Source organism: Budorcas taxicolor, chromosome 11 (genome assembly GCF_023091745.1).
Source record: "Budorcas taxicolor isolate Tak-1 chromosome 11, Takin1.1, whole genome shotgun sequence".
Lineage (NCBI taxonomy): Eukaryota > Metazoa > Chordata > Mammalia > Artiodactyla > Bovidae > Budorcas > Budorcas taxicolor.
This window is the reverse complement of record NC_068920.1, coordinates 10,070,031-10,121,466: the sequence shown is the minus strand read 5'-3', so window position 1 is coordinate 10,121,466 and position 51,436 is coordinate 10,070,031. Positions and strand designations below refer to the sequence as shown.

Sequence of the window (51,436 nt, the reverse complement as noted above, 5' to 3'; positions counted from 1 at the left end):
GTTTGTGCACTTAGTCAAGTGATCTTCTGTGACAGTCAGCATTATGACTGAAGTGCATACACCCATTCTCTGTATCCGTGTCTAACCTACTGTTTCACCTATTTGCTGAGTTATTTTTTCAGATCCATTTGGTCACTTCTGAGTGTCTCTTGTCTGCTGCTCAGGTTTGATTCCATTTCCATTTCTTTAAATACTTTATACGCTGTTACTTTGTGTTATCTATCTCATAGCAGCGATATCTGAAGCTCCTGGGTGGTAAAATCTACCACCTGGTGTTTCTGCTGATTCTTATCTCGTGCAGTCTCTGCATGTATTTGGCCATTTGGGGGTTTCTGTGAGGCAGACTTGCTCAGGGAGCATCCTCACAGGCGTAAGATGACGTTTTTTTCTCTGGAGCAAATCTGTTGACTTCTTCCTCTACTGAGGACATGGTGAAGTGAAAGTTGCTCAGTCGTGTCTCTTTGTGAGCCCATTTGATTGTACAGTCCATGGGATTCTCCAGACCAGAAGACTGGAGTGCGTAGACTTCCCCCTTCTCCAGGGAATCTTCCCCGACCCAAGGATCAAATCCAGGTCTGCCGCATTGCAGGCAGATTCTTTCCCAGCTGAGGCTCAAGGGAAGCCCAAGAATACTGGAGTAGGTAGGCTGTCCCTTCTCCAGGGGATCTTCCCAATCCAGGAATCGAACTGGGGTCTCCTGCATTGCAGGCGGATTCTTTACCAGCTGAGCCACAAGGGAAGCCCAGGATACTGGAATGGGTAGGCTTTCCCTTCTCCAGGGGATCTTCCCTACCCAGGAATCGAATCGGGGTCTCCCTCACTGCAGGCAGATTCTTTACCAACTGAGCTATCATTTGGGGCCACTTAATTTCTTTAGATTTTTCCCCTTGCTCCGTAGATGCCACCAGAATCAGTCCCACTCCAGGACCCCACAGTGCAGGAGAGACTCTTCTACCCAGAGCTGAGACGGAGACAGCTCAGCTTCCTGTCTTCCTGTGAGAAGGGCCTCCTTCTGACGGGAAGCCCTCTCTATGCAAGGTCTCAACTGAGCTGCCCACAGTGCACAAACCCAGGGTCTGGTCTCTCGCTTCTTTTCGTGTTGGAATACTGGTATCATACTGGGGCTTCCCTGGTGGCTCAGAGGGTAAAGCATCTGCCTGTAATGCAGGAGACCTGGGTTTGATCCCTGGGTCAGGAAGATCCCCTGGAGAAGGAAATGGCAACCCACTCCAGTACTCTTGCCTGGAAAATCCCATGGACAGAGAAGCCTGGTAGACTACAGGCCATGGGATCGCAACGAGTCGGACACGACTGGGCGACGTCGCTCACTTTCACTGGTGTCAGAGCGCTGGTGACAGAGCGCTCACGACACAGGGCACTGGCATCAGCATGTGGCCGGGGAGGCCCGCGTTCCTGTGCGTTCTGCTGCCAGCAGCTCGTTAGCTGTTCGCTGTTATGGCACGAGGCTGCTGTGTGCGTTGGTGGGCGGACACTCGGACATTTCCCCATTTCCCACGATGTGTTTTTAGAAGTGTGTTTCTTGTGACTTAAATAGCCTCTGGGGGCAGCGCCGCAGGAGGCCTTTAGAGAAATCTCATCTGCCATCTGCCAGAAGGAACCGGAAGTCTCAGTAGGGTTTCAGTCTCAGCCAGAAACTCTGCAGAAGCACCCGTGTGACCCACAAATGGGACCCTTGCTGGGCCGAGCACTCGGCTCAGATTTCCTCTTTCCCCACGATGACCTCGCTGTGGGGTCTCTGTACGTCATGTCTCAAAAAGGGCCTCTGTTCACTGCTGCCCCGACCTCTGCCAGGTTTCTGAACCTGAGTGGCTGTGAGCCCAGGAGATCCCAGCAGAGAAACCCATCTCCTGGGCAGCAGCCAATGACACCCCCGGAAAGAAGGCTGGTTCCCCGACACTGCTGAAGATGTCAGCTCCGCACATCAGGCTACCTGGCTTCTCCGTGATGGCACGTCGGTCAGGTTCCTCTGCAGACACACACAATGGTGCTAGCAAAGCCGAGACACCTCTGCAGAGAAAACCCCAAACCCCCAACCTCAGAAGCAGGGGAGCAGGGGAGAAAGGCCTCGGGCTGATGACTGGCTTGTCCCCAGACATCGCAGCGAAGCCTTCCACACCCTTTCTATCCAATGCAGCATGACCACCAAGGAGATGATCTTAACAGGAGATGGCGCTGCCATTTTCTGAAGCGGGGATCTGTGGATCAGGAGTATCTCTGCATGGAGAAGAAATCAGAAGTGAGGGCCTGGATACTGAAGGGCAGAACGAGGCTCAGGGGAGGTGCAAGCTCCCCAGGAAGTGGTCTCTCGATAAAAGCCGCAGGACTGTCCCGAGTGAGCTGTGACTGAGCTGTGACTGAGCTGTGACTGAGCCAGCGTCACCAGAGCTGCTTTGTCGTGCAGATTCTGAGGACGGTGCACAGGCGCGAAGGGGCAGAGGGAACCGAGGCGGATTCTGAGGACGGTGCACAGGCGCGAAGGGGCAGAGGAAACCTCCGAGGGGTGTGTCCACGCTCTGGGCCAGCTAGGAAGCGCCTCCTCGTGGACAGATGTCCAGACACAACCTGTGTCCCAAGGACACAGAGGAGGCTGGTGGCTAGATTCAAACCCTCCACGGGAAGGACGTTTGGTCATTCTCACACCTCTGTCCCAGGATGGGACCAGGCTGAGGAGACCCCAAGAGAACGAGGGTCACTTCAGTGTCCTGAGGCCACAAGGGCAGTCAGTGTTCAAGCTCCATCTTTCGAGCACACCAGGATGAAGGCTGAAGAAGCTGCAGCAAGCACAGCATTTAAAGAATTGACACGTGAAAGACACACAACGTAGGAGATGGGGGAGGTTTTGAAGAAGGTGTGTCTGAAAAAGTTGCTCAGGAAGAGGGCCCAAAGGGCGTCTGAAGAAGCCAGTTCCAACGGTCGAAGGAGAGCGATCTCGAGAGAACTGAGGCTCGAAAGGGATGATGAGGAGTCTGGAGGGGACCCTGAGCAGGCACCTGGGGGGACGGCCCCAGAGAGGGTCTGGGACGGTGGCGCTGAAAAACGCGGGGACGCTCTGAAGAAGCCTGAAGAAAATGGTGTCGAGAAAGTCAGAAAGAAATGACCCTGAAAACTCAATCTGACTCGAAGACGACAGCTCTGAGAGAGGGATGAAGATGCGAGGGGAGCTGAGGACACGGGGCGCTATCTGGTGGTGCATCAGGTGAAGAGGAAGAGAATGAGGGTGGAGGAGAGGCTGAAGACGCCTGGGGGGCCGGGGGGTGGACAGGGAGGAGGCGGGTGAGGGCGTGTGACCGGGAGGCGCAGCTGGGCGCGGGGTGGGGTGGGGGGCCGAGAGGGGCCCGTCCTGGGCAGTGACGACGACCAGGAAGAGGAGGGGCGGGGGGCGGGGAGACTCCCGCTACGCGTGCCCGCAGCCCGGGCCGCGCCAGGCCCGCTCCCGGGGCTCTGCACGCTGACCGGACGCCTTCTCACTGAGGCCGGCGCCCTCACTGTGACCGGCCCTCAGGGGTTGGAAAGATACGCTGGGTCGTGCTCAGTTAAAACCTAACACTCAAGATAGAAAAAGAAAAAGACACAAGAAGTGTGAACAGAGCGCTGCAACACAGGCTGTGAACAGATGACATTTTCCTAGACTTTCCAGAAAGTCCAGTCGAGCTGCAGAAAAACAAATACCTAACATCCAGTTTCATGCCAAAACTACAGACATGACCTGCGAAGGCTGAATAAAGGGGAATGAAAGGCACGAGAAACGAAAAGCAGGCCTGGGAGAAGGACCTGCCAGAGACCCTGGGACAGCTGGCGGGGGACGGGAGCCGGCCCGCAGGACCCGGAGACACAGTCACACCCTGGCTGTTGTGACATCCTTTATTACACGCGCCTGTGTGGCATTACACGTCTCACACCTCCTGCATGGCCCCTGCAGTGTGGCGTGGCCCCGTCACTGCCCGAAGTACCACGGGGGCGAGCACGGGATGGGCTCCTCCTCCCAGACGGTCTTCAGCCTCTGCGCCCAGGAGGCCACCATTCTCTTTCTTTCTTCTTCGGATGCCATTTCAGGACCAAAACTGATCTGAGGGGCAAGGACTTTAAATCCACAGAAGTGCAGCGTGCCGTGCTACAGTGCAAAGAGGGGAGCGCGGTGAGAAGCCACCCGCTACTCAGTCACCCGGGGAACGCACGCAGCTGGCCTCCAGGGAGCTCAGAGAACCTCCCACCACCGGCGAGCTGAGAATGCAGGCGCTGCCCTGCAGCCTCAGGACCTGGCCGCTCCTGGGGGGCAGAGCGCGCTGGGAGGCTCCGACACAGCTCTCTAATCTCTGCTGCTGAGTCACACACTAAGTTTTACAGTTTTGATTGCTTAGGTAAATTATGGCAATTCATGAAAGTGAAAGTTGCTCAGTCGTGCCAGACTCTGCGACCCCATGGACTATACAGGCCGGAATACTGGAGTGGGTAGCCTATTCCTTCTCCAGGGGATCTTCCCAACCCAGGAATCAAACTAGGGTCTCCTGCATTGCAGGCGGATTCTTTACCAACTGAGCCACCAGGGAGCCCTGAATGAGTTTATTCCAGCTACATGTGCCACCATGGAAGGCTGCTCAAGATACGCATTAGGTGTAAACAACAAGAAATGTGAAGCGGTATTTGTGGTGCACTGTTCATGTAAAAAAAGAAATAAATATGGTAAGCTGAGTCATAAAACGTGCATGTGTAAGAATACAGGGCCCTCCCTGGTCCAGCCAGTCCAGTGGCCGGCACTGCGTGCCCCCGTGCAGGGCGCCTGGGTTCGAGCCCTGTGCAGGCACCTGGGTCCCATGTGCTGCAGCTAAGGGTGAGCACGCCACAGCTGAGGAGTCTGCATGCCCTGGTGGAGACCTGGCTCAGCCAAATAAATACGTGGATAGTTTTTTAAAAAGAATATATATGGGCTGTAAGGAAATACATTAAATCATTGAAAGTGATTGTTTTCAAGGGCATTAAGAGAACTGAATTTCTATTTTTTATAGTCTCTTTGTTCCCATATGTACTTTTGCAAACTGAAACAAAGGTGAAGAATTTTTAAAAGCATGAAGAACTGAAGCTCATGACACATGGAGCCACCTCAGGGCTCCTGTTTACCGAGAGCAGACATGGGCCAACCGGGCTCGGCTTGACCTCTGGCCAAACAGCATCAAAGGTTCTCATAATCACAGTGTTTTCTCCATCAGCCAGCCTTTCCAGGGCTGCCAAGTAAAACATCCAAAAGGCTAAGAGCTTATGATATCCTGTTTCCAGGGGAGTCAGCACGGCCTGGCCTTCAGGCCCCCATCCCACCTGGGAGGAGCTGGGAGAGCTGTGTGTGTGTTGGGGGGCATACCTGGAGGGGCCACAGGAAGTACCGGAAGTCTCCGTTGACCCCAGTCTTGGAGAACATGCTGGCCGTGCCGCCTGTGGTTAAGGACAGGATGGCCAGCTTACCCTGTGGAGGACAGCACGCACGGGATTGGGCGTGGACCCCAGGGAGGGTCATCAATAGTGACTGGAGGGAAACCGAGGCCAGCTCCCCTGCCCCTCCCCTAACGGACAGACACACACTCCCATCTCTGTCCGGCCCAGCGGCAGGTGACAGTGACATCCGACGGGGCGGGGGAGGGACAGCCAGAGGGAGTGGGCCGGATGGACAGCATTGACGGGCCTGATGCTGGGGGAGCGGGCTTCGGAGGCGTGGGTGCAGGGGGTTGGCTGGGAGGGTGCACGACGCCTGCGGCCAGCAGGGCCGGGCTCCCGGGGCTGGTCAGCAAAGGGCGGCGTCTCTTCGCGGCCTGAGACGCCTCTCACGTCTCAGCGCTTTGTTTGTGCACACTTGTTTTCTGAGGCTTTTGGAACTTGACCGTCGTCTGCTCGCACGGGAAGCCCACAGCTACGACATGCTGCCCAGCAGCTGGGTCCACCATCCGCTCAGGTTATCCTGCTTTCAAGGTGGGTCCAGACGCTCAGAGGCGAACAGGTGCGTGGCCAGGCACGAGTCCACGCTGTGGAGCAGGCGTCCCCGGACCTCTGGCCGAGCACGCTGCCGGACGTGGACATCCTGCACCCTTTGCTGGAGGAAAGGGCTGTGACCCCAGGAACCATGCTTTCTCACCCGTGTAAGCCTTGCACACGGATGGTGCTCTGTGGGAGTTTGGTTAACAAAGGCAAACCAGAGAGGACTTGCTGAGATGCCCCTTCCTTCTCTGGTGGACAAGGGTCCCTCATCCTGGGGGTTGGGGGTCGTACCTTGAGGAAGCCGTCATCGTAGGAGCCGGGGAAGTCGAAGGCAAAGCCCTGGCACAGCACCCTGTCCATCCAGCCCTTCAGCACGGCGGGCACGCTGAACCAGTACAGCGGGAACTGCGGGGGAGCAGGAGAGGGCGCTGGGGTGTCCGTCCGCCTGGGGATTCGGGGGTGCCGCCTCCTCCCCGGCCTGGGCAGGCGGGTGCCCCCTGGGGCCGCAGGCGTGGGCAGCTTCTTGCCCTGCTCTGAGGTGTACGGAGTGGCGGTGGCGGCGGGCTGGGCGGGCAGGGCTGACAGCATCCTGGTGGCTGTCGCAGGTGGCTTTGGGTCCCCGTGACGTTGTGACTGTGGGCCCCTGACTGAGCCCGCTCTGGGGCAGCAGAACCGTGACCCCAGCCACGGGGCCAGGGGGAGGGTGTGGGAAGGAGCCTGCTCCTCTCCCCGTCTGGGGTGAGACGCGGCGTCTGGGAGTCGGGCCTGGAGGTTCCGAGGAGCTGAGCCCGACTCCACACAGCACCAGGGAGGTCTCCCTGGAGCCACTGTGGCCCCCACAGAGGCCCCAAGACCGCGTGCAATGCCAGTGTCAGGGAAAAGGGACGGGCACAGGCAGCGATCCGTCCCCAGAGCGGGAAGGGAGCCCGCGCTGGGGGCCACACACCACGGCCAGCAGCGTCTCGGGAGAGGGTCTGCGCACAGCCAGCACCGCAACGAGAGGCAAAACCAACCTGGAATATCACCAGGTCGGCCTCCTGAAGCTTCTTCTGCTCCTCAATGATGTCGCTGCTCAGAGACCGCTTCTCGTAAGCCTTGTGGGTCTCCACGCCGTAGTTGAAGAAGCCAGGGTTGGAGAGGGTGCCTGGGGGAGCAGGACAAAGGCTCTCGCTCAGGGGGACGTCCATGGCTCACTAGCCCTGCAGCGACACTGCTGCCTGGACGCCCCCCAGCAAGGCCACTGAGACCTGACCTGGGCACGGGCCCTGGGGTCAGACTGTGGACACAGAGGAACAGCTAGGGTCCTCAGCTTCGAGGAGCCAGAGTCCAGGAGGGACAAATAACCACACGGTTAACATGGAGCATGACAGGGCAGCGAGCTCAGGGCAGCCCCGTGGCACACAAACCCCACAGCCCCGACGTGGCGGCCTCGCCCACGTGGGCAGCAGGCAAGCAAAGCGCCCCGGGGATTTGACGACGGAGCAAGAGTTCCACAGGCGGTCTAGAGGACTGGAGGGGAGGGGGCTCCAGTGGGTGAGGCAGAGGGGACCGCTGCGCTGGCCAGAGGAGGGCCTCGGGGAGCTGCCGAGGGTCAGGGCAGGAGGCCGGGGGCCGCACGTGGCCCGGCTGCAGCTCGGCCACAGGGGCTCAGCTCTGCGTGCACATGGGTTGCGGTGGGGGCACATGGTTTATGCAGGAAACAGCCGTTTTCTCGATTTGGCTCTGAAAAAGCTGTGGCCTCAGCAATTATGGAGCAGCCCTGGTTGAGGGGGTGGGCTCAGGCAGCAGCAGGGCTGGGCCCCCTAAATGGAAAGACGAGGCCTCGGTGGGTCTTGGTGCCCAGTGTTAACAGCGGTCACCAGTGGTTGAGGGTCTCCTTGTACCTCGCTGGGCTCTAACCTCATCATAACAGGCTGTTTCTATCTTTCATAACAACACGAGGGGCCAGGTAATTCCCAAGCGACCAGAGAGGAGTGGGGGGCTCATGGTGGCCCCCCAGCACACAGACCTGCAGGGTGGCCCAAGTAGAGCCGGCCCCACCCTTGGGCGCCACGGCCGAGAGCATCCCGGGGCCCAGACTCCCCGGCACTTGCCTTCTCAGAAGCTCGGCGAGGCTGTGTGCTGAGCAGAGAGCCCAAGGGGGAGAGCCTGTGTCTCAGGCAGGCTGCCGCCCCCAGGTGTGGCGCCCACGGCGGACTCTGCTCCCGAGAGTGGCGAACAGATAGTGTGTGTGCGTGGGCCACATGTACTCCAGGTGAAATTTAAAAGCACAGAGCAAAGCAAAGGTCTGCAAATATCAGGGAAACGGGATTATTTTTATCTGTGTGGGTGTGGATGCACTTTTTTAGTAAGACAAGAAATCCAGAGTCATGCAGACATACCGACTCAGAGACTGAAACAGAAGATGGAGACAGAGCTGAGTCAACATGGGAACTGGTAAGTTATAACATGCGCCACGACGCAACAGTCGCTAACAAGATTCCTGAAAGCTCCAGAGAACAGAGCGCATCCCCATTCGTCCCTGTATCTACAGGGCTCCTGAGCTCTACAGGAATGTGTGCTTTGTTAACATCTGGAGGAAGACCTACCATGAGCCACACCAAAGAGTTCTGCCTGCTTGACCCTGGGGCCGCAGGCCAAGGAGGGTGTGTGAAGGGGCTCTTAAGAGTTCACCCTCTGCCCACTGTTCACCACACCTGAAATGCTGTTTCCGCAGAGCCCGTGTCTCACCAGATTCCCTGAACGCCAGTGGCCCCATCACACAGTACTCCCTGCCTCCCCAGACCCCGCTCTGTTGCTTTTCAGTGAGAAGAGCTGTTTGGTTTATTAAAAGAGAAAGACAAGGAGAGGCAAGGATACAACCATTACCACCAGTACTAAATGCTAAATCTGGGGTCTTGTTAACACAATTGCAAACAGGAGGGACCTAAAGGTATTTAATTTACTGGGAATTACTGGAAAGGCACAGGTGAAATTATTAGTTGCAGATGGTTTGACTGTGTATCAGGAAAGACCCAGAGAATTGGCTTAAAACTACAAACAGAAAGTCGTAGTGGCCGCATGTACGCGTGCACACAGACATGCACAGATCAGTCCTCTTCACGCAGAGAACAAAACCCAGTAAGATTTACGCAAGATCTGCATGAAGGAAACTCGTAAATACACCTGGAGGATCGTAAAAGAACGTGAACACATGAGGAACCACGCCTGTTGCTGGAACAGCAGGGAGTGGCACTGAGAGTTCCGCTGTAAACAATCCGTTACCTTCAGAATCTTGCCAACTAAAGGCTGGAGCTTGCCATCTGCTCTACAGGGATTAAGTCACAAGCTGCTGTAGCCACTGATCTGCAGCACCCCCTGGAAGGAGTTCAGGGTGGAGATCAGGAATGAGGCACTCTATGCTCCAGGAAAAGCTAGAAACCATGCCTTCAGATAGGTATTTTCCGAAGATTTTATGAGCCCAATTCTTGCAAGTCCTCATATCTCTAAAGCACTAAAGTCACTAATGGTGACACCTGCTCCTCACGACTAGCAGCAGCCTTCTGCCAAAATGTGTGCCTGATGACTACATGCCCCCTCTCACCTGAATCCCACACATCCTGACCTTCCCTCCAGCTCTCTGGAGCAGTTCCAGAGATAGCTGAGAGGCTGTCTCCCAGGCCACAGTCCTCACTTTATCCCGAACAAAACTTAATCACAACTGTCTTTCCTGGTGGTTCAGCCAATAAAGAATCTGCCCACAGTGCGGGAGGCCTGGATTTGATCCCTGGGTTGGGAGCACCCCCTGGAGGAGGGCATGGCAACCCACTCCAGTCTTCTTGCCTGGCGAAGGCCATGGACAGAGGAGCCTGGTGGGCTACAGTCCCTGGGGTCACAGAGAGTTGGACACGACTGAGCGACTCAGCACAGCACAGCTGGCGTGCTGTGCTTTTTATTTTTTCAGTCCACAATCTGGGAAGCTAATTCAAAAAATCTTTATGGGAAAGTCAAAGTAGCTGTAAAAACAGTAAAGCAAATGAAGGTGCCCTGACTCTCGGAGATGGTACACGACGCGCCGAAATAACGAGAGCCATGCGGTCCTGAGTCAGGGCCAGGAAGACAACACCGGAAGACAAAGTGCCAGAGACGCTGAGACGCGTGGGATTCAGGGCTCGACCAAGGCGGCTTTCTAAGGCAGATAGCTAGATAATGTAATAAGTGGGGAGGAGAGCTGAGTGCGCACTTGGGAAAACCTGGATCCACACCTCACATCACACACTGAAATAAACTCTGAGTAGAGAACGTGTTTACTTTTAAAAAAGGGAACCTGCCAAACACTATAGCACCTTCAAAAAATAAGCATAGAGTTTGTATGGCACAAAACGCAAGGTCTAAATTAGCAACTAAGCAAAAGTAAACAGAAGCCAGCACAGCAAAGCCGAAACTACAAATAAATTGGGTAAAAATGCGTTTACAATTCATGCTTCAAACTCTACACCAGAGGCCGTTTCCCACCTGTCGACTGGCAGTTATCAAAAACTCCGTGAAACAAGGAAAGGAGCACTTGCGAACACTGTGGGTTGGAGAGAGAACTGGTGCAGCACTCAAGGAAAGCAGTTCGATATTGTCTGTGAAAATTCAAAACACACGTTCCCTCTGCCCAGCAACTCCATTCTAGACACACTCGCACGCGTGGGAGAGCACGCGGCCACCACTTTTGCTGCGGTCCTGTCATCACAGCAAAAGTGAGAAGCAGCCGGAACTGCGCAAGCGGGCACTGCTGAAGCCGCGGTACCTGCAGACAACGGCAGGAGGAGGGACAGCACCACGCAAAGCGACATACAGGAACGCGTGCTCCCACTTTTAAAAAGCGGAGAGAAAAGCCGCTATTCTGTTAACTGCTTTAGGTGCCCCCAGAGACGGCACAAACTCGCCCCAGAAAGACGCAGAGGCGGTGGGAGACCCCGGTTCCTGTGGGAGCCGGGAAGCTGGCTGGCTGGGGCTGCGGGAAAAGCCGTGCGCCGCAGACCTTTTCGACATGAGAATTGTACGTCACCTCCAATGATGAGTTTTGTTTACAAACTTGTTTTTAACTAAAAAAAAAAAAATTCCAAGAAGGCAAAAAATACTCCTAACAATCTGATTTAAAAATGGGCAGAGGATTTGAACAGATATCTTTCTGAGGAAAACACAGATGGCCAACAGGCATGTGAAAAGACGGTCAACATCACTGCTTATCAGGGGCACGAAGCAAAACCATGGCGAGGCACCACCTCTTGCCGGTCAGGATGGTTGTCAGCAAGACAAGACACCCAGTGCTGCCGAGGACGTGGAAGAAAGCGGACCCTCGTGCGGCCAGTGTACAGTGAAGCCACCGTGCGGAACAGTGTGGAGAGTCCCCAAGAAAGTTTTTTAAAAAAACAACCCAGAGCATTTATGACTCACCAGTGATATCCTTCCCTGTGGCCCTGGGCTCAAAGTCCATGGCATAGAGGTCAGAGACGGTGACGGTGCAGCCCTGCTGGCTCAGCTCAGCCACCGCCACGTCCTTCAGGGACCCGTTCAAAGACCTGGGCTCTTGGTGTGCGTAGACGATGAGCACTTTCTTACCTAAATCCAGACAAGAAACCATTTCTCTTGAAGAATAATTCCTCTGTCAAAGCTCCACAAGGACCAAGCTGACAGGAGGACACACACAATGGCTGAAGCTAAGTGAGAAAGACCAACGCTTTTTGTGGGAGACGGCGGTAAACCAAGGAGCATTTTCAGAACCTGGCTGTATCAGTTCACCACTGCTTGAGTTTACCAACACAGGAGTCAAGTTACAATTCCCCAAGAATAACACGACTGCATTCTTTTAAAGCCCAATCTCTTCTGGTTATCCACTACGGGATGTTTCAGCCATGTGGCCTAAGCTCAGAATAAGAAACTCCTGTGACTCATCTTTCGTGCTAACCCCTTGTTGGCAGGTCAGTCGCTGACACACAGCTCTGCTTCCTTCCTCTCCACTGAAAACTGACACATAAGATATATTAAAAAAAAAAAAAATCAGATCCTGAGTCCCAGGGGGAGGCAGGGCCTGCATGAAGCCCAGCTTCAGTGGAAAGCCTAGCAACAGAGGCTCCATCCACTGCCTGGCGGTTGTCATTCATACCAACAGTCTCTGAAGCTGCACGGAGAAGGCAATGGTACCCCACTCCAGTACTCTTGCCTGGAAAATCCCATGGACAGAAGAGCCTAGGAGGCTGCAGCCCACGGGGTCACAAAGAGTCAGACACGACTGAGCGACTTCACTTTCACGCAGTGGGGAAGGAAATGGCAGCCCACTCCAGTGTTCTTGCCTGGAGAATCCCAGGGACGGCGGAGCCTGGGGGGCTGCCGTCTATGGGGTCGCACAGGGTCGGACACGACTGAGGCGACTCAGCAGCAGCAGCAGCTGGAGCTGCACTGTCCTCCTTCAGGACATTCTCCAAGGTCGCGTGCCAGTTCCTTCCAGAAGGCAGCTGTAGGGATGTGTTTAAATTTTCTGTGGGAACCTCTTAAGACTAAAATATTTAAACTCTTAATCCATATTATTCTGTTTAGGCCCTTAAGGAGAAAATATAAATGTCAGTTTGAAGCAAAGAGCTTTGGGGCACTCAGCAGAGTGTAAAGGTTGAAATGCACGAGTGAAATTAATGATTAACAGTTTTAATGTCTCAGACTCATTTGTTATAAAGGAACTTGGGGGCTTAACAGGAAACAGGATACAAATGAAACATCCACAGTGATGGTTCTCAACCAGGGAGTGTTACCTCCCAGGGAGTGTTTCACAACATCTGGAGACATGTCTTGGTTGTGGCATCTGGAGGGAGGTGCTGCTGGGACGTGGAAGACAGCTGCTGCGGAACACAGCTCGGGTCAGGACCCCCCGGCAGAGCACTCTCTGGCCCCAGATGTCAGCAGTGCCACAGTTCCCTGGTGGCTCAGATGGTAAAGCGTCTGACTACAATTCAGGAGACGTGGGTTCGATCCCTGGGTCAGGAAGTTCCCTGGAGAAGGAAAAGGCAACCCACTCCAGTACTCTTGCCTAGAAAATCCCATGGACGGAGGAGCCTGGTGTCCATGGGATTGCAAAGAGTCGGACACGACTGAACAACTTCACTTTCAACGTACAACATATGTGTAAAATAACGTGAATTTTTATGTAATGAAATGCAAGGATTTTCATGCTACGGTGCTGAACAAAAAGATGTCACAATGGGATGCATGCGTCATGCGGCATTTCTAACCACGGTCACTCCCGGGGCTCAGTCACTCAATATCTATTGATTGAGCAGTTATTATGTCCCAGGGGGTCATCCCAGAGGCTGGAGGCAAAGCAAAGACAAGATAAGCATTCTATTTTGGTGGGGCTGAAATGAACAATAAAACAAGAAAATACAAAACAAGATAATTCCAGGTAGCAGTCCACATTATAAACAACTTTTATACACGAGTGTTGTCTGGAGTTTTAATAACAAAGTATTCAATTTCTAATAAATTTTTCATTTAACAAAGTTTAACTCCCCCATAGCTAACAGTCACCTGCCATGTCCCAGGAAGATGGGTATTCTTCTCTCTGAATCCTGCCGAGAGGAAGGTGTGCTGTTTTGTTAGTCCTGGGTGCAGGGGGCCCTGAGCTCTCAGGCACGGTCACTCTCAGTGATGCCAGTGACCTAGAAGAGGAAACAAATGTTGAGGGAGGTGGGGAGACACGGTGGGCAGCTCGACGTGCAGCCGTGGGCAGGCTGAGGCAGGGGAACAGCAAGCGTGAGGCAGCGCTGGGACTGGCCTGGGGAGCTCAGAGAGCCTACACGGTGGACATGCGGTTACACCAGAGCTGGGTGGTGGGAGATTCTGTCCAAGGGCTGGGCGGGTCAGAAGTGCACGAGTGAAGACTTTATCCTGAGCCTGGCAGAAGCCCCCGGAGCATGTCCGGAGAGTGATGGGCTGCAGACTCAGGGAGCACCTTCTCCTGAGGTCCCGGGGGTCAGGGACCAAAGACAGTCTAGTTTAGGAAGAAAAGCTTTCTTTTCAGTGCTGACAGCAGGGGAGGCATCCCCTTATCGCTCTGCCTGGTCCAGTGTACCTAGTTACATCACCTACCAGGCCGCTGGAGGCCTCGGAGTTCTGACTCCTCGTGGGGTCCAATTCTCCTAGTTGTACAGAATGAGAAACTGAGGCCCAAGAAGCAGGCCACTTGTCCAGCACTTCCCTACTGACCTTGCGCCACAGCAGGGAGAGCTGTCTCCTTCTGTGAAGAGGGCGCCCTTATCAGGCCGACAGGGAAACAGAAGCGTTCCGCTGTTAAACTACATACATCACCCCACACCAAACGGGCTCACACCCTTTATGCACTCTATTTCGTTCCAGCCTCCTCGACCGCTCCTCTCCCTGGCTCCCTCCATCCCCCCTGGAACCATAAAGAACGGCGCAGGAAGCACACACCACATACATGTCCCACTTCTTGGATTTTCTGGCTGAGATTCTCAGGGAACTAAGGTTGGAGAAGCTGAGTTTCGGGTCCTGGCACCCGGGGCAAAGGCCGAGCCGGAACCCCGAGAGCCCAGGCGTGGGGTCAGCGCGGGCCGAGTCCAGGGCCGAGGGCAGCGGCTGGGGGCAGCGAGGGGCCTGCGCACACCTGCGCCCCAGGCCTCGCAAGTGCAGGGGGAAGCTCGGGCACGCGCGGGTGGAAGCCCGCGGAGACCCTGGCCCCGGGAAGCGGCCCCCGGAGAGCGCGGACACTCACCTCGGCCAAAACGCCCGAGGACGACCGGCAGGACGAGACTTCCCTCTGGGAGAACGTCCAGCGCCCACGCCACGATCCGGCCGCGCGGACTACGCACTCACAGGCGTCGCGAGCGGACAACGCGGACGCGCTCCGCAGGCCCCGCCCATGCCCCGCCCACGAGCGCCGAGGCCACGCCCCTCCCCGCCTCTGTCCGGAGCGCAGCCCCGCCCCCGACCTGTCTGGCCCTCTCCTCGCGCTCGGCGTCCCGCCCCGGCATAAGCCCCGCCCACACGCCCTTCGCCCCGCCCCTGCCCTGTCCTCGCCCCTGGCAGCAGGACCGGGGGGCTCCGCCCCGAGGCAGCGGAAGGGATGGCCGTTCTGGGAAGGGGGTGCGCCGTGTCCGCCCCTCCCGCCGCCTCCGCCCCTAGGCCCACTCAGGGTCAGAACACTCAGCCGTAAAAAGGGTGAACGATCGGGGCCTCAGCAGCTGGGGCAAATTTGCAGAGAAATACGCTGCAGGAAAATCGCCAATCCCTGAGGGTCCCCCCTGAACGATCACGTTTATGTATCATTCTCGAGATGAGATTCTAGAAACGGAGAGCAGGTTGGTGGTTGCCGGGTTTCTGGTGGGCAGGTGTGATTGTAAGGGGCCTTGTGCTGATGGGAATGCGCCGTGTGTGACCCTTTAGGCGGTGGCGCTGTTCTGTGGTCTGGCCTGACGTTCTTATTGGGGAGGCTGGGGGTAAAGGGCGCACAGGCAGGTTCAAGGCCAAGGAGATCCCCGGAAAGCAGAGAGACACCGAACTGGAGCCTGCAGACGTGTGCGGGAGGGCTGCTAGTGGGCACTTTGGGCCAATTGTCTCTTTTCTCTCTTTCTAGCACTTTCTGGCCTGCACCACCTCATTTATAGACCCCCTCCCAAACTCTGCCTTGATTTCTGGTGTCCCGGGATGGCCCTTGGGGCTCTCCTGGTGGCTCAGACGGTAAAGAGCCTGCTTGCAATGCAGGAGACCCAGGTCTGATCCCTGCGTCGGGAAGATGCTCTGGAGATGATCATGGCAACTCACTCCAGTACGCTTACCTGGAGAATTCCATGGACAGAGGGTCCATGGGGTTGCAAAGAGCTGGACACCACTGGGTGACTAACTCTTTCACCTTCAGGACGGGCTGAGAGAGCGAAGGCTGGTTCCCCTTCGAGCATAACATTCCTGATGCAAACAGCTGCAGCGTCTGCAGCGTCTGGGTGGTCTGTCCGAGGCTGCTGTCTTTCTTGGGTTCATAGTGAGGACGTGGTCTCTCTATGCGTGGCATGCCCTCATGCCAGCAGCAAACAGGCCACCTTATCTTGTGAGCCTGGGAGGTGCTGGGGGCCGTTTTCATTTCATTTTATTTTTTTTTCGTTTTCATTTTAGAATGACCTTTACCTGAGGGAAAAGCTGTGGAGGCATTTCCAAATGTACCAGAATGTCCTCAAAGATGAGATCTGACTTAGTTTTCTTCCCTCTTTCTTGTCAGACTGAGATGATGTCCCCAAATCCTCTTTGAGTCACATGAGATAATTGCAACTAAGAAAGGCGGATGCAGGGACTCCGGGGTAACCTTCCAAGGGGGGGGGGGGTGACTGACCCTGTTGTCCCTTGGGAGGGGGTTGTTCACGTCTTTGGTGCCATGAGGCTGTGGTTGTTTATGCAAAGTCGTGTTCAACTCTTGCGACCTCATAGACTGTATAACCTGCCAGCCTTCTCTGGGATTTCCCAGGCAAGAATACTGGATTGGTTTGCCATTTCCTCCTCCAGGGGATCTTCCCAACCCATGGATGGAACCTGCATCTCCCACTTGACAGGCAGATTCTTTACCACTGAGCCACCAGGGTGCTGTGAGGACCAATAAGGAAAACAGCCGGGCCTCCTGGTGACTGTGGAGCCGCAGGCAACCAGCCTGGGAGCCGTCCAGACCCTGGTGTGGAGTGGAAGTGCTGGGCCGGAAGGGAGATCAAGGTGCGACCCCGCCTCTGAAAACTCGCAGGTCGGGGGAGCTTCTGGGTCCAGCGGCGCTTTGATCCTAGTCCGCGAAGAGGCAGCACCATCTGGCGGCCGCGCGCGGGAATCGCAGGTGCGGAGGGGACGTCGCCCTCTGGACAAGGTCAGCTGGCCGGCGCTCGCCTGGGTCTTCAGGATGGTGAAAGCGCCAGCGGTGGATTGGATAGGGGCCCGTCTGGCGAAGAGAAATATGATTCCCTGCTAATCTGGCGTTTACTGCAAACAGGACATTGCTACTGTGAGCCTAAGGAGGAGGCGGTGCTATTAAAACGAGATATGCAGATATAGCATCGACAGCAAGCATGACCTCTAAGGGTCGTGAATGGAGTGTTCACTTCACCCCTTGCAGAAGAGAAATAGGCTTAGGCTTCCGGCGGGTGTGTGTGTGTGGGGGGGGGGGGGGTGGCGGGGTTAGGCAGTTAAGCCAGCTGCATACTTCTTTGCCTCAATTCAGTTCAGTTCAGTTCATTTCAGTCGCTCAGTCGTGTCCGACTCTTTGCGACCCCATGAATCGCAGCACGCCAGGCCTCCCTGTCCATCACCAACTCCCGGAGTTCACTCAGACTCACGTCCATCGAGTCGGTGATGCCATCCAGCCATCTCATCCTGGGTCGTCCCCTTCCCCTCCTGCCCCCAATCCCTCCCAGCATCAGAGTCTTTTCCAATGAGTCAACTCTTCACATGAGGTGGCCAAAGTACTGGAGTTTCAGCTTTAGCATCATTCCTTCCAAAGAAATCCCAGGGCTGATCTCCTTCAAAATGGACTGGTTGGATCTCCTTGCAGTCCCAGGGACTCTCAAGAGTCAGCTGCCCCTTATTTTGTGTTTCAGATGAAAATTAATATCGAGGGTTACCTCAAGACTAATCGAAGTAGCTTGAGCATTTTCCTAGAGAAGTAGTTCCTTTTGGTTTTATTTAATGGCTTTTCTTTCCTCTACGAACATCATCCACCTTCTTTTGGGAAACAAACTTCCTGAGAACTCAGGTTGTGTTTGTAAATATATTTATCCACCTCTCTGCCTGGCCGCACTGGGTCTCGGCTGGGCGTATGGGATCTAATTCTCTCACCAGGGATCAAACCCCGGGTCCCTGCATTGGGAATGTGGAATCCTATCTTCTAATCACCAGGGAAGTCCCTCTAGTTAATCTTTTTTTTTTTTTTTTATGGTGGTAAAATCTCTGTAACAAAAGATCTGTCGTTTCAACCATTGTAAGTACACAACGGCATTAATTATATTCAGTGGCATTAATTACATTCAGAATGCTATGCAATGTCACTATTTTTACTTCTGAAAATTTCTCATCACCCCAAACAGAAACTCACTAATCCTTAAGCAGTAACTCCAAACTCCCCACTCCACCCAGGCTCTGTACCGATAATCTTTCTGCTTTTCATGAACTTGCCTGTTCTAGATGTTTCATACAATTGGGATCATGCAACAGGTGGCCTTTTGCTCTGGGTTTCTTCACTGAGCACAATGTTTTCAAGGCTCATCCGTATCATAACATGCATCAGAACTTCACTCCTTTTTGCTGCTGAATAATATTCTACTTTATGCACATACCACATTTTATCCTTTCATATGTTGTTTTAACCTTTCATAGGTTGATGGACACTTGGGTCATTTGGCTGTTGTGAATAATGCTGAAATAATTATTGGGGCACAAGTGTCTGAGCCCCTTTTAAAAAATCTTCTGGGTGTATACCAAGGAGTGAAATTGCAGCATCGTGTAGTAACTGTTTTGCTTTGTAAGGAACTGCCAAACTGGTTTCCACTGTGGTTCCACTGTTTTGGAGTAGGATATGGCAATCCCCTCCAGTTTCTTGCCTGGAGAATTCCACAGGCTGGCTACAGTCCATGAAGTTGCAAAGAGTCAGACACGGCTGAGAGACTACCACGCCACGTCCGCTGCTTTACATTCCGACTGATTTCTCTACGTTTCTCATCAACGTTTGTTATGTTGCTTTTTTTGTATTATTGTTTTAGCTGTCCTGATGTTTTTCCTAATGTCTCATTGTGGTTTTGTTCTGCATTTCCCTGGTGACTAATGATGTTCAGAATCTTTTTTTGTGCTCACTGGCCATTTGTTTACCTTTGATGAAATAGCTATACAAATCCTTTGTCCATTATGTAATTGGGTTGTTTGTCTATTTGTGGTTGAATAATAGGAGTTCTGTATGTATTCTGGATGTTATCAGATTTATAATTTGCAAGCATTTTCTCCCATTCTGTAGGTTGTCTTTCACTTTTGGGGGGAGGGTCCTATTTCTCTAAAAGCAATTAACCAGAGTTTTCCTTAGTTCCCTCCTATAGTTACTTCTTGCTTGCTGCTGCGTTCCGGAGGAAAAGAGTTGGAAGATGGTTTGGAGGCATTGTCTTTGCTCAGGGGAACAGGCTGGTTGTCTGAGTCTTTTCAGGTTTCTTTGGACATTTCAGGACGAGCAGATGTCTCATGTTTTCAGGGTGTCCCTTGTCTCCCTTTGAAGATCATCCAACCCCGGAAATCTCAAGAAGCAACACAGCGGCTTTTCTCAAATGTAACTAGAAGACATCAACCTGGCCAGTTTCATTAGGAAATTAGCTATTATGATGATTCCCATACAAAAGCCCTGGTTTCTAAGAACTTTCATTTCCTGTGGTATTTTGGGAAGACCTGCTGCTTGTCAAGAGTGATCGAGCTAGATTCCTCAAATGCTGTGGCTGGAATTCTAATGGCAACATGTCGTGAACTGGCTATTTCATTAATAAATCGTAAGTGGATAATGTGCCAACAAAATGGTAATCTGGAGACCAGATTCAAGTAAAAAACTCCATGACTAAATAGGTTTTTGATGTTAAGTGGCCAGTCATGCCATGAATAATTGACTCATGAAAAACGAGAATGCAGGCATCTCATATTTTAACTTATTTTAAATCATTGACTCAATGGACATGAGTTTGAGCAAACTCCAGGGAAGTCTGGCATGCTGCAGTCCATGGGGTCGCAAAGAGTGCGATGTGACTGAGCGACTGAACAGCAATTCAGCAGTCAAATACTGGCAAATTCAACATGCTTTCTGAAATTACTTTTGCATGCACTTGGACCCAAGCAAACCTATAACTCCCTGTTTATACCCCAAACCAATCACAGTGTTTTGGCAACTGTGGGAATACAGATATTAGGCTCTCACGGCACACAGTGACCTATGGTGGGTGAAAGTTTGATTAAAAATTAGAAGTAAAGGGTACTTTCAAGACTGTACTACTGGAATTGCAAATATATTTTAGCAAAATTCTGTTCTATGACTTATCTTCCTACTTCATGATAGGCGTTGGATGAGAGGATGTGAACTGAGTAAGTCTCTCTGCTATTCAAGGACAAGCTAGAATGGCACTTGATATTTCTGGGTAATTACCAGAAATAAGAATAGTGTGGGTTTGTGCCATCAGCACTAACCCAGCGCTTACTGAGTGCCCGCATCGTGCTACGTTCCTTATGTGGATGAGCTGACTTAGTCCCAACAGCAGCACCATAATGCAGTTTCCATTGTTATTTCCATTTCACAGATGAGAAAACTGACGTCCAAAGAGTCTAGTAAAGATGCAAAGCACCCTGGCTCCAGAGCCCACCTTAAACTATGATACTGAATTAAAGATAAGTGTCCCCAGTGATAGGGCTGAAAGGGGGTGCAGGGACGTAGGAGGTTGTTCATTTCTCATAAGGTTAAGAAAAAGAACATAAGCCGAAACATAAGCAACAGTAGAGTCTGTTTCTGAAGGAGCTGAGAATCGAAGGTGTGCTGAGATGTGCGGTTCTCTGACTGCTCGGCGCTGCACACAGCAGTGGACAACAGCGAGAACCGCAGGAAGAAGTCCGCCCCCTCGTAGGGGCGGGAGCAGCCTCTGGCGCACGTGTACGCGGCTCAGAGCAGTGAGTACGCAGCACTCCTGAGCCTGTGTGCAAATGCAGCACTCCTGAGCCTGTGTGCATCGTGGGTGGCCCTTAATCCAAGGTTGGTTTCCGGTGTCTCTTTCTTGATAATGTCCTTAGACACATACAGTTTTTCAATTTTGATGAAATCCAATTCATCTATTTTTTTTGTTTTTATCTTGAACTTTTGGTGTCATATCTAAGAGCCCATTGCCAAGTCCAAAGATCCTGGACATTTACTCCTGTGTTTTCTTCTAACAGTTTTATAGTTTAGTTCTTATATTTAGGTTTTTGATCAATTTTGAGTTATTTTTGTAAGGGGAGAACTTCATCCTTGAGTATGGAAATCCAGTTGTCCAGAATCACCTACGGGAGAGAACATCTGTCCCCCGTTGGATGAAATCAGTTGACCATCGATGTTTTAAATGAGGTTTCTTTTATCTGTTTTCACAAAATGATCGTGTGTGGTTTTTTTCCTCTTCATACTATTCATGTGATGTGCGACAGGGATAGACTCTCTTATGTTGAGTCACCATTGTATCCTTGAACTAAGGCCCTCTTGGTCATGATGTGTAATCCTTTTGATATCTTGTTGGATGCAATTTGCCAGTTATCTTGCTGAGGCTTTTGCATCAATATTCATACGGAATATTGTTCTGTAATGATATTTTCCCATGGTGTCTGTGTCTTGCTTTGGTGTTGGCCTATGAGTTCACAAGTCCCCCGGCCCCCCTCCCCACCCCCGCCCAGTTTCCTGTAAGAATTTGAGAAGGGTTAGTGTGAGAATTTGCCAGGGGGCTACCTGGTCCTGGAATCTGCTGGGAGGTTTTCCTTTTCCTTTTTAAAAAAACTTAACATTAAAGTGAGATATTTGGTTTGTGGGGAGTCAGTAAGGGAACTTGAGGAGTTAAGAATTATGTATAATTTAATTCAGGCCCATACGATCTCATGACGATGTAACAGTTTCTTAATTCATTTCCTGCAATAGACTTTCCCATATTCTGGTCATTCCAAATATTATGGTAATTATGTTTCCTAAATCATTGCTTTTCCTTGTCACACAATACTCAAAAAGTGCGAATGTCTTCCTGTTGCTTGTAGAATTATTCATAATTTTTAAAAATTCACGAATTTTAAACTGATAATTTAAATTAATAATTTTAAAAGTGTAAATAATTGTAGAATTATTAATAATTTCAAAAAATTTTAGCATTCTACTCAATCTTCCTTTTCACTCTTTCTCACCTAAGCTCTAAATCAGCTGCTTCTCCTGCACTTATGGGAATTGTGTTCCAGGGAGACTGGTTCATTCATTCTCATTTCCATAACTGCTTCCTTCTGGCTAAACCTGAAATAAGTGTTTAAGAGCAAAGCCCTAGCGATGATAAGCCATGATCTTGAGCAGTCATCCCAAAGATACATATGTGTGCATTTTCAATTCATGTTGGGCTTTTAAATGAAGAGGCTTTAAGTGGAGACTCGCATGCTGATGTCGCACGTTCTGCCTCAATGCAGATGTACATGGCCCGTGTTTTTCCCAGGCCTTAGGAGCAGAAGCTAATGATCAGGCTCTGCCAACGCCTTTTGTTCCAGGGAGAAGTGAAACAAATTTAGTGTAGTGTCTCCGCCGTTTATCTCTGAAAGTCCCGCCGGAGCCTCCTTCCCCTCCCTCCTTCCAGCAACCCTGGGGCCTGACCAGGTCGTCCTCATCAGCTCTTCCTTCCAGGCCCCAGCCCCAGGCACGGCCCTGCCCACCGCCTGCCGCCTTTCCTCTGGAGCACCGCTGCACGGACACCCCGCGCCAGGGAGCAAACCTCCGCCTCCCACCCCTGCGCTGCTGCAGAGCCATCTTCCCGGTGCACGGCTCTGCTGTGTGACCCTGGCGCTCGGAATCCTCCAGGGACTCCCGCAGCCCGTCAGATAACACCCACACGTGTAGGCCTGACAGACGAGGCCCTTCGTAGGCGTCCGGCCCGAACGGGCTCGTGTCTGTGGTCCAGCAGCAGTAACTTGTGTGTCTCCCCGGCCATGCGCACGTTTTCGTTTTCCCATCGCTGGTTTGGAGGCCCCTCCTCCCGCGGTCCTCTGGGCTCATCCTCCTCTTCTCATCTCCGCCGAGGGCAGTGGGTTCGGGACCCCCTCTCCGAGTCTCCAGCCAGGCTTCTTGCTGTGTCTACTCACGCTGCCCCTCAAACTCAGCGTCACCACAGCACTGTGGTTTAGTTGCTAAGCCACACCACGTCAAATGCCATTTATTTGCATGTCTGTGCGGGAAGAAACCTCAGTTCTGTCTTTCCCCAAATGGGGAAGAGCCCAGTTCCTCCCTCCCGGGGTCTCTCTTCCTTATTCCTCACACAAAGCATTTCCCTGCTGACTCTTCTGGTGATGAAATGTGTGGGAGGCTTTCCCATACCAGTCAGTTCTCACGACACCAGCTAGGTGTCCTACAGTTTAAGTTGATTCCGACGCTTTGTACCTGGAGACAGGGTCAGATCCCAGAGGCTAAGGGCTCAGCCCCGCAAGGCCTCTCGCTTGTCCCCCAAGTACCAGTCTGTCGCAAGTGACCCAGAGCTCCTGTCTGATATGACGACAAATCAGAGGTTCCCAGGACCCCCTCCTCAGGTTTGATTAACTTGCTAGAATGGCTCCTAGAACTCAGTGAAAGGCTTACTCATCTTTACCTGTTTACTAAAGGATGTGATAAAGGACACTAATAAAGAGCCGCGCAGCATGAGGTCTGGGTGGGTCCTGAGAGTCTCTGTCCCCATGGACTCAGGGTGCGTCCCCTCCCCGGGTGGATGTGTTCATCCACCTGGAAGCTCTCCAGGCCCCACACTATTCGGATTTTATGTACAGAGGCTTGATCAATTATTAACTCCATTTCCAGACCTTCTCCCTTCTCGAGAGAATGTAGGGGTGAGGCTGAAGTTTCCAAGCTTCTCATCATGGCTTGGCCTTTCTGGGGGGCAGCCCTCATGCAGGAGCTCCACGCAGAGTCAGCCCATGCGAACCGAAGACACCCCATCACCCAGGAAATGACACAGGGTCCAGGAGCTCTGTGTCAGCAGCTGGGGTCAGAGACCAAATTCTAGAACCAAAGACTCCCAGTGTTCTTATCACTTAGAAAATCAGCAGAGTTTCAGGGACTCTGTGCCAGGGGCCAGTGGCAGACACGAGTCACATTTTTTTCTACTCTCTCACAATATCTATCTGGTATCCCGAGGCCGAGACTCTGTTTCCTACCATGACGTCCCCAGACCCCAGTGCAGCTTCTGGCCTACAGCCGGTGCTCAATAGCAGGCTGTGGAAGGGGGCCTTCCCTGGGGGTCCAGTGGTGAAGAATCTGCCTTCCAAATGCAGAGAATGCAGGTTCAATCCCCAGTTGGGGACCTAAGATCCCACCCACCTCGGGGCAACCCTGCACACAGCAACTAAGACTCCATGCGGCCGAAGACATAATAAATGAAAAAGAATAAAAGAGAAGCTCTGTAAGTTACACATTTAAAAGAAAAAAAAGTTTCCGGCACGAATGAAATAATTAGTCATCTCACCGGCTGGTGTTGTCACCGTGGGCGTTTCATGAATTTTGGGTGTTCAGGTAACAAGCCATTCAGGGCGATCGCAGTCATCACGTCATCTGAGAATGCTCTGTAGACGAGCCCAGGGCTTGCCCGGCCACGCGGCCCAGACGGCTCACAGGAGGGGCGGTCCCAGGTCCTTGCGCAGGTCTCCCGTTGCCTTTGGAGTCAGCGGCGCCCTGGAAGGGCGGGCAGTGTGTGCGCTGCTGCGACCTGGCGGGGAGGGCAGGGCGGAAGGCCGAAGGCAGAGCGCTTCCCTCCCCTCGCGTGCGCTCTGCCCCGTCCTGATGAGGGGCTGGCGGGTGGGCGACCTATGGGCGGATGGACACCTAGAATGTGCTGAAACTGCTCGCTTTCTTTAGAAGAAGGAAAATGTTCTGAGCACGCTCCCCAAGCAGGAACAAGGGAAAATGCATATCTCATGTCCCTTTTGGCTTTCGTCCAGACGCCCGTGAAACATTAATGAATGGAAACCCTGGGTAAACAGACAGGGGACCGGCAGGGGGCGCTCTCGCCCTGCAGCCACAGCGGAGCCCCACAGTGGAAGGGAGAGTCCCCTTCCTCCCCGCCAGGACTCGGCCGTGAGAAGCCCAGGCTCTGTGTACCCAGCCGGCGGGGCCCGTGTCCCCTCTATGAAAGCTGCTCCTTCCCTTGCCGCGTGGGGTCTTGCATGTGGCCGCCACAGCAGGGAGCCTTAACTGCAATTCCCTGCTGATCCCGACTTGAATAAACCCAACTTTGGTGATTGACAGGGAGGCCTGGCGTGCTGCGATTCATGGGGTCGCAAGGAATCGGTTGCAACTGAGCAACTGAACTGAACTGAACTGAACTGAACTTTGAGGCAGAAACACCTGCAGTCTGTTTGCTTCAGGTCAACAGACGCAAGCTTGCATTTTGGAAGGTAACCTCCTACCCTTCGTGAGAAACCCAGCACGTCTTCAAGGCCATCCCGCTCCCGGAACACTAGGCCTGGTCAAGAAGGCACCCTCCTAAACCTCCAAGGCCATGCCCTACAGAGCAGGTCCTATTTCAGGCCCCGTCCCCCAGGCACCACCTGCCAGGGTGGCAGCATCTGGGCGGTCTTGGCGCGACCCGAGCAGGACAGACCAGCGGAAATCGGCCTCGTAACAGCTGAGCCCTGCTTGCCACAGTTTTTGTTTGTTTCGTTTTGGCAGCTTCGTTGCCACAGGGCCCAGTGAGGACTGACTGCTCTGATCAAGCCACTAGGACTCTCTCGGCATTTGAGGAGGCAGTTCCCGGGGCTTCTCACGAAGATTCACCCAGCTCCCTTCCGGGACGCTGCACGGTGGCGGGCCCGGACAACAGGCCCTGGCTCATCTTGCTCTTCACTTCTTGTGACATGAGTCACCCAGATGATTCCAGAGAAAGTGAGTATCTCTAGATGAGAAAAAAGTAAGGCTGGGGGAACTTCTATTCAGTTATTTCACTATTTCTTAAAATTTTATGATCAGCAATGTTAAAAAATCTTGAGTAACAAGATTCCCTTAATTTAACTCAGATTTTAAGTGAGAGCATAACTGCAAAATAAATAACAATTAAATAACTGGGTCCAGGAAAATGACTGAGACCCATATTCTGAAGAACATCTCCCAGGTTTCAGGTGATTCAAGCTTAGACGGAGCCCCTCCATGCCTCACAGACCTCACCTGTAGGCACCTGTCTTTCAGGTGCTGGGTTGACATGTGCAGCTGGAAAGTACAAATTTCACTGGAGCCACTAGACTAAAGACCTACAATAATAACAAATACTTACCAAGCTAGAAAAAGCAGTGTTACTTTGCTTCGCTCTTGTGAACGTGGAAGTTGCTCAGTCGTGTCTGACTCTTTGTGACCCCATGCATTGTAGCCAGCCAGGCTCCTCTGTCCACGGAAATCTGCAGGCCAGAATACTGGAGTGGGTAGCCATTCCCTTCTCCAGGGGATCTTCCCCAACCCAGGGATGGAACCCAGGTCTCCCATATTGCCGGTGGGTTCTTTACCAGCTGAGCCACCAGGGGAGCCCAAGAATATTGAGTGGGTAGCCATTCCCTTCTCCAGGGGATCTTCCCCAACCCAGGGATGGAACCCAGGTCTCCCACATTGCAGGTGGATTCTTTACCAGCTGAGCTACCAAGGAGCCCTCGCTCTTGTACTCCTGACAAAATAATCGTTTTCCGGTTTAGATTTTCCTAATATTTTACAGTTGCTTCTGATTGCCACCATTCAGAAGGCATACGACACGCTCATCTCCATTCTGTTCTTGGAACACAAACTTCCTTCCAGTTCCTGCGGCTCGGGCCGGCACGCTCCCTCGCCCTCCTCCCTGTCCCTCTGATTCCCTCTGACTCGGGCTTGTTAGGGCAGTGTTGATCTGCAGGGAGGAGCAGCTCCTCACCCTCCTAACTCTCCACTTCCTCCTCAGTCAAAGCAGACAGTACCGGCCCCTTCTGGACACTCCAGTCAGCTTCCACCTGCCCTTCTCCTCCTCAGTCTTCCTGCCTAGGAGCCCTTTTCATTTTCTAAGTGCTGATTATCTCAGCTGATAAAGAATCCGCCTGCAGTGAGGAAGACCTGGGTTCAATCCCTGGGTTGGGAAGATCCCCTGTAGAAGGGAAAGGCTACGCACTCCAGCATTCTGGCCTGCAGGATTCTATACATAAACCATACAGTCCATGGGGTCGCAGAGTCGGACACGACGGAGTGACTTTCACTCTCCCTCTGGCGGGGCCTCAGCCTCTGGCCTCAGCTATGACTGACACACAGGCGCAGCTGGGCCGGTGAATCCCGCCTGCGGCTCCTGCGCCTACGTCCCCCATCCTGCTCTGTTCCTACTTGTCTCCTGGGCACCTTCACTTCATGCTCCGCAAGCACCTGAGTCCTCTTTGACAGGAGATGTGGGTTTGATCCCCGGGTTAGCAGTTTCCCCTGGAGCAGGAAATGAACATCCTACGAGTGGATTTTCAGTCCATGGTGGGCGACAGTCTGTGGGGCCTCAAGGAGTCCGGCACGACTGACCACTAAGCGCAGCAATGCCGCATTAGACCCCTGACCCTCCCCTTCCCCGGCAGGCTCTCTTTCAGTTAATCACATCACAATGAGTACAGTTACCCGAGCTAGACTAGGAAATGGCTCCTGCATCTCCACTCCTTTCCTGGCCCCTTGCCCCCAGTCCACCTGGTTCTCACATCCTGTGATGCCCACCCTCATCAGCTCTGGGCAGCATCCCGTCACTGCTGCACTGCCCAGGCTCAGGCTGGCCTGTCTGTGCCCTGGTCCCCAGAGCCGAGCCCTAGGGGCCCCTGGGGCCTCTCCCCCTGCACCCAGTCCATCCTAAGGGCCGGTGCTGGAGTCAGAAAGGAAATGGGAGGGAAGGAGGGGAGGATATGGATGAATGAAGGAATCATGATACTTGTCCAGTTTCAATCTTAGAATGCTTCTCCCTGTTCTTGTTCAGTCCCCCAGTCCTGTCTTGAGACCCCGTGGACTGCAGCAGGCTAGGCTTCCCTGTCCATCACCATCTCCTGGAGTCTGCTCAAACTCATGTCCATTGAGTCGATGATGAATCCAACCATCTCATCCTCTGTCATCCCCTTCTCCTCCTGCCTGCAATCTTTCGCAGCATCCGGGTCTTTTCCAATGAGTCAGCTCTTCACATCAGGTGACTAAAGTTTAGAGCTTCAGCTTCAGTCCTTCCAGTGAATATTCAGGCTTTATTTCCTTTGGGATTGTCTGGTTTGATTGCCTTGCAGTTCAAGGGACTCTCAAGAGTCTTTTCCGACACCACAGCGCCATGACTGACAGTTAAAACCCCAATTCCTCAGAGTGGCCTCCAGATTCTTTCCAGTCCAGCCCTGCCCCATCCTTCCAGCCCTGCCTGCCTCACCTTGGCCGCTCCCCGGCCCACACCCCCTGCCCGGTCCTGAGTGTACCTCCCGGGAGCGGGAGCCCTTTCCCACCAGTGACTCCGCCTGGTTGTTCCTCCTCCAGCCGCCCCTGGACCTACCCCTCCGTCGAGCCCGGCTCCTCTGTCACCCCGGGAGCCCTGCCCAAGCCCCACCGCATCAGTAGCTCCGACCTTCTGGCCCCATCGGACTGGTTACGTGCCCATCAGAGCCGCCACCCGCTGCACCCAGACACAGCCTCTTTCCTGTCCCTCTGAACCCACAGAAGAGGAAGAGCGTGTTTGATCCGTTTTATCCCTCGCCTCCTTTGTGACCTTAGAGTCCTCTGTACTGTCAGTTTCCAACCCATAGAGCTTGGGGGTTTCAGCTCTGCTAGGAAGTGGGGCTTCGGGTTAGGAAGATGCTGTTGCCCCCTGAGCAGGTCTGACTGTTGCCCCGCCCTCCGGCATGCCCGGTCCGCCCCGCCCCTCCAGCCCAGGTATTTGGGCCCCAGCACCGCGGTCCCTGCCCAGCCGGCTCCTAACGTGCTTCGTACCTGTGGGGCTGTGGGGCCGAGGCACCGGCCTGCGCGAGGCGGAAGGCGGGCGGGCCGGGCGGGAACTCGGCCACGGGCTGGGTTTCCTTTCGGACCCGGTGGCAGCGGCGGACGTGACGACGCTGTGAGTGTGGATCCTGGTCCCCTGCGCCCGCTCAGGGTCCTGTGAAATGTGTATGCTTCTTACTGGTATGGGCACTGAATGGAGAAGCGCTGTCCCTTAATGTGAAAGGCCCACTAGACTGTTGATCGTTTTCTTTGATACCTGCAATGTCTTTATGATAAACTGCTTAAATTTGGTCCCATGTTTTTTTCTTTTTTAAGATTAAGACTTCTTTAATCTTTATGATTGACTGGTAAGGATTTTTATGTTATTACAAAGTGATCATGAAAGTCAGCTTATGATTATGTGACAGGTTATTTTCAAAGTCATGGCTCAGGACAAATAAGAAGGATCTTAGTAAGTGGTACTCAGTGTTTGGACATTTATTTCACAGTTGACGGAGGAACCAGGTAATAAGCGAAGAAGTGGTTTTTAAACATGAACCTATCGTTTTGCTCTGCTCATAACAGTAGTTTGTAGACGTGTGACCGTGTGTTTAGCTTCTGTCTTTCGTGTTGTCTGTTCGCTCAGTCGTATCTGACTCTTTGTGACCCTATGGACTGCAGCCCGCCAGGCCTCCCTGTCCTTCACACACCCCCGGAGTTCATCCAAACCCAAGTCCATTGAGTCGGTGATGCCACCCAACCATCTCATCCTCTGTTGTCCCCTTCTTCTCCCGCCTTCAATCTTTCCCAGCCTGAGGGTCTTTTCAAATGAGTCAGCTCTTTGCATCAGGTGGCCAAAGTTGGAGCTTCAGCTTCACCATCAGTCCTTCCAATGAATATTCAGGTCTGATCTCCTTTAGAATGAAACCTTAGCTGCCTCTTTTTCTCCAGAACCAGCGGCACGATGGAAAGTCACCCGGCGTGCTTCCATGACTTGGTCAGAACCGCCCCCATCTCGTGAACAGGACCTGTCTGCTCATCTCTGACCCCGGGGGCAACTGAACATGCTCAGGGAGTGTGGACGGTCAAGCACTTGAACAGGCCTCTGACCACAGACCCTCCAATGCAGACACAGTGGCTTGGGGATGGACTTCTCCCAGTCTGGGTCCACGGCCCTCCCCTCTTCTCCTGGTTTCTGGAGGGCTCACATTCGGGGATCTCTGAGGCCCGCTCCCCCTCCCCGTGGCTGCCGTAGCCTCTGCTTCGCTCTGGTCTCAGGAGCAGGGCCACTGAGCAGAGGAGACAGGGAAGCCCCGCTCATCGTTCCAGGCCCGGAGCAGAGCGCTTTCCCCGAGGACCTGGACGGGGCAGGCGGAGGGAGGACCCAGAGAGCATGAGCCAGTACTCCCCACCGGCAGGACCACCGAGCGCCCGTCTCTGATGGGAGCTGCACCTCCGAGAAGGCACAGGACACAAAAAGACACACACACAGGTACACACACACACACACACACAAAGATACACACAGACACAGAGATACACACAGACACACACAGACACAAAGATACACAAAGACACACTCACACATACACACACACAGACACAAACACACAGACACACACACACACAGAGACACAGACACACACACAGACACACACACACAGAGACACACACACAGACATACACACAGAGACACACAGACACAGACACACATACACAGACACACACACAGAGACATACACACACAGAGACACACACACAGAGACACACAGACACAAACAGACCAAGACACACACACAGACCCACAGACCCACACACACACAGACCCACAGACCCACACACACACAGTCCCACACACAAACAGAGACACACACACACAGACACACACACAGGTGGTCTCGTTCAGCCCTTTATTTGTGGACCTTCACCAAGGTCACATGGGGTTGCAGGCTCTTCGCAGAGATAGGGGAGAGCAGAGAGGAGCACCAGGGGGCCCCCACACCTCGTCACGGCGAGCAGAAGCGGCCGCAGAACAGGATGGCCCCGGTCTTGCCATGCTGGATGAAGAAGAGGAAGGGGCGGTCGGCACAGAACCGGGGCACGATCCTCAGGATTCTCGGGGTGATCCTGGCCACTGTGGCAGCCGCAGCTACTGTGCCCTCCTCAGTGACCTCCACGAAGGACTTGTGCACTATCTTGGACAGGTGCAAGTCTTCCTGGCACGACATCCCGCTGAAGTCGGCCTGGGCCGCCTGAAATGCGTCGGTCGTGCCCAGGTCTCGGAGGACGCCTTCCATATCGTAACTCTCCTCCAGCGAGAAACGGGGCAGGAACACCTCCACCTCATCCTCGTCCATCGTATCTAGCTTCATCCAAGTGACGAATTTCTCGTAGGTCAGGGCCTTTTCCACCTGGAGGAGAAGGTAGAAGATCTCAGGGTCTGCAGCAGCGCTGCCCTGGGGACCTTCTGCTGTGACCCACACACTGCGCCCGTTGGCCCGGGGCGGCCTGCCGACTGCACACGAGTTCCTGGAGCCCAGTGCCCAGCAGGGATCCCAGTGAGAACCCAGGCCTCGGGGCCACGGCTGCCTGATTACCGTGTTCAAGTCAGTGCTTTCACTGGGCAGCAGGATGACCATGTTCAGCTCTTGGCCGACGTAGGGAAGCACCAGAATCTGGGTGCTTATTTCTTCAATGTAGGTCATTTTAAAGGTGGACTTCTTGAACATCATTTGCACAGGTTTCTCCACGTTCTATAAAGGAAATGGATAAACGTTAACTGAAACAAGACCCGTGGACACGCGGGACGAGTCATCAGAGCCGGCCCCCTGCGCCCACACACTCTGTCTTGTCTCCAGACGCCCCCAGCTCCGCGTTGTCAGCTCGTCTGCACGGCTCCAGCTCCCACCCCTGGTTCCCAGCGCTCAGGCCTCAGGCTGCTGTTCTCCTGCTGACCCAGGAGGGCTCCATTCGGACATGCCCGGCAGGACCTCGCCCCTGGCTCCTGCCGGCCTGACATCTCATCTGGACACAAAGGAGCCTCCAGCTCGGCTCGCACACTGGCGGCTCGTGTCCCCTCCGCCTGCTCCATCTGTACGTTCCCACCTCTGCTCATGGCGACACCACTCATCCCGCCGTCAAACCCTGCCGAGTCCTGGGCGCCTGGCCTTCCCGCCCACAGCTGACCATGAACAACCATGTGGGCTCTGGTTTTAAAGACAACAGGTGGCTCAGGGGTAAATAATCTGCCTTCCAATGCAGGAGACACAGGCTCCAGCCCTGGTCTGGGAAGACCCCACAGCCCAGGGGCTTCTAAGCCCACAGGCCACAGCTACTGAGCCTGGGCTGAGAGCCCGGGAGCCGCAGCTCCAGCAGTCAAGGGCCCAGAGCCCGAGCTCTGCACCAGGAGAAGCACCAGCAGGAGAAGCCCGAGCCCCGAGCCCAGAGGGCCTCCGCCTCGGCAGCAGCAGGAAAGGCTGAGCGGCAAGGAGCCCCGCACAGCCGAGTAAATAGATACAAGGATCAGAAAACCACAAGACAATCTCACTTGTGCTTCCTACCCCCGCCACTCTCAGCCCAGCCTCAGGAAAACTTCCAAGTAATCTCCCGGGTCCTGCACACGGGCCGAGGGGCTGTGGGGGATCAGAGCCACTGTGAGAAGCCACGGGCTCTGTGAGAGTCAGAGGAGGGACAGAGGAACCAGGAATCCGGACTGTGGAGACCGCTAGGAAGGCTCCTGGATGCCCTGCAGAGAAAGGCGTCTGTGTAGGTAGCGCCTGACGGGAGAGGTCAGACGGTAGGATCCAGGCCCATGAGCGTCACAGCCACAGTCTGGAGTTTGAACTGGATCTTGGGGGCTCTAGCAGGCCCAGAGACCTGCGAGCTGCCCCGTGGGATGTGCTATACAAGACAGAACACCCGCCGCACGGACCACCCCTGATGACACAGCAGAGGAAGAGCAGGGGGAGAGGAAGCCAGGGTTTGCCCGGATCCACATCTGGGCCGCCAAGACCACAAGAGGCTCACGTTCCTTGAGGTCAGCCTCCTCGCCTGTTCTGAAAATGAAGGGGACCCCAGGGACCATTTCTAAGAACCTCCTTTGCTTTATGAAACATTCTTGTTCACCTTGCTGACTTTGAATGGCCTTTCTCTGGTGTTTTTTTTGTTAAACTGTTTTTCCCAGTTTCCTTTGAAGTAGATGGCATTCACGAGAACCAGACGTGTCATGGGGTTAACCGAATTTGCAGAGAGCAAGTCTCTAATTTTATCTGCAAAGAAGATTTAAAGAACCAGTTAGCTAACAGGGTTTCCTGGTGGAGGTGCTGGGCATAGTAATTCCTGGCGCATCCCCTGGAGGAGTCAGTGCCCAGACCAGAGGGTTCACTGTCCCCCAGACAACCACGTGCAGCGAGTTGTCTGTCTACTCGCTAAGTTGGGTCCCACTCTTTGTGACCCCATGGACTGTAGCCCACCAGGCTCCTGCATCCATGGGGTTCCCCAGGCAAGAATACTGCTGCAGGTTGCCATATCCTTCTCCAGGGGATCTTTCTGACCCAGGGATCCAACCTGTCTCTCTTGCATTGGCAGGTGGATTCTTTACCATCTAAGCCACCAGGGAGACCCATGCAGCGAGCCTGGCCCCTAAAGCAAAATCAGGGACAAAAACCTTAAAGTCTATGCTCAGAAAAATACAATGAGTTGCATAAAACACATAAAATAAACAAATAATAAGGGCAGAATTATTCACAGGGACAGAAAAAGGAATGTTCGGTCTACAGAGTGAGGGGACCCTCCTGAAGGGGAGAGGTCGAAGCCAGTGTGGAGAGCACGGAAACGAAGAAGCGCAGGTGGCCCAGGGCCTGACCGCGTGTCCTGCAGTGATGCTCAGCGACCCGCAGAGCACGTGCTCTACTGGACAGGCAGGGAGGTGGGGCCGCATCCAGAGTCTTCCTTCCACCCTTTGTGAAAAGGCAGACTATAGGAACATTAACTGCAACAGCCAAAAGTCAAAGTGTGATTGCTCTGGAAGAGGTGCACCGAATATTAATGAAGAGGGGGAAAGCTAGAGAAATTGATTGCTGATTAAATTTCAGAAGTGGATTTGAAAGTTCCACTTCTTTAGAGAAAACAGCCATTTCTGTTTACATTCGATGGTCTTGGGAAGGAACTGATGGAAAATAAGACCGATTCAAATACTGTGCAAACAGAAGTAGTGACACGTCCTCACCTCCTGTCTTTTCGGCTACCCAGGTGTTTATGTGCTTCCTAGACTCCTCCGAAGCGCAGACAAAGTCCAGCTCTTCCATCTCTGCTTGGTAGAACATGCGGCAGGCATCTTTGAAAGACTAGGAGAGACGGAATGACAGAATCACATGGCTACAGAAACAGACAACGCCAACAGCTGACTTCTTCACCATGCATAACCTCAACACTGATCATTTGATGGTTACTTGTTAATGCACAAACAAATGTGTGCAATTAACCTTCAATCCGGTTTCTCAGTTTTCAGCTACACTGAATAAATAACTGAGTAAAGCACAGGCTTCCCAGGTGGCACAGTGGTAAGGAATCCGCCTGCAAATGTTGGAGATCAGGGTTTGATCTCTTTGGGGAAGATCCCCTGGAGCAGGAAATGGTAACCCGCTCCAGTATCCTTGCCTGGACAATCCCATGGACAGAGGAGCCTGGTGGGCTACAGTCCCTGGGGTCGCAAAGAGTCAGACACAACTGAGCGACTAAACAAGAACAACACAGCCATTCAGGGCAATGTGGCCACACTGCCGCCAGCACGCGTTCCGGCCTTCCCTCCTGTGTGACCCTGGAAAGGCCTCTGCGTCTCTCTGGTTCCTTGCCCCCTGGAAGCAAGGACGCAGTGGTAGCTACATCTCAGAGGTGCTCTGAGGACCGGGAGAATTGGCTCTGTCTGATGTCATGTGGCTGAGTTCTCCCCACACCGTGGACCCTGCATCTCGTGGTCCTGGTGCCTCATTTCATAGAACCCTCACATCATTCAGGCTCTGCCAACCTACTGCTCCACTCTTAATCATGGCTTTTGAAAAGATGTCAGCGTCTCAGTCTAAGAAAATAGTCTGGAAGCAAAGTGGTCACCTCCAAGTCGATACCTCATCATACCCTTGGTGACTTCAACAGCTTTAAACACATCTGAAAACAAGTGCCTGCTTCTTTAATTACTATTTAGTAATAATGACCAGTCAAAAAGCAAACTAAAGGAATATCTAATTATGCATTGCGATTGGTATTGGATCCTTGGAACACTCGATCACTATGAAATAACTGACAAATATTTCTCATCTTTTGATTTTATATTCCATATCAAAATAACGTTTTAAATATCAATGCTTTTCTTGGGGCTTCCTAAGATGGCAGAGGGATAGGATGGGGAGACCACTTTGTCGCCCACAAACTCATCAGAAGAACAATGAGTTCTCGCTCGGCAGCACAGAGAATACAGTCAGACCCGTGCAGAGAGGGTCGCGCGGCCCCTGTGCAAGGAGGAGGCGCAGACTCGCGAGGCGCTCCATATTTTACCCAAAGCAATCTACAGATTCAGTGCATCCCCATCAAGCTACCAACGGTAGTTTTCACAAAGCTATTACAAATAATTTCACAATTTCTATGGAAATATAAAACACCTCGCATAGTCAAAGCAATCTTGAGAAAGAAGAATGGGACTGGAGGAATCAACCTGCCTGACTTCAGGCTCTACTACAGAGCCACAGTCATCAAGACAGTATGATACTGGCACAAAGACAGAAATATAGATCAATGGAACAAAATAGAAAGCCCAGGGATAAATCCACACACCTACGGACACCTTATAAAGGAGGCAAGAATATATAGTGGAGAAAGGACAATGTCTTTAACAAGCGGTGCTGGGAAAACTGGTCAACCACTTGTAAAAGAATGAAACTAGAACACTTTATAACACCATACACAAAGACAAACTCAAAATGGATTAAAGATCTAAACGTAAGACCAGAAACCATAAATCTCCTAGAGGAAAACATAGGCAACACTCTCTGACATAAATCACAGCAGGATCCTCTACGACCCACCTCCCAGAATTTGGAAATAAAAGAAAAAATAAACAAATGGGACCTAATTAGAATTTAAAGCTTCTGCACAATAAAGGACACTCTAAGCAAAGTGAAAAGACAGCCTTCTGAACGGGAGAAAATAACAGCAAATGAAGCAACTGACAAACAACTAACCTCAAAAATATACAAGCAGCTCCTGCAGCTCAATTCCAGAAAAATAAACAACCCGATCAAAACACGGGCCAAAGAACTAACATTTCTCCAAAGAAGACATACAGATGGCTAACAAACACAAAAAAAGATGCTCAACATCACTCATTATCAGAGAAATGCAAACCAAAACCACAATGAGGACCATCTCAGGCCAGTCAGAAATGGCTGTGATCCAAAAGTCTACAAGCAATAAATGCTGGAGAGGGTGTGGAGAAAAGGGAACCCTCTTACACTGTTGGTGGGAATGCAAACTAGTACAGCCACTATGGAGAACAGCGTGGAGATTCCTTAAAAAACTGGAAATAGAACTGCCATATGACCCAGCAATCCCACTGCTGGGCATACACACCGAGGAAACCAGAATTGAAAGAGACATGTGTTCCCCAATGTTCATCGCAGCACTGTTTATAATAGCTAGGACATGGAAGCAACCTAGATGTCCATCAGCAGGTGAATGGATAAGAAAGCTGTGGTACATATACACAATGGAGTATTACTCAGCCATTAAAAAGAATACGTTTGAATCAGTTCTAATGTGGGGGATGAAACTGGAGCCTATTATACAGAGTGCAGTAAGCCAGAAAGAAAAACACCGATACAGTATACTAACGCAAATATATGGAATTTAGAAAGATGGTAATGATGAGCCTGTATGCGAGACAGCAAAAGAGACACAGATGTGCAGAGCAGACTTTTGGACTCTGAGGGAGAGGGAGAGGGTGGGATGATTTGGGAGAATGGCCTTGAAACATGAATAATATCATATATGAAACGAATCGCCAGTCCAGGTTCAATGCATGACACGGGATGCTCGGGGCCGGGGCACTGGGATGGCGAGAGGGATGGTGTGGGGAGGGAGGAGGGAGGGGGTTCAGGATGGGGAACACATGGACACCCGGGGCAGACTCATAGCAATGTATGGCAAAACCAGTACAATATTGTAAGTAATTAGCCTCCAATTAAAATAAATAAATAAATAAATATCAATCCTTGTCTTCAAATTTCCACCAGAAAAGAGAGAAGTTAAGGAAAATTAGCCAATTCATTGTGTTTATGGGGAATTTTGCTTTCCCGTATATCTAAGTCTTATACAAAGAAGACAATAAGTTAGCATGTAGCTAAGACTGATAAAAACAAGTAACCAAGTTGTAATAAAATTCACACCAAACTGTACAAACCTACAAATATTTGACCTCATGCTGACTACCTTCACTTTACACCACCTGTTTTAAAACAGTTAATTTAGAGGCTGAAACAAGTATGAAAAACAATGAAAAAAGTCATAGAATAGGATCGCTATCCTAAACATACAAAGAGCTAATTAAAAAAAAAAAGACATAAAACCTCAAAGTAAAACCACACAAAGGACACATAAATAGGCAATTTTCAGAAAAGATACAAATGTTTGATCCACATGCAAAGCTGCTCAGTCTCATGAACAATCAGAATGTTAAAGGCTCAGGCCTGTAGCGCTGAGCAGAGGGTGGACGTGCCCACCCGCTACCCTTCCTGAGGTCGAGAGGAAGGGCTGCAGCCATTGGGGCGGCAATGAGGCAGAATTCACTGAGATCTGAGAGCCTCCTCTGTCCCTTCCTTCTAAAGTCCATCTGAGTAGCACACACAGGACAGAACCACACACACACGCTCCCCGCCGGCTCGGCCCGGGCTGGGCCCCACCCCACGCCCCCCCAGGGGCCGGCGGCTGCGTCTCACAACACACGGAAGACTTCAACGTGTGAAAAACAACACCAGAAATATTCTATTCGATCACTCCCCTGTTTGGGCCAACTCACCTGCAAGTGTGGTATTGAAAGGTCAGGGCAAGGCCAGGATGAAGGGTCAGGGCAAGGTCAGGATGAAAGGTCAGGGAAAGGTCAGGTGTGTTGAGGCATGCCCGGGCATGTCATGGGACATGCCCCAGCCGAGGGCGCTGCAGACACACCCCGGAGACGGGCCGGCAACCAAACCGACCAATCAGGAGCCGACACGAAGCCCTCACCGTCCACTCAGGAGCTGACACGGAGCCCTTGGACACCAATCACCGCTGAGCCCGCGTTTTCTTCCTTATATGGGAGCCCCGGCCCGGGCTATAAAACCCCTTCCCCACCCCTCACACCTCGCAGACTCCGCAGAGTCCTTTCCCCCCCCCGCAGACTCCCTTTGCTTCGCAGACCCCCCTCGCTCCCTTGCTTACCCGCCCCTGGGAGTTCTGCCCGAGAGCGACCGCCCAATAAAAGGCCCTGAACAACGGTCCATAGGGGTGGTTCCTTCTTCCCGCGACGTTTCTTACAGGTATGATCTGTGTTAGTTCTCTGACAATCAACTCATCGAAGCTTCAGGAACACGTGAACAGGGCTGTTACAGGGCTCCTCTTACAGGCAATGACCGAACGGTTCCAGGAAGCATGAGGTCGTGACTGGGGTCCCACACCCTGCCCACCGTGTGGGTCTCAGCCCACAAGGCCTCTCTGCACCACAAGGCCCGCCTCCCGTCTCCACACAACCTCGGTCTCTACCTGCTTCGGGCAATCAGGAGTATGACTTACCGAGAGGAAATCGTAAGTCTTCTCTCCAAAAAGCCTGTTGGCCGTTCTGAGCAAGTACTGTGTGTCCGTCCTATTAACTTCGCTGAGAAGGTTCTGGAAATCCTGGTGGACATTTTCACCTCCCCCACTGCTCTTATTTAGAGAAAGTGTCTAAAAAAAAGAAACAGACAAAAACCCACAGCTGCAGTACACCCTGACTACAGGAGAGCGAAGCCTCTCTGTCAGCACGGCCTGTGGGATTCGAATCACAGACAGCAGCTCACGGGCCAAAGAAAGAGCGTCGGCTGCCACCCAGAAACGGCTTCCCGAACGTACCTGGCACATCTGGGCTGCGGTGTTGCCCCTGGCCCCCATGAGGACCATGGCCAGGGCAGAGGAGAGGCTTAGGGGCGAGATAAACACATTTTTCGAGTTGTCCTCACCCAGCTTTTTCAGAAGGGTCAAGGCAAAGGTGCCGTTTGATGCTGACAGCTCATCCATGGTAGCGAGGCTGAAAGGATGGATTTAAAATCAGTGTCACGCAAATTCAGGCCACAGGTCGACCGCGTCTCACTCTGCCCTTAACTGTTGTTAGCAATGACGCTCTGCTTCGATCGGCAAACAGGTACACGCACAAAACTCGGTTTCCTCAGGGCCTCAGACCCCCCTGTGGGCTTCTGACATGTGAACATGGCTGAGAGCCAGCGCTGATACAGAGAGGGCGCTGGGACACGGCCTGGGAGGGTCGGGAAGGCGCTGTTGGCTTTTGGTCCCATTTCTAGACTGTTCGCTGTGTTTGGGCCTCTAGATACAATTTTATAACAAGAATCATCAAAATGATCAATCCAAACACACAGTTACACAAGTTGAATATTATGTAAAGAGAGAAAAAGACCCCGCTTAGCATAACCTGAAGCCTTGAGATAAAAGAGAAGTAAATCCCGTACAAAGAAGCATGAAAGCCTCGAAGACAAGCCCCCTGATGCCAAGGTCTCCTCCTCTGGGAACTCCACCTGTGCCAAAGCTCTAATCCAGGGCCTGTTGCTGAGCTCCTGTCGCCCCAGGCCCAGGCCCTGTCACCCTGCTCAGGTCAAGGGCTTGGGACACGTCCACGTCCACCTACAGGGCCCGGCCTCGGAGGTGAACAGCCCCGACAAGGGAGGTGTTTGGTCCAGAACAGGACACTGTGGGGATGGGCGGGGGTGCGCAAAGGTTCAGGGCCTCTCTGCCAGGTGAGAAGGGATGACAGCTGAGAGATCCCCAGTTCTTCCACAGAAAGCACCATCAGTCCTAGATACTGACCTGGGAGAAACAAGCAAGTGAGCCCGAGGACAGGGCCCGAAGCCACAGGGCGTGCAGGCTGGCAGCCCCGCTCCGGGCCCTGCATCAGCTCCCTGATTTCTGCTCCCTGCATGAGGACGGGGACGCACCAGGTAATCTGTGCTCCTGATGGGTGCAGGGCAGCTCACCCCAGAACACTCCACTGCAGCACACTGATTGCTCTGAAGTAAAGCGACTTGAGAAACAGCTGGTGCAGAAAGCATACGCTGCCCTTCTTCTGTTCCCCCTGGAGCTGAAAATAAATCTCCCCATGGAAATACCCTCCCTGTACCAGGAGGCAGAGAGACATCTTTACGGCCAAAGAGGGGAACGAAAGGCTGAAAAGGCTGTACAAGAAACCAGCAAACCCTGTTACTTCACGACCTTGCTGCCCCAGGCAAACCCCCTTGTTTCGTCAAATCTTCACTCACACAAAGCTGCCTGCCTGGTCACTTCTTGAGCCTTGTATCTTCGAGGTTCGCACAAAATTCAATGGGCTTGGTTTTCTGCTATTGATTTGTCTGAGGTCCATTTAATTCCTAGACCAGCTGGGAAGAACCTAGAGGAGAGGAAACCCACCCCCCGCCCCACACACACACATTCCATTCCATCTTTAATATCAGTTTCTTGCTCAGTAGCTGAGTCACGTCTGACTCTTTTGTGACTCCATGGACTACAGCCTACCTGGCCCCTCTGTCCACGGATTTTCCAGGCAAGAAACTGGAGTGGGTTGCCATTTCCTCCTCCAGGGGATCTTTCCAACCCAGGGATGAACCCGAGGCTCCTGCCTTGCAGAAGGATTCTTTCCACTGAGCCACCAGGACAGGCCTTAGTATCCAATAGCTTAACACTAATACAGAGAAAACCAGAAGTTCACTTGTCTTCAAAGGCCACAGCGAGGCTGGTAATAGTTGTTTTTCGCCACTGACAACAGTTGCTGATGGTCATTAAAGGTGAGAGCATACCCACTCCCTGTAAAACCACTAAACTGAAAAGGAAGGAATGAAGAGGTGAGGCCCAGAGGTTTGCTCAGGATACTCTGACCGCAGAAAATACATCAATCGTGAGATAAGTGAACAGCCCACGCTGATGCAGGCCCCGAAATCAAACAGGAAGTGCCACTTCGCGTACTGCCCGGGGCAATGACACAGAACACCAGAGGCGGCACCGAGCCCCCCGGGCAGGGACTTGGGAGGGTCCTGGTCCCCAGCGCTGGTGGGAATTGCTCTGATAGTTCAGGCCCTGCAGACTCAACTCAGGAACAAGGCACAGGAAAGTCATCAGAAACAACACAAAATGAGCCTAATTAGCAAACTCTGTGGCGGCTGACCTGCAGAGCAGCCAGAATCAAGGAAGTGGTCCACCACGGGAAAGAATGGAGCCAACGCAGCTCCCGAAAGAGCCGAGTAAAGCAGCAGCTTAGCTCTGCTGGGCTCCAAGGAGCAGAGTGAGAGCTGAGCAGCAGGTCATGGCCCTGCAGTCCACCCCTCATCCCTGTGGCAGCGCCCCCTCCCCAAATACGAGACAGAGAGAGAGAGGGGAGGACAGACAACTAAAACCTCCTTTTTCAAATAGAAACTTGAACAGTTCGAGAACCATCATTTCCAATAGGGACAAAGTAAGACCGCAATTTCTTCTCACTCTGGGCAAATGATGCTACAAAGTGGTGCCCCCGTGTTTCCAGTGTAATTAAGAACAGCTGTTGCTGTTTAGTCACTAAGTTCTGTCCGACTCTTTGATGACCCCGTGGCCTAAAGCCCACCAGGCTCCTCTGTCCATGGGATTCTTCAGGCAGGATCCTCTGTCCATGGGATTCTTCAGGCAGGAATTTTGGACTGGATTGCCATGCCCTCCTCCAGGGGTCTTCTGGACCCAGAGATCAAACCTGAGTTTCCTGTACTGGCAGGTGGATTCTTTCCCACTGAGCCACCTGGGAAGCCTCAAATACATTTCAAAGTGCACAGAGCAGGACAATGGCTGTGAAAAGCATTTCTGCAGCTGTACTCAAGTCAAGCACAAAGGTATTTATGAAAGTGAAGGTGAATGCCGCTCAGACTCTTTCGACATCAGTTCAGTTCAGTTCAGTTCAGTTTCTCAGTCATGTCCGACTTTTTGCGACCCCATGAATTGCAGCATGCCAGGCCTCCCTGTCCATCACCAAATGCTGGAGTTCACTCAGACTCACGTCCATCGAGTCAGTGATGCCATCCAGCCATCTCATCCTCTGTCATCCCCTTCTCCTCCTGACCCCAATCCCTCCCAGGATCAGAGTCTTTTCCAATGAGTCAACTCTTCGCATGAGGTGGCCAAAGTACTGGAGTTTCAGCTTCAGCATCATTCCTTCCAAAGAAATCTCAGGGTTGATCTCCTTCAGAATGGACTGGTTGGATCTCCTTGCAGTCCAAGGGACTCTCAAGAGTCTTGTCCAACACCACAGTTCAAAAGCATCAGTTCTTTGGCATTCAGCTTTCTTCACAGTCCAACTCTCACATCCATACATGACACAGGAAAAACCATAGCCTACACTAGATGGACCTTTGTTGGCAATACAGTCCATGGAATTCTCCAGGCCAGAATACTTGAGTGGGTAGCCTTTCCCTTCTCCAGGGGATTTTCCCAACCGAGGGATCCAACCCAGTTCTCCCACATAGCAGGCAGATTCTTTACCAGCTGAGCCACAAGGAAGCCCTAGAATCCTGGAGTGGGTAATCTATCCATTCTCCAAGCTATCTTACCGACCCAGGAATTCAATCAGGGTCTCTTGCATTGCAGGCAGATTCTTTACCAACTGAGCTGTCAGGAAAGCTCACTATCACCTTTAGGAAAGGTATAAGAAGATATAACAAAGAGAAGATAGACCCATGGACTTCCCTAGTTGCTCAGTTGGTAGAGAATCTGCCTGCACTGTAGGAGCCCCCGCTTTGATTCCTGGGTTGGAAGCTGTGCTGGAGAAGGGAGAGGCTGCCCACTCCAGTATTCTTGGGCTTCCCTATGGTTCAGCTGGTGAAGAATCCACCTGCTTATTACCAGTCTTAAGACTTCTTACAAATGAGATGTTTCAATGAGCTTCGATAGATAATGAAATTGGACTTCCCTGGTGGCTCATATGGTAAAGAACCCCCCTGCAGTGCAGGAGACCCAGCTTCGAGCCATGGGAGGGGAAGATCCCCATTAAGGGACAGCTCTTCTCCATTCAGTGCCCAGGCCAGTAAGAAGCATACACATTTCACAGGACCCCAAGACCGCGCGGGGGGCCGGGACCCACACTCACAGCGTCGTGACGTCCGCCGCTGTCTCCTGGTCCGAAAGGAAACTCAGCTCGGTGCACTAGCTACATGGCCCGCCCACTTTCTGCCTCGCACAGGCCGGTGCCTCGACCCCACTGCCCAACACGTACCAAACAAGGTAGGAGCTGGCTGGGAAGGGACCATAGTGCTGGGGCCCAAATACCTGGGCTGGAGGGGTGGGGCGGGGCGGGGCGGGGCGGGACCACCAGAGGGTGGGACAACAGTTAGACCTGCTCAGGGGGCAACAGCATCTTCCTACCCCGAAGCCTCACTTCCTAGCAGAGCTGAAACCCCCAAGCTCTATGGGTTGGAAACTGATAGTACAGAGGACTCTAAGGTCACAAAGGAGGCGAGGGATAAAACGGATCAAACATGCTCTTCCTCTTCTGTGGGTTCAGAGGGACAGGAAAGAGGCTGTGTCTGGGTGCAGCGGGTGGCGGCTCTGATGGGCACGTAACCAGCCCGATGGGGCCAGAAGGTCGGAGCTACTGATGCGGTGGGGCTTGGGCAGGGCTCCCGGGGTGACAGAGGAGCCGGGCTCGACGGAGGGGTAGGTCCAGGGGCGGCTGGAGGAGGAACAACCAGGCGGAGTCACTGGTGGGAAAGGGCTCCCGCTCCCGGGAGGTACACTCAGGACCGGGCAGGGGGTGTGGGCCGGGGAGCGGCCAAGGTGAGGCAGGCAGGGCTGGAAGGATGGGGCAGGGCTGGACTGGAAAGAACCTGGAGGCCACTCTGAGGAATTGGGGTTTTATCTGTCAGTCATGGCAATGTGGTGTCGGAAAAGACTTTTGAGAGTCCCTTGAACGGCAAGGCAATCAAACCAGACAATCCCAAAGGAAATAAATCCTGAATATTCATTGGAAGGACTGATGCTAAACCTGAAGCTCTAAACTTTAGTCACCTGATGTGAAGTGCTCACTCATTGGAAAAGACCCGGATGCTGCAAAAGATTGCAGGCAGGAGGAGAAGGGGACGACAGAGGATGAGATGGTTAGATTCATCATCGACTCAATGGACATGAGTTTGAGCAGACTCCAGGAGATGGTGATGGACAGGGAAGCCTAGCGTGCTGCAATCCACGGGGTCTCAAGAGTCAGACAGGACTGGGGGACTGAACAAGAACAGGGAGAAGCATTCTAAGATCGAAACTGGACAAGTATCATGATTCCTTCATTCATCCATATCCTCCCCTCCTTCCCTCCTGTTTCCTTTCTGACTCCAGCACCAGCCCTTAGGATGGACTGGGTGCAGGGGGAGAGGCCCCAGGGGCCCCTAGGACTCAGTTCTGGGGACCAGGGCACAGACAGGCCAGCCTGAGCCTGGGCAGTGCAGCAGTGACGGGATGCTGCCCAGAGCTGATGAGGGTGGGCATCACAGGATGTGAGAACCAGGTGGACTGGGGGCAAGGGGCCAGGAAAGGAGTGGAGATGCAGGAGCCATTTCCTAGTCTAGCTCAGGTAACTGTACTCATTGTGATGTGATAAACTGAAAGAGAGCCTGCCGGGGAAGGGGAGGGTCAGGGGTCTAATGCGGCATTGCTGCGCTTAGTGGTCAGTCGTGCCGGACTCCTTGAGGCCCCACAGACTGTCGCCCACCATGGACTAAAAATCCACTCGTAGGATGTTCATTTCCTGCTCCAGGGGAAACTGCTGACCCGGGGATCAAACCCACATCTCCTGTCAAAGAGGACTCGTGGTGCTTGTGGAGCATGAAGTGAAGGTGCCCAGGAGACAAGTAGGAACAGAGCAGGATGGGGGACGTAGGCGCAGGAGCCGCAGGCGGGATTCACCGGCCCAGCTGCGCCTGTGTGTCAGTCATAGCTGGGGCCAGAGGCTGAGGCCCCGCCAGAGGGAGAGTGAAAGTCACTCCGTCGTGTCCGGCTCTGCGACCCCATGGACTGTATGGTTCATGTATAGAATTCTGCAGGCCAGGATGCTAGAGTGGGTAGCCTTTCCCTTCTACAGGGGATCTTCCTGACCTAGGGATCGAACCTGGGTATCTGCCATCGCAGGCCAATTCTTTACCATCTGAGCCACCAGAGGAGCCTGAAAGAGATAAATGGGGGACGTGACATCCTTCTAACCGTCAATCAAAACTCAAAGGATTTTGACACGTTACCTTTTCCAACTAAATTTTCCATATTGATTACTTTTAAGAAAGTAGCACTTTGTCTGAAAAATATTTCCCTATCTGGTTGAATCTGAAGGATCCTGCCAAAAACAAAGAAAAACAAGGCAATGATCTTCCCGACCTGGGAATGCAATGAGTATCACCATAGTGTCCGTGCAATCACACTTACCTTATGAGAGGTTTTCTGGAAGCTATTTCAGAAGTTTTCCAACACTGTCCAGAAGGGAGGAGGTGTCCGTGGTTTTCAAAGTCTTTACTTCCTAATCTGAGCTTCAGCTCTAGAGAAGAAACAGAGTTGGTCCTGGCAAGCGCACCCCAGCAGGTCTGGGTCACCCGTCAGAGCACCATCTCCCACCACCACCAAGGTCAGTCCCCCTTGGCCTCCTAACTCTCAGCCCAGTGAGCCCTGTGCGGGTATTGTTAGCAAAAGACTGTGCCTGCAGCTCTGCCTGCAGGCACTCAGATGCCATTTCTCAGCGGCCTACAAAGAGCAATGCTGAGCACGGCCCTGTTCTGCAAAGCTTTCCGGAACTTTGAAGGCCTTTCTCCCTCTAAACTTGTTTCCTCCCTAACTTTGAAAAACCTTTCTTTAAACTTGATTCTTCCTTAACTTTGAAGACCTTCTCCCTCTAAACTGGTTTCCCCCATGAGTGCTCCATCCCTCCATAATGAAGATTGTCAACTCAAATAGCAGGGACGTCTCGGCCTCTCCCACGAGCGTGGCACTGGGCTGGGCGCTGGGCACCTGGCTGAGAACATGACCTTGACGTTAGGTGCATTGCAGGTGATGAGAACACCAGAAGTGCTCAGAGGTACTTGCTAGATGTTATAGAAAACATCTAGATGGTGGCAGCCACACACATATTCCCCAAGAAAGTCTCCGGCAGACACTTAACTCTGAATGGACTTTATGGAGGAGCTTCCATGTTCCCCACTAGGTGACCGGCCTAAGGACAGCCTCATTCTCCTTGACTTGATTTTGTGTCCATACCATCAACCGCAGTGTCTGGCAGATTTCTAAAGGAATGGTGAGGCTTCCTGGGGGAAGCTATTATGCACAAATGTTAAAGCTCTTCAGCCAGAGGCAGAGGGAAACAGCATTTTAGATCTGGGTCTTCCCGGTGATGTCAGAGAACAGGTTCTCTGAGAATGACCTGGGAGGTCCCTGGAGGTGCCGGTGAGGGGTGCGGCGTGTGTCCCTAATTGGATTGGGGAGAAGACAGGGGCCGTAAAGAGCCTTGAAATCCAAGCCAGATCGGGAAGGGCCTGCACCCAGCACACGGAACCCAGGGAAGGGCGCCTGGTGGTTCTGGGTTCCAAACATGAAGCGCTGGGCAGTTGGCTCCCCTGCTCCCTGCAGCCTGGGCCTCAAGTGTTTTAGCTTCTGTAAAGAAACAAGAGGTGCCCGGGAGGAGGGACCCTGAGCCAGGAAGGTGTCCCACTTTTGGCAACAGTGAAATACAGAGCAGGCTGTTGTTAGAAATGAACGTTGATTAAGCAGGAGATTCCTGGATCACGAGGCTGACCCAGCACCACCCCCAGTGAGGTCAAGACCCTGAAATGGCACCAGGAGCTCAGATGAGGTTGTGTGAGTCACAGAGGCGCCCTTGGCTCTGCAGCCCAGTCAGAGGGCCGGGACCCCTCCTCCCGCTCACTAATTTCACCCCACTGCCACCCTGCGTGTCACATGGCAGAAACGCGGGACTTCAAGTATGGCTGTACAGAGGGTTTTTTCCAGACCAAGGAATTTTATGAAACCTACACAGATCTTCAGTTTCACAAGGAGGATTCTGTCTAAAAACCCTGTTCAGTCCTAATGTGGATTTATGACGCGGAGGAGAGGACCAGGTTGGACTTAAAGAGACACTCAAGAAGCAAGTCAAATGATAGGGGTAAAATTCCCTGAGACTCAGAAATGATGCAATCGCGGTGTGCCTCAGAAAGGGGTAAGAGGTCCTGGGTGGGGCGGTGAGGGTGGCCATGACCTGCGCAGGAACGGAGAGCTGGGAAGGGAGGACCCAGGGTGGTCCCCCTACAGGACAGCGGGAACAGGGAGTCGGGGGGATGCACAGGCTGGGGTACAAGGGGTAGGCTCATGGGAGTGATGCCAGGGATGGGGGCCTCAGAAACAAGAAAGGAGGCAGACATAATTCAGAAGCAATATTAAAATTCAAAATCAGAGTTTCAGCCCACGTTTAAGTATGTGCCAGCGTTGCTTGTATATCCTTTTCATGAACGTCTGAACCTGACTTCCTGACAGCAGTTACACCTATTTGATCCACAGAGTTGGTGGGCAGTTTCCAGAAGACACTGTGTGTCACATTTTTTAACTTCAGTGAGAAGTGATGGGAAGCTTGGTACACATCTGTCTCCACCACTGTTGACGGGAAATACCACCGCTGACTTTGCACGTCACCCACTAGGCCCCCAAAGAGAAACCTCCAGACACATCGCTGTGCTGGAGATGTGGTGGGTTCTGACGTGAAAGGGGCCTGACTGTGTGTCCAGGCAGCATTGCTCACAGGCAGCACCGCTGACAAGTGGGGTCAGATGACCATTCCTGACGTGGCTACTTTGCCCCTCCACTAGAGGCCAGCTGCGCCTCCCTCCATTAGGACAACAGAAATGCCTCCGGGCATGCTACCTGTCTTCAAGGGGGACAGTGCCCACCAGCTGATAATGATGTCACAGACTCATTCAGCCCAGGAGGGCATAAACCATGATAACCGGAGGAAGACAGGAAAATCTCTTTGGGCTGAATCTAACCTGGCCTGGGGAATACAGGGAAGAGCATATATAGAAACGAAAGTGAAAATGCTTCACCAGCAATTTCACAGAATTTTCCAGACCCAGCGGAGACTTTGTCACAATGAGAGTTTATGTGATTCCTGTATCCCCTACCACCCTGACCCCAGCCCGGCCAGAGATTACCTGCTCCATGAGGAGAACCAGCATCCCGGAGAAACCCAATGGGATCCCTGGACACATCTCAGGCGAACGTGCACACACCCTGGCGCTAAGTGCTGTTGTTGATCACATTACATGTGAATTACATACATGATATGGAGCGTATGTTAATGTCCTGCATATGGCGAGGTTTCAGGACACATTCACCCTGAGTTTGGTGATCGGTTATCGGAAACCAAGACACCTGTTTACTCACCTGTTTACTCAGCCAGTCCTGGCTGCCGGTGCTGATAACCGGTGACTCTGGGCAACAGGCCCCAGTGGGTGAGAGCCCCTTTCCCTCTGCACCTGCCGCCAACACTTCTCTGAGCTGGAACCACGCACACTCAGCTCTCAGAGCCTCAGAGCTGCACGCCGGGGGCAGGGCAGGCGTGACCCAGCTCTAAGCAGGGGAGACGTGGCTGAGGAATCAGGTGAGTCTGAGCTGAGAACCGCAGAGAGCCCCCGACTGCTGCTGGGTCGCCTTTAGGTTGCTGTCTGCACCACCATCCAGAACAGATATCCGCAGATAAAGAATGCAGTTCTCAGCGAAGAAGAGCCACATTTAAGTCCCCATGTCCTGAACTGGTTTGCCAGAAGTTTTACCTTCATTTTCCATTCGAAGGATTCCTTAACAAAAGAAACCCCTTGTTCAGTTCAGCAGGGACCCTCAGTCATGTCCAAGTCTTTGTGACCCCATGGAGTGCAGCACGCTAGGCCTCCCTGTCCATCACCGTTTCCCGGAGCTTGCTCAAGCTCAAGTTGGTGATGCTCTGTAACCGTCTCATCCTCTGTCACCCCCTTCTCCTCCAGCCCTCAGTCTTTCCCAGCATCAGGGTCTTGTCCAATGAGTCAGGTGTTTGCATCTGGTGGCCAAAATATTGGAGCTTCAGCTTCAACATCAGTCCTTCCAATATTCAGGACTGATTTTCTTTAAGATTGACTGGTTTGATCTCCTTGCAGTCGAAGGGACTGTTGAGAGTCTCCAACCCCGCAGTTCAGAAGCATCAATCCTTTGACGCTGTCTTTTTTATGATCCAACTCTCACATCCATACATGATGCTGCAGTTTTGACATCACTCCATCAAGCTGGGGAAGGGCTGTATGTGCCTCTGGGGACACCTCTGGTCACAAGCAGGGCTGGGTGCGTAAGACAAGGATGGGGGTGCGACCGTGTCAACCAGCAGCTCTGCTGCTTGAGGATTTATTTCACTTGCTTTGCTCAGTTGCTAATTTGTGTCCAACTCTGCGGCCCTGGGGACTGTAGCCCACCAGGATCCTCTGTCCACAGGGTTTCCCAGCAAGAATCCTGGAGGGGTGGCCATTTCCTCCTCCAGGGGATCTTCCCGACCCAGGGATCACCCTTCATCTGCTGCACTAGCAGGCGGATTCCTCACCCGGGAAGCCCAAGGAGCACTGAGGGTGAGCCAAAGACCAGACGGACATTGACCCGAGGACGCTGGCTCGGAAGAGGAAGGTGATTATTCTTTCCCAGGAGGGCGGAACATGCCACCTGCACCTGTGACCTCAGATAGCCAAGGAATGTTGCAAGTACAGGCAGAGCGAGCTGCCAGGACCGTCAGGCCCTCCTTCCGGGAGGCTGAGAGTGGGGAGTGGAACTACAGGGCTGGGCAGTGCAGGCGCTAAAGCAGACAGGCACCACTTTCCGGCGGTTTCTGAGGTTTGAACAGAGAGAGAGAGGAAGGGAGGGGAGCCTGTGCCTGCTGCAGGAGGTGGGGGAAGGGAAGAGCTCTGTGCAACTGAGTCCACAGGCCTCTGGAGGAAAGCGCCTCCTCCTTAGGGACCTCAGTCACTGTCAGCTGACTAGACCAGGCCCCCCCACATGCTGGCGGCCAGTCTGCCTTACTCAGAGTCGACTCATGTAATCCTCATCTCCTATAAAAACTACCTTCACGGCAACATCTCGGTGGGTGTTAGACCAGTTAACTGGTCCTCTGAGCCAGTCAAGGCGACACACAAAATTAACTGTCACACTGGGCTACCTTGTTTTTCCGGTGGTCATGTATGGATGGGAGAGCTGGACCATAAGGAAAGCTGGACCATAAAGAAAGCTGAGCACCGAAGAATTGATGCTGTTGAACTGTGGTGGTGGAAAAGACTCTTGAGAGGCCCTTCGACTGCAAGGAGATCCAACCAATCCATCCTAAAGGAGATCAGTGCTGAATATTCATTGGAAGGACTGATGCTAAAGCTGAAACTCCAATACTTGGGCCACCTGATGCGAAGATCTGACTCATGGAAAACACCCTGATGCTGGGAAAGACTGAAGGGAAGAGGGGAAGGGACGGCAGAGGATGAGATGCTTGGATGGCATCACCGACTCGCTGGACATGAGTTTAAGTAAGCTCCGAGAGTTGGTGATGGACAGGGAGGCCTGGCGTGCTGCAGTCCATGGGCTTGCAAAGAGTCAGACACGACTGAGCGACTGAACTGTGCTATCTGTTTCTCTCATGGAAACACATGCTGTGTGGATTTCAAAAGCCAACTATAGAAATATCCCGACCAAAATGTCTATATATTTTTATGTGAAAAGACTGGATTGAGAAGATCTTCCATTTCTCAGGATTTGCTTTGAGCTTACCTGGTACTCAGCATCTGAAAAAGACTATTTTTCTCCATAAAAAATTCTGTAGTCCACGGCAGGACTGGCTCCGTAATTTGCAGGGCTGGTGCAAAATGAGAATGCAGGACCCTCTGCTCAAAAGCTAAAAAGACTCTGAAGACAATGAAAGCAGAGCACTGAGCCGGGGGTCCTTCTGGGGGGCCCAGGGAGGCCCACCGGCCACCCCTCCTTGAAGCCAGAGCTGGTCACAGACAAGATCAACCGGGACGACGGTAAGTGACACCGAGCGTGGCTCGGTCACGTCTGACTGTCTGAGACCCCGGGTCCGTGGGATTCTCCAGGCTGGAATCCTGGAGTGGGGAGCCAGTATCTCCCGGGGACGTTCCCAACCCAGGCATCGAAGCCCGGTCTCCTGCACTGCAGGCGACTCTTCCCAGCCTGAGCCACCAGGGAGGGACTATGACGAGGACAGGAATTCCGAGTTTATTAATGAGAAACGCACAGGAGATTATAAGGCAATTCTATTAAAAATTTTAATAAGATCATATTGAAAAATCCAGTTTTGAGGAAACTGCCAATGACATGTAACGCAGCAGATCCAGCTAAGAGAGACGGGCAGAGGCCGAGCTGTGTGACAGGTTCTGTAACACCCGGGACCACTCACAGGTCCCTGCTGACCTGTGGCTTGATGGGGACGAAGGACAGATG

General features: G+C 52.7%; 2 protein-coding genes across 3 annotated transcripts; both read right to left on the bottom strand.

The window, feature by feature from the left end:
• Positions 1-3,873: 3,873 nt before the first annotated feature.
• Positions 3,874-14,877, bottom strand: NQO2 (N-ribosyldihydronicotinamide:quinone reductase 2). 2 transcript variants are annotated; one of them, XM_052648626.1, is made up of 7 exons: positions 14,732-14,877; positions 13,528-13,658; positions 11,407-11,571; positions 6,996-7,126; positions 6,274-6,387; positions 5,375-5,476; positions 3,874-4,132 (listed from the first exon to the last, which is right to left on the bottom strand). In XM_052648626.1, the coding sequence occupies exons 2-7, from the start codon at positions 13,532-13,534 to the stop codon at positions 3,956-3,958; spliced, it is 696 nt and encodes a 231-aa protein (XP_052504586.1). In that variant the 5' UTR covers positions 13,535-13,658; positions 14,732-14,877; the 3' UTR covers positions 3,874-3,955. The 2 variants fall into 2 exon arrangements, with proteins under 2 accessions (XP_052504586.1, XP_052504587.1); XM_052648627.1 differs by having other exon boundaries at positions 3,887-4,132; positions 5,375-5,445.
• A 15,795-nt stretch (positions 14,878-30,672) lies between these two features.
• LOC128055994 (serpin B6-like) lies at positions 30,673-39,875 on the bottom strand. The gene is made up of 7 exons (XM_052648621.1): positions 39,760-39,875; positions 38,798-38,972; positions 38,483-38,632; positions 33,894-34,011; positions 32,792-32,934; positions 31,264-31,419; positions 30,673-31,077 (listed from the first exon to the last, which is right to left on the bottom strand). Exons 1-7 carry the CDS (start codon positions 39,873-39,875, stop codon positions 30,673-30,675), a joined length of 1,263 nt encoding a protein of 420 aa, XP_052504581.1.
• Between the last annotated feature and the right edge of the window lie 11,561 nt (positions 39,876-51,436).

Excerpts from the sequence above, each read along its gene's own strand:
- NQO2 (XM_052648626.1), bottom strand. Across the intron at positions 7,127-11,406 it reads CACAGGGAAGGATATCACTG|GCACCCTCTCCAACCCTGGC; the intron begins GTGAGTCATAAA and ends CTGCTCCCCCAG. Across the intron at positions 5,477-6,273 it reads ACGATGACGGCTTCCTCAAG|GGTAAGCTGGCCATCCTGTC; the intron begins GTACGACCCCCA and ends TGTCCTCCACAG.
- LOC128055994 (XM_052648621.1), bottom strand. The coding sequence starts at position 39,875 with ATGCAGGGAGCAGAAATCAGGGAGCTGATGCAGGGCCCGGAGCGGGGC. Across the intron at positions 31,420-32,791 it reads GGCCATTCAAAGTCAGCAAG|AACGTGGAGAAACCTGTGCA; the intron begins GTGAACAAGAAT and ends TTTCCTTTATAG. Across the intron at positions 31,078-31,263 it reads AAAGCACTGACTTGAACACG|GTGGAAAAGGCCCTGACCTA; the intron begins GTAATCAGGCAG and ends CTTCTCCTCCAG.